The following is a 60948-nucleotide window of genomic DNA, read 5'->3' as shown; positions in this document are numbered from 1 at the left end:
TGCTTTGTCTTCGCATGAAACACTGGATTCTTTGCCAACATGATAGCACTCTGACTATCACAGTGTAATGTAGGCACCTCGACAAAAATTCCCAAGTCTCCCACTAGTCGAGCAAGCCATATAGATTCCTTGCAAGCCTCAGATGCTGTAATATACTCAGCTTCAGTGGTTGACATGGATGTGCAACTCTGCAAACGAGATCACCAAGAAACAGCACCTCCAGTAAAAATGAAGACATAACCTGAAGTAGACCTCCTTTTGTCCATATCCCCTGCATAATCAGCATCCATGTACCCAAGTACACACGCTTCTTTTCTCCCAAAGAAAATACACAACTCCTTTGTACCATTCAAATATCTCATGACTCCTTTCACTACCTCCCAATATTTCTTTCCAGGATTTGACATGTATCGACTGACCATTCCCACTACAAAAGCAATATCCGGTCCTGTACATATCATCGCATACATCAAGCTACCAACTGCAGAAGAGTATGGCACCTTTGCCATTTCAGCCTTATCTGCATCAGATTTGGGATAATCATTTAGGCACAGTTTCACATATGGAGGCAATGGAGTACTCAATGCCTTCCCCCTCTCCATATTGAAATGTTTGAGCACTTTTTCAATGTAATCACTTTGAGATAAGTAAAGCAACTTCTTATCTCTGTCTCGCACAATGCACATGCCCAAAATATGACTAGCATCACCCAAATCTTTCATGTTAAAGCTATCGTTCAACTTTGATTTCAAGGTAGCTAACTCATCAATGTTCATTCCAGCAAGTAACATGTCATCCACATAAAGGATCAAAATCAGCAAGCTACCATCCTTAGCTCGCGTAGTATAAAGGCAATGATCAATGTCACTTCTTCTATAACCTTGAGAGAGCATAAATGAATGAAACTTATGATACCATTCCCTTGGTGCCTGTTTAAGGCCATAAAGACTCTTCTTGAGCTTACAAACCAAGTGCTCTCTACCCTTCTCAACAAACCCTTCTGGTTGCTGCATATATATGTCCTCATGAAGATCACCATGTATACGCACACAGTCTTAACATCCATTTGGACAAGTTCCATGTCCTCTCTAGCAGCCAATGCAAGAACACAACGCAAAGTGGTCATCTTAACAATAGGGGAGATTATCTCTTCAAAGTCTACACCTTGTTGTTGCTTGAATCCCTTTGCAACAAGTCTTGCCTTTTACTTTGTTTTGCCATCATTTGCTGTGACATTCAGCTTATAAACCCATTTGCACGGTAAAGCCCTTTTACCATCAGGCAAATGTACCAATTCCCAAGTGGAATTCTTATGCAGCGAGTCCATTTCTGATTGCATACCTCTCTCCCACTTTAGCTTGTCATCTTTCAACATAGCTCCTTCATAGCAATTCCCAAGTGGAATTCTTATGCAACGAGTCCATTTCTGATTGCATACCTCTCTCCCACTTTAGCTTGTCATCTTTCAACATAGCTTCTTCATAGCAAGAGGGCTCCTTGCAATTTGTCAACATGACAATCTAGAGATGGAACATATCTCTCAGGAGGTCTATGTGCTCTAGTGGACCTCCTCAAAATAGGCTGAGCCTCAAGAGCCTGTGGTTCCAGTCTATCTTCCTAAGCAATGGGAGCATTCTGTCCTTGTTATCCAGCATTATGTACAATGTCTCTATTATGCACAACTCCATCCTCTTGAATACTACTCTTTGTATTTCTACTATAGGAATAGATCTCTTATGCATCTTTTCTTCATTGAAGTAAACATCATTTGCTGCGAACAATCTTTATAGCCTCTGGATCCCACAAATGGTATCCCATCTTGCCTGATGCACCATAGCCAAGGAATATGCACTTCTTCGACTTGGGAGCCAACTTATCACGAAACTGTTTCGGAATATGGCAATAAGCTTCGCAGCCAAAGACTCTAAGATGCTTGTAAGAAGGTGGCGTTCCTGACCAAATCTCTTCAGGAACCTTCATGTCCAAAATCTTGTTTGGGGACCTATTAATGAGATGGACAGTAGTAGCTAATGCTTCAGAGCCCAAAACCCATTAGGCAAATCAGCATTGGACAACATACTACATACCTTTTCTTGAATTGTGCGATTCATCCTCTCTGCAACACCATTCTGTGGAGGGTTATATGGAGCAGTCAACTCTCTCTTTATGCCTTTCAAGTCACAAAAATCTTGAAAAGGTTTAGAGACATACTCCCCACCATTGTCAGAATGCAAGCATTTGACCTTCTTGCCAGTCTGCGTCTCCACTAGTGTTACAAAACGTTGAAAAACTGAAAGGACTTCATCCTTTCTTTTAAGAGGATAGGCTCATACTTTACGTGAAAAGTCATTTATGAATGTGACAAAATAGGACGCTCCACCCATTGATAGTGTTGGCATAGGGCCACACACATCACTATGCACAAGTGCTAAAGGCTCATTTTTCCAAGTGCTACCCCTTTTGTGTGGTGACTGTGTTTGTTTACCATACAAACAATGCTCACAAATAGAAAAATCAGAAAAATTGAAGCCAAGAACATAACCAAAATGAGACAAGATTTTCATTTCACTTTGAGACATATGACCTAACCGGCGACGCCACAAGGAAATACTTGGCTGCTCGGTTACACAGATTACATTGTTTTTGACGTTGGACACATGGAGCACATGTACAAAGTACCAGAATTTGAACCACGTGCTACAACAGGAGATCCTTTGGTGATTTTCCTAGAGCTATCACCAAATACACAACTGAAACCCGCATCATCCAACTATCCTGCACTAATTAAGCTCTTGGTGAGCTTTGGCACATGTCTCACATTCTTCAGTGTAAAGGTAGATCCATGCTGAAACTTCAACTGCACATCACCAACTCCAATGATCTCACATGCATAGTCATTGTGCCAAGATGAACTCGGCCCTTACGAGATGCATCATAAGTAGTAAACCACTCCTTTATGAGGAGTAACATGAAATGATGCACCCGAATCCAAAATCCAGTCATGCTTAACAAGATCATCTGTAGCAACCAGATGTGCACCATCCAAGCTTGAGGTAAGAAGAATATCACCATCTTCAGAATCCTCATTGACTGCATTGATCTCTTCAATCTTTACACTTGAACCCTCTTTGTCTTTGCTTCCTTCATGCTTCTTTTCTTTGCCTTTTTCCTTTCTCCAGATGTGGCAGTTCTTCTTCATATTCCCCTTCTTATGACAATGATAGCATTCAACATCTTTGTTATTTCGACCACGTCACTTATTGCATGACTTTCCCCTTTCAGTTGATTTCCCCCTGTCACTAGATCTTCCTCTCACAGTGAGAGCATTACCACTGTTGCACGTATTATCAAGGTTCTTTCTGTTCATCTCTTTAGTAAGCAAACTGCTTTCCACATTGGCAGAGGTAAGACCACTAGCTGGTGCAAAATTACTCACAGCTATACGGAAGGTATCCTAGCTCTCTGGCAATGTATAAATATTGCTTTCACAGAATCATCAAACTTGATTTCCTATGCACTGAGCTGGCTGAAAATAGTGTTGAACTCATTAAGATGACTGGACATGGACGTCCCTTCTTTCATCTTAAGATTAACCAACTATTTCAGCCAAGATACTTGAGAAGCTGCACTCTTTTTCTTGTACAAATCGCTTAACTTCTGCCATAGCTCAAAACTGGTCCGCATCTCCTTGACATTGAAATACATGCTCTTTGATAGTGTCAGCATAATGGTAGACCTGACAAGTTCATCTAGCTCTTGCCAGTCAATATCTGACATACCTTTTGGTTTGATGCCCTTTAACTTTATGGGCCTACCCTGCTTCTTTTGCACCACCAACACATTATATATCTGCTCCTTCCAAAATGGGAAATTGGTGCCATCCAACTTATCAATGTTTAATAACGAGCTCTCAGATAAAGATGCCATCGCAACAAGAACTCAACAGCAAAGAAGCTCCAAAAAATAGATAATCAGAACCTGGGAAAAATTGGACAGAGTTTCGGCAGAAAAACGAACTCTGGTAAACGGTCCAAAACCAAAAACTGACCAAAAATGGTGTGTCACTACACTGTCACTGGTCAAAATCCACTATGCATCACTATATCTCTAATACACTGTAAAAATGGGCATACGCATAAATTGTATCAATGCCTCAATGGCAGACTATAGCAAGAGCATACTGACATTGATCTAGCCTCATAAAACATACATCCTAGGCTTGATGTAGATAAGTATGGAACCTTAGCCATTAATGCCTTATCATCATCAAATTTGGGACAATCTTGCAAGCTGAGTTTCACATATGAAGGTAATGGGGTACTCAATGCCTTCCCCCCCGTCATATTGAAACGCTCAAGTACCTTGTTGATGTACTCTGTCTGAGACAAGTAAAGCAACTTCTTATCTCAATCTCTAACAATACGCATGCCAAGAATATGACTAGCATTTCCCAAATCTTTCATGTCAAAGTTACCATGTAACTTTTTCTTTAAGGCATCTATCTCATCCTTGTTTTTATTGGCAATAAGTATGTCATGCACATAAAGGATCAAAATCATCAAATTGCCATCCCTGGCCCTTTTAGTATAGAGACAGTGATCTATTTCACTCCTACGATACCCTTGGGACAACATAAAGGCATGGAACTTGTGATACCACTCCTTGGGTGCTTGTTTAAGACCATAAAGGATCTTTAAGTACCTTGTCTTCAGTGATCGTATAGTCAGGAGGACTATGCCATAGGTAGAAGAATTTTGATCCCGTCTCCTCTCGCTTGTACAGGACTTTGGTGTTGTCGTCTATAAGGACCCTTCGAGTCCAGATAGAGTTTATCAACCGAAGTCCAGGCCGTTCTGGTGCTAGAGGTCCTTCCTCAAGCAGCTTAACCTTTCTGGGAATGGGATTCCCTAGTTGGTCAATCTCTTCGAGGATGCGGGATTCTCTACGAGGATGTACATACTTCCGTCTCTCCCCATGTATCGATCACCTTGAAAATTTACCCATGGTGCTAGGTCGACGTCAGAGGGATGATCCTCGACTTTGACCACGAAGCGGTTTATGCAATCTCTGTAGATCTTAGCGCCATGTGCGTTCTCCATGTGAAAACGTAATTTGCTATCGTATTCCAGTTCTACTCCAATTGGGTGAGAATGAAGGGACGATGTGGTGTCCATGCTTGAGTTAGAGGCAGTGTCTTGGAGTGCTTCCTCTTCTAGATGAGTGCCTAGGCTTGGTGTTCGTGCCGTGCTTTCTTGGGTGGAAATCCCACTCCTCCCGTCAGCCCTTGCTACGTGTCCTGACCTATAGTAAATCTCTGACCTAAGGTGCATAGAGTAATGAACTGAAGTCAAAAGTGGAAAACTTATTGGTTGAACATTCACCTGACCAAGTGTATCGAAGCCGTGGACTCCAACTTCACCGGTGCTTGTGAAATTTCCCAATTCTTGCCAAAGGACCCCGGAAATTTTTATCAAGATGTTCAATTGATAAGTTTTTCAGAATCTGACTTGACAGTTATTCTCAAAAGGCTTGCTCTAAGAATTTGAGAAGTGAGTTTGCTTCAATATGAGATGTCTAGGGCTGTTTTTGATGGGACACGCGTGTCCCTCTGGGGCTGGACAGCTGTGTTCCCCTATGTATGTACAGTATCAGCACAATTTCTTATAATTTTTGGGAAAGTTTTTAAACTCAGTTCCGTCAGATTTTGAAGGAGTTTTGAACTGTGGGTAGGAGATTTATCAATGCTTTTGACATGAAACTTGACAAGGATGCTCCTTATGCATAATTCTCTAGACTGGAGTGGTCAGATATGAATTCTGGAGTAAACTGATGGGACACGCGTGTCCCATCAAAATGCTTGAATTTTGCTTTTTGAAGTGGCACACTTCCAGGTCCCTTTGTGTGGAGATATTGGTCAAGTTTGGTCTTGTTTGGACAAGAGCTGCTATGTGTTCAAGCTGTTTCAGTCAATTTTTGCTGTACAGTTGAACCGGAGCTATATGATTCCTTTGCCCAATTGTGATGAGACTTGAGGATTGCACTCTCCAAGCACAATTCTCAAGGATACCCTACTCAATTATATGGTCTGGCAAATATGGATGGGCCATCAAGGGGCTTGAATTTTGCTTTTTGAGAGCTTGGCTAGATTGGCCTTATGCTAGGGATTGCTAGTATACCATTGGTTCCCTAGTTGGATGCCTGGTTTGTGAGAATTAGTCTGCAACCTGTTCCAGAACGCTCTTTTTCTGTTATTTTCTCCTTTTGCATGTGCCTTTGAGTGTCCAATTTGAGGTCTAACCTGATGGTTAGTTTGCTGGTGTAATGACCTGGCTAGGCAAGTGTTCAAACTTCAAAAATTAACCAAATGGATGGGTCCCATCAAACTGAGTGAATTTTGAAATTTTCTTGCTGTAAGTGGTGGGCTTTGGTCTTGATAGCTAAAACAAGAGCAGTAAGCAGTAAATGAGCTTTTCATGAGAACTTACTATTTTTAGCTAGTTACTATTTTTAGCTAATATGGGTGTCAAATGACATCTGACTGTAAGATCCCTGTTCCCACCGAGCAACGGATTCGGGGTACTGGCAGCGGAAGTAGCGCTTCTCGCGCGGGACAGGGGTCCCACACTCGGGGCCTCGCCCACGGATATCCGGATAAGAGACTAATCCGTCGGTTGTTCCAAAACCGAACCCGGAAAAACTTCCTTTATCGGAAAGCACGGGCGATTCCACCAGGATAACTTTTTACTCTATCGTAGTCAAGATCATTTCTGATCGAGATGATCCGATTACATCTATAAGATACTTAGTCAGTTCAAGGAAGAAACTTGCACTTGGATCATTGGGATCAACGCTTTTTTCCCCATTCAAGAGGCACAGCCGTTGATTCCTATCCATAGAACAGTTTCTGTCCGGAATTTATATATTTTTTTTTCTATCGTAAAAACAAAAGTTTGAGTCTCGATTTACGGATCCATCAGTCCAGCCTAACCCCATCCAGTCCCATGGGTTAGCCAACCGCCCAACCACTGTAGTGATGGGATCCAATTAAAAATTTGGTTAGGTTTTGTCCCGGGTACCAAGGAAAAGAGTTCCAAGGCCCCCTAGCCAGATGTTCATGCAAAATAAAACTAGTCACACCACTCACACACCCAATATGAAATTGCCTTTTTCAACCAGATTCAACCAATTTAAAACAATCCTTTAATAAAACCATAGTATCATTGATCACCATCTTCCAATTTATCCAATTGATTCTTAATTTCCCATCATTCCTTCATCAGAGTATCTATGGCATCATTGGCAACTAGAACGCTCAGGAGCCGTTTCGATAGTTCCTAGCCCATAATACTTGGCAATATAATCACTTAACAAGATGGACTCTCGTTGAAGATCAGCAAGATCAACCAACAGATCCATATAAGGAGCCATGGACTCATCCATTGAAGACCAGCAAGGTCAATCAACCAGATCCATGCTCGATTTCAGAAAACAACTCCAACTCTGTTCCAATATCTTCCTCGACGCACGCGTGGGTATCCTAGGCAACCCAGAGCCCGAGCACCGTATGGTCAGCACCCTCTAGGATCCTTCGCAGGTAACCTAGCGCTTCACGCATAGGCCGCTTCCTTGGCCCCTCATCCACCGTACCGGAAGCTCACCATTTTAATCGCACCGAGGCTGGTCAAGACCTCGGCCGACCTTGCTACGCGAGACGTCCTTCATTGACTCCCCGTCCAGCAGTTGCAACTTTCTCATCACGACCTTAATCACAAGACGGTCAAAATGCTCCCCCCAGCATTCTTGACATAAAACAATCATTTACAGACAGCATTTACAAACAGCATTTACAAACAGTTTACAATACAATTTCTATTTTAACTTTCATTTTGCCACATTATCCCTCCTCAATCTACATTACTTATTCCATATTCCATTTATATGTATACTCATCCCATCACATCATTTCCATCTCATCACTTCAGATTCCCTCACATCACAATCGTATATTCACATCCATACATCCACAACTATATGCGTACATTCACATCTACATGCATACATCTACATCTCTATGCATACATCCACATCCACATACACATTCACCTCCATACATCTATATCTACATGCATACATCCACATCTCCATTCACATCTACATCTACATGCATCCATCCACCTCCACATCCACATCTACATCTATACATCTACATCTACAAGCATACATCCATATCTCCATTCCCATCTACATCTATACATCTACATCTACATGCATCCATCCACCTCCACATCCACATCTACATCTATACATCTACATCTACAAGCATACATCCATATCTTCATTCCCATCTACATCTATACATCTACATCTACATGCATCCATCTACCTCCACATCCACATCTACATCTATACATCTACATCTACATGTATACATCCACCTCCACATCCACATCCGTATCTATACATCTACATCTACATGTATACATCCACATCCACATCTATACATCTACATCTACATGCATCCATCCACCTCCACATCCACATCTACATCTATACATCTACATCTACAAGCATACATCCATATCTTCATTCCCATCTACATCTATACATCTACATCTACATGCATCCATCTACCTCCACATCCACATCTACATCTATACATCTACATCTACATGTATACATCCACATCCACATCTATACATCTACATCTACATGCATACATCCACATCTCCATTCACATCTACATCTATACATCTACATCTACATGCATCCATCCACCTCCACATCCACATCTACATCTACATGCAAACATCCACATCTCCATGCATAATAAAATTCTTTTAATTAATCTAGGATGATAGTTCCTAGAATATGGTAGGAATTCCTCTTTTTATACTTTGAATGAATTTATTTTATGCGTAATTTCTATAAAAATTTTGCCATAGCTCCGCTACTATGACTGATAAATCTCAATTTTTTTCTAAGGGATAAAGCTCATTATTAAAGAAATAATTAGAATGGTCTCTAATTGGATCATCAATCCATAATGGTCTCTAATTGGATCATTAAGAAAACAATTAGAATGGTCTCTAATTGGATCATCAATCCATAATGGATTGAATCATCAATGTGCATAAACTAAAAGCATAGCAAAAAGCCATTAATTTGGCCTCAAGCATAGCTTAATCTTGGATTAAGGAAAGGCTTTATGAAAAGCTTCATTTGGATTGAGAATGGGTCATGAGTATGACCATTTCTTGAGTGAGAGAGAGAAATTATAAAAACCATTAGAATTTAAATATAAGTGGAAATTAACTTCTATAGCATTTATTAAATTATGTAACTCTTCACTACTATTCACCAATTAACTTCAATAGCATTTAAAAAAAACCATACCAATTAAACTTCTCAAGCTTGAGAGGGGTTGAGAAGAGAGAATCATTGAGAAATCATAGAAAAGATCAAAATTCAATATACTTACCTTATGATTTGCTTGATTCTTTATTCACGGTAGAGGCCCCCAACCAATCAATTGGTTTAGTATGTTGATGGAGCCACCAATGGGGATTGAAGAAAGAGAGAAGTGTCAAAAACTAGTGAATTATTAAAGAATTCACAGTTCTTGGCTTAGGTGGAGTAACATAGCATAAGACACTATATATTTTGGCTTAGATGGAGTAGAGTAACAAAGCATAAGACACTATCTAATTTGGCTTAGGTGGAGTAGAGTAACAAGGCATAAGACACTATCTAATTTGGCTTAGGTGGAGTAGAGTAACAAGGCATAAGACACTATATATTTTTCAACAAGGGGAGGCTTCTATTTATAGGAAAATTTGAGCTCCTAACCAAACAAACTGATTCTAGAATTTTCCAAGTCAGTTTGGTTGAATTTGGACTAGATTTGGATCTAGTTTGGTTACTTTTTGATTCGGTTTGGTTCCATTTTGATTTGGTTTGGTTCAAGAGAGATGAGAGATAAAAATATCACATTATTTTTGAGTTTAAAACTCATTCAAGCATGTGAAATATGCACCTCCTTTAAAGAATTCCCCTTCCTTACATATGTGTCAAAATTTTATTGCTCATAGTTTTTTACTAATAAACCTTGTACATTTTCAACTCTTCATCTTATGTGAAATGTGCACCTCCTTTAAAGAACTCCTCTTCCTTACATATGTGTCATAGTTTTTTTACTAATAAACCTTGTACATTTTCAACTCTTCATCTTATGTGAAATATGCACCTCCTTTAAAGAACTCCCCTTCCTTACATATGTGTTTATTTACTAATAAACCTTGTACATTTTCAACTCTTCATCTTATGTGAAATATGCACCTCCTTTAAAGAACTCCCCTTCCTTACATATGTGTTTATTTACTAATAAACCTTGTACATTTTCAACTCTTCATCTTATGTGAAATATGCACCTCCTTTAAAGAACTCCCCTTCCTTACATATGTGTTTATTTACTAATAAACCTTGTACATTTTCAACTCTTCATCTTATGTGAGCATTTACTCAATTTTTGGGTATCTTCTTTTACAAATTGGATTTATCTCCTCCCTACACATGGATTGATGCTATTGGCCCATAGGAACCTTAATTGGACCATAGTCTAAAGATTTATGAAAATCTAGACCCTTAGGCTAAGGTTCTTTATACCTATTTCCAATTAATTCCAATTGCACATTGGAAAATTCTTTTTAAATTTCTGTTTCAGGGGAGCTCATCTGAATTATAAGAGATATTTTTCTATCCAGAATTATTCAGAATCTGAATATTCTCTCTCTAGAATATTTTCTCTCTCTAGGTTAAAACAGTCACAAACAAGATCTCTTATATTTCAGAAAAGGAATTGATTACAGGGAAATATACTAGACATCAAAAAGGGTTGGGGGAGGAATCTTACATTCTACCCCACTTAAAAAACGCGAGATGTCCTCATCTCGCAACTTGGAATAATTTCGCAAGATGCACGAATATGAGACTTAGAGAAAAATTTTAATCACGATTAACCACCAAGAAAAGTCTTAAAGAGAGCAAGATTCAAAATAAGAACAAGATTTAAACTTTATTCATTCTCGGAACTTATACAGTAAAGATAGAGAAACTCTTTACACTTCCATAAGCCCGTCCATCATATGGTCACAAAAGCAGTCCTCACAAGCTGCACAAGTATAGGGTAACTCATCTATGGGAATGATTCTGCTGGTTATTGCCGCACCTATCTCAGTGGTATGAGGTGATCTAACAAAAGGACCTCTGAGAGGCAAGCCAAAAACGGGATAAAGGCATATCTTCTCATGAGGAAGAAAACACGCCAGTAAGAAGACCCGCTCAGAAAACCCAAGATGCCTTGATCTCATGACGCAGTAGTATCGGGGACCCAAACCCAAAGCTTCAATAACCATGGCCAAGCGGACATTGTTACGAAAGTGCTGCTGACCCCAGGGTGTTACCCTAGTTATGTTTTGATAGGTCCGCCATTTGGTCTGCACTACAGAAGTTCCTAGGTGAGGAAAAAGTGAGCGCTCATACTATTCTATAAAGTCTTTCTTCACAGACTCTCTTGCGTCTTGAAGGTGAGAAATCATCAGGGATAAAACTAATTCCTGTTGCCAAGCCATGAAGGAGATTAAGAAAGAAAGGAGATTGATGGGAGTAAGATTACTGTGAGCGGCAAGTAAAAATTATGACTTATATAAAGGAAGGAGCTAGCGTAACCTAGAAGCCAACGGTAACTTGCCACTGAAGTTTTACCGTCTTTCCATGATTTGAGTTTGACACATTTTTCTATAGAAGGCATTAAGAATTTTGAGATGAGGGAATAAAAGAAACTTGTAGGCTAAGTCACCTACTTTCATTGAATTCAGATATAAGGGTCACAATATCTGGGGGATAACTTCTTATACTCCCCAAGAGATAAAGAACTTCTTTTGGGCCGTACTCGAATGAAAACCAAAACCTTGGTATCCAAAACATCGATTCTCACTTCTGGACTCATTGTTCTAAAGCCTTAAAACAGGTGGGACTCCTGAGAAGTATTCTAGGGAAAGGGTCTTCCTTTTTTAAACAGAAACTTTCTTTTACTTTAGAGATGGAATAATTATAAGATCAGAAAGAAAGATTCTTTCCCCTGTATGCTTCGAAGGTTGGGGAGGAATCTTACATTCTACCCCACTTAAAAAGTGCGAGATGTCCTCATCTCGCAAGGTAGAGGACAGCTCTTTTTCTTAAGATCCAATTTTATTCTGGGGTTCCTTATATTCTAGTCAACCCAACAGAACACTGGGATAAATATCCCTTATATAGAACTCATCATTAAATAACAATTCATTCAGATTATATCATTCATATCTTTAACATGATAATGGTCCATTAGACCGAAAAGTTTCCTTCGGAACATTCCTCCACGGAAATTTCAGTCAAGTAAGTTCTCAATTTGTCATCCCTTAACTCGATCTACCGGTCAAGTATTAACAGTAGCAATCTGACAGCACAATCCACTAATCTCATAGTGATTTGCTGAATTCGTTATCATCATTCTAGTTATGAATATCATCACAGGGACTCGTCCCATTCCCCCTCATTGTGGTTTCATTATATTTCAACTAATTTTTAAAAATCAACATTTTTTTTTCAATCAGCATTTTCAATCAGCATTTTCAATCAGAATCCAAATCAATTCATCAATTCTCAAACAGAATTAAAAATCATATCAATCACATTCGAAATCATCATCTAGATAGCATTAACGCTTATAATTTCAAGTCTTAGATTTACTCGTATATACTGTCAGTAAAGAGCTGCAGTATACTCTCGGTATATACGTGTAGTCACGGCCCTTGGAATTATAAGGTAAATACTATCATGTCTAGGCCTCAAGCAAGTCAGGGATTCTATATAATTGCGGTACTTCCATCTGAAGAACCGATTACCAAATTATGAATTTCAGTTTGAATATCAAATTATATGAATTATATCACACAATTATAATCTTTTTGTGTTTCTTGATAAATTTTTGACATATTTGTCTTCTCAGTTGGTCTTTATTAACCAAAGGCTCTGATACCAACTGTAAGATCCCTGTTCCCACCGAGCAACGGATTCGGGGTACTGGCAGCGGAAGTAGCGCTTCTCGCGCGGGACAGGGGTCCCACACTCGGGGCCTCGCCCACGGATATCCGGATAAGAGACTAATCCGTCGGTTGTTCCAAAACCGAACCCGGAAAACTTCCTTTATCGGAAAGCACGGGCGATTCCACCAGGATAACTTTTTACTCTATCGTAGTCAAGATCATTTCTGATCGAGATGATCCGATTACATCTATAAGATACTTAGTCAGTTCAAGGAAGAAACTTGCACTTGGATCATTGGGATCAACGCTTTTTTCCCCATTCAAGAGGCACAGCCGTTGATTCCTATCCATAGAACAGTTTCTGTCCGGAATTTATATATTTTTTTTTCTATCGTAAAAACAAAAGTTTGAGTCTCGATTTACGGATCCATCAGTCCAGCCTAACCCCATCCAGTCCCATGGGTTAGCCAACCGCCCAACCACTGTAGTGATGGGATCCAATTAAAAATTTGGTTAGGTTTTGTCCCGGGTACCAAGGAAAAGAGTTCCAAGGCCCCCTAGCCAGATGTTCATGCAAAATAAAACTAGTCACACCACTCACACACCCAATATGAAATTGCCTTTTTCAACCAGATTCAACCAATTTAAAACAATCCTTTAATAAAACCATAGTATCATTGATCACCATCTTCCAATTTATCCAATTGATTCTTAATTTCCCATCATTCCTTCATCAGAGTATCTATGGCATCATTGGCAACTAGAACGCTCAGGAGCCGTTTCGATAGTTCCTAGCCCATAATACTTGGCAATATAATCACTTAACAAGATGGACTCTCGTTGAAGATCAGCAAGATCAACCAACAGATCCATATAAGGAGCCATGGACTCATCCATTGAAGACCAGCAAGGTCAATCAACCAGATCCATGCTCGATTTCAGAAAACAACTCCAACTCTGTTCCAATATCTTCCTCGACGCACGCGTGGGTATCCTAGGCAACCCAGAGCCCGAGCACCGTATGGTCAGCACCCTCTAGGATCCTTCGCAGGTAACCTAGCGCTTCACGCATAGGCCGCTTCCTTGGCCCCTCATCCACCGTACCGGAAGCTCACCATTTTAATCGCACCGAGGCTGGTCAAGACCTCGGCCGACCTTGCTACGCGAGACGTCCTTCATTGACTCCCCGTCCAGCAGTTGCAACTTTCTCATCACGACCTTAATCACAAGACGGTCAAAATGCTCCCCCCAGCATTCTTGACATAAAACAATCATTTACAGACAGCATTTACAAACAGCATTTACAAACAGTTTACAATACAATTTCTATTTTAACTTTCATTTTGCCACATTATCCCTCCTCAATCTACATTACTTATTCCATATTCCATTTATATGTATACTCATCCCATCACATCATTTCCATCTCATCACTTCAGATTCCCTCACATCACAATCGTATATTCACATCCATACATCCACAACTATATGCGTACATTCACATCTACATGCATACATCTACATCTCTATGCATACATCCACATCCACATACACATTCACCTCCATACATCTATATCTACATGCATACATCCACATCTCCATTCACATCTACATCTACATGCATCCATCCACCTCCACATCCACATCTACATCTATACATCTACATCTACAAGCATACATCCATATCTCCATTCCCATCTACATCTATACATCTACATCTACATGCATCCATCCACCTCCACATCCACATCTACATCTATACATCTACATCTACAAGCATACATCCATATCTTCATTCCCATCTACATCTATACATCTACATCTACATGCATCCATCTACCTCCACATCCACATCTACATCTATACATCTACATCTACATGTATACATCCACCTCCACATCCACATCCGTATCTATACATCTACATCTACATGTATACATCCACATCCACATCTATACATCTACATCTACATGCATCCATCCACCTCCACATCCACATCTACATCTATACATCTACATCTACAAGCATACATCCATATCTTCATTCCCATCTACATCTATACATCTACATCTACATGCATCCATCTACCTCCACATCCACATCTACATCTATACATCTACATCTACATGTATACATCCACATCCACATCTATACATCTATATCTACATGCATACATCCACATCTCCATTCACATCTACATCTATACATCTACATCTACATGCATCCATCCACCTCCACATCCACATCTACATCTACATGCAAACATCCACATCTCCATGCATAATAAAATTCTTTTAATTAATCTAGGATGATAGTTCCTAGAATATGGTAGGAATTCCTCTTTTTATACTTTGAATGAATTTATTTTATGCGTAATTTCTATAAAAATTTTGCCATAGCTCCGCTACTATGACTGATAAATCTCAATTTTTTTCTAAGGGATAAAGCTCATTATTAAAGAAATAATTAGAATGGTCTCTAATTGGATCATCAATCCATAATGGTCTCTAATTGGATCATTAAGAAAACAATTAGAATGGTCTCTAATTGGATCATCAATCCATAATGGATTGAATCATCAATGTGCATAAACTAAAAGCATAGCAAAAAGCCATTAATTTGGCCTCAAGCATAGCTTAATCTTGGATTAAGGAAAGGCTTTATGAAAAGCTTCATTTGGATTGAGAATGGGTCATGAGTATGACCATTTCTTGAGTGAGAGAGAGAAATTATAAAAACCATTAGAATTTAAATATAAGTGGAAATTAACTTCTATAGCATTTATTAAATTATGTAACTCTTCACTACTATTCACCAATTAACTTCAATAGCATTTAAAAAAAACCATACCAATTAAACTTCTCAAGCTTGAGAGGGGTTGAGAAGAGAGAATCATTGAGAAATCATAGAAAAGATCAAAATTCAATATACTTACCTTATGATTTGCTTGATTCTTTATTCACGGTAGAGGCCCCCAACCAATCAATTGGTTTAGTATGTTGATGGAGCCACCAATGGGGATTGAAGAAAGAGAGAAGTGTCAAAAACTAGTGAATTATTAAAGAATTCACAGTTCTTGGCTTAGGTGGAGTAACATAGCATAAGACACTATATATTTTGGCTTAGATGGAGTAGAGTAACAAAGCATAAGACACTATCTAATTTGGCTTAGGTGGAGTAGAGTAACAAGGCATAAGACACTATCTAATTTGGCTTAGGTGGAGTAGAGTAACAAGGCATAAGACACTATATATTTTTCAACAAGGGGAGGCTTCTATTTATAGGAAAATTTGAGCTCCTAACCAAACAAACTGATTCTAGAATTTTCCAAGTCAGTTTGGTTGAATTTGGACTAGATTTGGATCTAGTTTGGTTACTTTTTGATTCGGTTTGGTTCCATTTTGATTTGGTTTGGTTCAAGAGAGATGAGAGATAAAAATATCACATTATTTTTGAGTTTAAAACTCATTCAAGCATGTGAAATATGCACCTCCTTTAAAGAATTCCCCTTCCTTACATATGTGTCAAAATTTTATTGCTCATAGTTTTTTACTAATAAACCTTGTACATTTTCAACTCTTCATCTTATGTGAAATGTGCACCTCCTTTAAAGAACTCCTCTTCCTTACATATGTGTCATAGTTTTTTTACTAATAAACCTTGTACATTTTCAACTCTTCATCTTATGTGAAATATGCACCTCCTTTAAAGAACTCCCCTTCCTTACATATGTGTTTATTTACTAATAAACCTTGTACATTTTCAACTCTTCATCTTATGTGAAATATGCACCTCCTTTAAAGAACTCCCCTTCCTTACATATGTGTTTATTTACTAATAAACCTTGTACATTTTCAACTCTTCATCTTATGTGAGCATTTACTCAATTTTTGGGTATCTTCTTTTACAAATTGGATTTATCTCCTCCCTACACATGGATTGATGCTATTGGCCCATAGGAACCTTAATTGGACCATAGTCTAAAGATTTATGAAAATCTAGACCCTTAGGCTAAGGTTCTTTATACCTATTTCCAATTAATTCCAATTGCACATTGGAAAATTCTTTTTAAATTTCTGTTTCAGGGGAGCTCATCTGAATTATAAGAGATATTTTTCTATCCAGAATTATTCAGAATCTGAATATTCTCTCTCTAGAATATTTTCTCTCTCTAGGTTAAAACAGTCACAAACAAGATCTCTTATATTTCAGAAAAGGAATTGATTACAGGGAAATATACTAGACATCAAAAAGGGTTGGGGGAGGAATCTTACATCTGGAGTGGGATCATGATAAGATTTGCTTCAAACTTACCAATTTGAGCATAGGAGTCAATAATGCCAATTTCAGCTTGATCTAGTGATTCATGAACTCAATTCTAGTTCTGAAAGTTGTTTCCAGTATGTAGATGACCTAGGCAAGCTGAGCATGTGATCAAAATTTAGTTTTGACCTAAACTGATGGGACACACGTGTCCCATTGTTTTGCTGATAGGAAATGAATTTTGGCCTTTTCACACTTGTGGCTTGTAGATCACACTCTCCTCTTTCTAATGATACCTTGAAAACCTAGATTGGACAATTTTTGACCTCCGAAATGTCAGTTTTAGTGTGGGGAACGCTCTTTTTGTCCAAAGTACAATTTCGGTGGTTTTGGTGGTCAAAAGTGGTTCAAGTTTTGATATAATGATATATTTAAAATGTCCTAAGCAAGGGCAACCTTGCTATGCACTCTAGACCCAGATCTGATCACTTTTGATGGGACACGCGTGTCCCATGATTTTGATGATAGAAAATTGAGTTTTGGGATCTGATTCATGCAGGTTGTAGGAAATGATCTCGTAAATCCAAATATATAAAAATATCCTAATTTGGACAAGATTTGACCCCTCAAATGAGTGATTTGGTGAAAAAATCCACTAGTTACGTTTTTGCCTGTGTCTCACCACTTTTCACCCTTAATGCAAGCAAAATGAATTTCAAAGTGAAAAGTAAGCTTAGACAGGTCATGTATAGGCTCTACCCAAGCTGTAGGAGGCTCCTTAGCTCAAAATGATGAAGATTGATGGGACACGCGTGTCCCATGCAACTCACAGTAGAAAATGATTTTTTCAGTCTAACCTAGTGCAGGTTCTAGATCTTGTTTTTCTCATTCTATTGATATAAAGAACCCCAAATTTGGACAAGATTTGCCCATCCAAACATGTGATTGAAGGTTATGGTCACTAGTGCACTATTTGAGTTGAAGCGCAAATGGACTGTTTCGAGCGGGATGGTTGATGTTTTACTTACCCTACTCCTAGCACACATGTATATACATCTAATCTATGAGAAAAACCTAATTAATGGATGATTGAAATGACAAAAACGCTCTAATCTATAGAACAAAAAGATGCTCCAAAGAGCTCATATGAGTCCTAAATCCTAAATAATATGCATATGGTTATCATTTAAGGAGGAAATGAATGTTCCACACCCAAACCTCTCTCAAACAACCTCCCCTAATCCTAAATGCAAGCCCAAGGTGATCCTTGATCCCTCGGTCACCTACGAGAGCCTTGGAATCCCCGACTCCAATCCCTCACACTAACTAAATGAATGGTAGTGATGTGATATACTCACCTACATGCTAGCCCAAGAGTGTCCCAATGATTACTCTAATCTAGGTCTTGACTCCCCGGCAGCGGTGCCATTGTTAGCTGGTCGCCCGCGACGGACGTCACTAAGCATAGCTTTTAGCACTAACAAATTATCAATGCTAGGGAGTTACCCGATTAGTGCATGGAGGCTACGTGGAAGTGTCAAATCCACGGTAATCATTCGTGCTCACAAAGGAAGAGGGTTACTTGCATCAATGTATCCACACACACACACACACACACACAAGGGACTCTTCTCACGAGGTTAATCACTTGATTAATAAGTGCATAAGGTAGAGATTCAATGTGCAAAGGAGTGAGAAAGCATTCAATGGTACAAAGCAAGCCTTAATGGTGATTAGTGAAGCTTAATACACACACTAACATAGAGGGAAAGAGGGTAAAATCCAACAACCCACTACTCAAATGTACAAATTAGTGCTTCCCTTAGCATGAGCAAGTCATTGCTACACCATTTAAGCACTTAGACACAAAGAAAATGTTGCTTAACCACCGATTAATCACACATTTAAGCTCTTTTTACCTAGAGCACACACAAGCTAAAATTGACCATACTTAATCAAAATCAATGATTGAAAGCTTGTACAAGAGACAATAACACATGTAGAAACCTTGCCTTGCATTAGAATGTGGAGAAGATACAAGATGTGCGCGTAGGAAGCGCCACAAGAATCACCTTCTACACTTTGAAAGAGCTCCCTCTAGTTTTAGCTAAGTGAGGTTATAACAACATCCCTAAAAAACCCTAACTTTTGACTTATATAGTCTCTCTTAAAATCTAGGGCTTTTTTAAAGGATAATCAAGCTTTTGAATATTATAAAATGGAAGCCCTTGGCCCCGGTTAATCATAGGTTTTTTTACAACGGGAGATAATCGGCTTCTTTCAAAAAGATTACAAGGCATTTTGCGGGAAATGATATTTAGGCAAAATTTGTAGTCCCGCTACTTTTTCTTGTGCTTTCCTTTGTCTCCTTGTTGCCGAAACAATTGCTCAAAGCTGTGAGTCGCCTCTTATAAGAATCTTCTATATATTACAACTTTACAACAAATGCCTCAACTAATCTTTGAGCAACAAAAAAGTGACTCTTGTAGTGCGAGATTTCTCCTAGCTACCTTGTGCATTCATGCTTGATTTCCCTCATGTGAGTAGATGTTGTTACTCTTCTCAAGGAGGAGTAGGTATTAGTTAACACCTTCCATGTTGTGGTTGTTATCATATGTAAAATCTCTTAGATATTCTTGTGATATATGTGAAGTAGTCAATCAATCTTAGCTTCTCACTTGGTAAATAAAAGGTTACCAATTGCTAGAATAAGGACATGGTGTTCATACTTATTCAAGCAGTCTTTCCTTTCTGGCAAGCTCATGCTGTGTAGCTTGTGATAGTGCATTAACCTATGTTCTTCTTAATGAGAGATAACTAACTTTAACTGAAAGCCTTTACAAACAAAAACCTTCTTTGAACCTTGAATCTATCACTCCAACAATAGGTTGGGCTTGTAGAATCTATCACTCCAACAATAGGTTGGGCTTGTAGACTTCTCTTGCATGCCGATTTGACACTAATAGTACTTTGGGCGAGCTCTTTGTTTGATTTTACTTGAAGCTTTATTTGGGCACATTCATTTAGGCATTTTAGAAGGGCAACAGGAAGCTAATTGCATGGGTGTATAACCATGTATTAACAAATCTTATGTTTAAACCTTATCATAGCTTCTTTCATAGTAGACGATACATAATAATTTTCATAACGACTTCATGGAGCTGATGATTATGACAGATTTGAAGTAGATAGAGCAAGCACCTTGGATTTTTTAGAAATGTGGAAGAGGGAAAAGATATTTTAAAGAAGCTTTACGCTACACTTTCTTACTCTGTATGCTAGTCATGGCACACACATTCACAGGAAATCCAAAAATTGATTCTGAGATGTTATTTTAAACAAAAACTCCTTCCTGTAAGATAGACAGGTTAATTTTTTTACACACTCATTAAAAAATAATTTCTAATACTAACTTAATTCTCGTTTGACTAAGTTTCTTGGTCGGAAATTTTATCCTCCTTTCTCTGATTTGTGCCATTTTTGCTGAATATATACACATAATAAGGCTCACACATTAAGCCTCTTGTGGGCTAGAAGCACTCAATAAAAAAGCTTCCTTTTTATGGCCGGTTACACACACCATGTAGGAAATTAAAACGTCACTTTCCTTTACCCAACATCTCCTCCTAGAACAGCCTGAGCTTTCCTGAACATGCTCTCTATAGGCTAGGCATGCAACAAATTCTTTCACCCTCTCTGTGCAACTTGGACAGAGCAATAGTTCACTCTCTCTTTCACTCTCTCTCTTTGATTATGGATTGTGCAGCAGAGAATTTCTCCTTCAACTAATAGAGGTGCAAAACTTATCTTCTCCCATCCTCCCTCAGTATGGTTGGATAGCAGTTGAGCTACTTCTCTTTCTCTTTGTTGTGCCTATGATGATGTAGGCACAAAGTTCTATTTCAGTGCACAAGCCAAGGGTGACTATGCTTGTATGTCAAATATACTTGAGATTTTCACTGAAGATATGCATGAAGGTGATTGGCTTCACATAGGACGTTACTTGAGTACTTTGTGAAGGTAGAAAAGCTGGTCTGATTCAGAATTCAAGAGAATCCGAAGAAAAGCATATGGATATTTCTTAAAAGATAGATACCTATGGAAGCATCCAAATCATAGGAGTGCTATGCCACAGAGGGTTATATGTGATAAAGAGACTCAATGGAAGCTCATCAAAGAGTTTCATGAGAGTCTATGGGCAAGACATCAAAGTGTATGGGCAACTTTTTCTAAGGTAAAAGAAAGGTATTGGTGGAAATGCATGTATAAAGATGTAGCTCAGTCTGTGGAAACATGCATGACATGTCAAATGTATTCAAATGTACGGCATCATGATGGGATGCATCCTACTTACCCACCTACAAATGGGTAGTGGACTTGGTTACAATGCCTTTGTAATTATGGCTAATACGGTACATAGTGCTTGCAAGAGAAGACTTGACAAATCAAGTAGAAGGTTGTGCTCTCATGACAAAGAGTACTGAAACTGTATGCAAGTTTCTCTTGGAAGATGTGATTTGGATGCATTGGGAAAGTAACTGCTGACAGAGGTGAATTAGATGCTGAAGAAACAAGAGAATTCTTTTCTACGATAGGCATCAAACTAGCCTTAACATGTGCTTATAACCCTGAAGGCAATGGAAAAAGTGAATGTGGACATCCTCCAATCATCAAAGCTTTGGCTAAAGCATGCAAGGGTGAAATGCCTGAGTGGCCAAGGTTATTACCGTATGCTTTATGGGCAGACCGTACAACTCATAGCTCAATGATAGGATACATGCCTGCTAAATTGATGTATGGTCAAAAGCCAGTGATGCCAATTGCGGATGTAATTCCTACATGGAATGTATTACCTTGGGAAAATGGTATAAGTAGGGAAGAACTACTTGCTTTACATATCCAGCAATTGGAAAGAAATCCTGAAGACATTGAAATTGCAAAAGTCTGACTAAAGGATGCAAGATTGAAGAATAAAGAGAGGTTTGACAAGAGACATAGGCTCAGAACAAAGCCTATTGAAGAAGGGGATTGGGTACTGATGTATGACACAGCACCATAAGGAAGCTATCAAAAAGATGGTTTGGCCCATATGTTGTGAAGCATGTACATGGGAATGCTACATTTTCCCTAACTGAACTTGATGGGACTGAATACAGGTTCCAATAGCAGGAAAAAGGATCAAGCTATTCAAGAAAAGGGATGACATAGACCCTTTTGAAACATGGGAATGCGAGGATGAAAGCCTTGATAACAATGCTAGATCCTGGAATGAAGAAGTATAGGATGATGTGCCAGAAATTGATGAGAATGAGGGTGACATTCAAATAAGCATGAGAATGAGGGTGACATTCAAATAAGCATAGATTTAAATGAAGACTAAACCTACAAAGTAACTTGGTGGCACATACCAAAGGATGTGCAAGTTTAGAGGGGGTGGATGTCGTGCTGTGGCATGCCCATGCAGTAAAAATATGCTCAGTCACCAACTCATGTGATCTCAGATGCATGGGCATGCTACCAATATTGTACATGTTGTATATATGCTTTGCAATGTTAGCTTTTGTGAATATTTAAAGGATACATGTAGGATTTAGTCTAGCTTTGTGTGAACAAATGCGTGGCAGTGAGGTTTTTGTAGGGTATCTAGAATTATGTATAGTTATCAATGTGGAGAGCTTGGATAGGTATCCCTCCAAATTTAGTGACATGTACTTCAATGATTAATATGTGGTAGAAACAAAGGTCTACTAGAAGAAGGACAAGCCCTTTTTATGAATATGGGCACCATCTATGGTGTGGGTACAAGTCTAGGGAGTTACATTTTCACGGTTGTCCATGTTGGGCATATAGGGCATTTAGAAAATCAGTAAGAATGATCTCAGACATGCCATCTTTAGATTACTCTGTAATTTTGGTTTACCCTCTCTGGTGCTTGCGGTAAATGTGCAAATGACATTGTGGGGAGATGGGCCATTGAATGGGCAATAAAGTTTGACATAAGCGATGGGTTAGCCTATTCACTCATGGAAAATATCGAAGTAGACATTGGTCAAAGTGAGGGACATTTGATGTGAAGAGCATATAACTGTGGGAATGATCCCCAAGTAGTGAGAAATGTAATTATAGAAAAGAAGCATGTAGAAGAAAAGAGGGCTGCCTCTTATGAGAGTGGAAATACAAAATCTCGAGACACACTGGGGCCTGGAACACGCTTAGGGGAGGGAGGAGTGGATGCCTTTTTGGCCATCTGCTGATTTTTGGTTCTCAGGAGAAAGTGTATGTGTGCCCAACACATAAGAATAAAAAAATAAAAAAAACAACCAAATCCACAAAAAAATGCAAGACAAAGTATTGCAACTTATGCACTTACGATCGGGCAGAAGCATTGGCTCTGGTTGAAGTCTAGTGTCAAGAGTAACAAGGATGCCACCAACTCTTGTACCTATAGTAGAAGACACAACCTCTGAAGCAAGCAAACCCACATCTCTATCCAAAAGTGAAGTATCCTTTGCAATGGGTGATGTCCATGGGAAAGATGATGGGACTAATGGACTCAATGGACTCCATCTTGACACTAAGCTCTTGTATTTAAGAACCAATGTACATGGTGCAAAACTATATAGAAATCGGGAGAGCCACGTAATGGTCAAGATAGAGGATATTTTCTCCCATGTGAGCTCAAAGTATGGGTCAATTCTCAAGGTGACCAATACATGAGCTTAATTGGGATATGCTATGTGCTAACCCCATATTTTGAGCATATGGATTCCACAGGCATGATTCACCTTGGAGAGGAAGGATGCACAATGCCCACCCCAAATTTGATGGACCATTGAGAGGTTTCACCTCCATAGAGACCTTCATGAATGGTGGGTTGTGAACCAAGTGCACCACCTTTGCCCTCATTGGGACCGAAAGAGGTAACCTCAAGACCTCTTGACATCTCAATTCCAATTTACACAATGCAAATGAAAAGGGTGTGTGTATGTGGACAATGTTGGTGCACTCTTGTACCAAAACACAAGTGGAATCATCTACAAAACAACTATCATGGATGGGCAAGAGTATCCCCTAGAAACTACACTCTATGTCTTTGAGGGAAGCGATTCCTTCCTGATAAGCATGAATGACAATTGGGATAACAAATATGAGGTTCTTTTGCCAGAAAAATTAGGACACTATACGTGGCAAGGCAAGAAAGTCTTTAGAGAAGAAGCTCACATTGTACCTAGAGTTACAGCCAGGCAACGAGAAGAAGAGTATGACATACCTACCCCCACCTATATGCTGCCTCTAACATCTACTTTTGCTAGTTGGAATATAAGTGTAGGAGGTAGACCTCCCCTTCCTGAATGAGAATGAGGAGCTCCTCATAGTAGAGAATCTTTTAGATCTATAGATCTAAGAGTAAGCAGAGCCAATATGGGGCATTATGGGACTCTAGCAAAGAGATTCAGAATCCCTATAACAAGACCCAGAGCTAGGATAGATCTAAGGGATAGAAAATTCTTTATGGGAGGCTAGATCAGCTAAGAAAATTTGACTCACTAGCCTTCAAAATTTCATCCAAGAGTTTGATGGAATAGGAGATCCATATGAGCATGTGGCTTCTTATCACCAACTTCTTTACGGGGAGGGAATTAGAGACGTACACACAAAAGTATAGGGGTTTGGTTTGACCCTGGTCTTTTCTAGTTTCAAACACTTAATTTGTATGTGCTCTATGATTTTGATGTACTCATAAAGTAGTTCATTGAAGCCCATTCCAAAATTGGGATTAAACACAACACGTTCACAGAAATCTTGAACTTTAAATAGAAAGAATAGGAAATTGGCAAGTGTAGACCGACTAAAGCAATACATTGCTTGATGTCCAAAATCCAAAGTTCCCAAGGAGGAACGCCTTATTTCCTATTTCTTAGAAGGATTGTGTGATGACCATATCTATATGACTCTTTTCTCACAAAACCACACAGATTTTGACACATGTTGCTTTGAAGCCCAGAGAATAGATTATAATCGACAAGGAAACCCATTAGGAGACAGTAATCAAGCTATGAGGGTAGTGGTAGAGTAGGACCAAAAGCTTAGAAAATAGCAGACTTGGTGGTTTGCATGCTTAGACAAGACCTAAGAATGAACCCTAGTAGGCCTTCTCACAATTTCCTCTAGAGAGCAGAGTGCTACCCCTTTGAAATGGAGCAACTCCTATCAAAGATAGGGGAATCATGAGACTAATGAGTGCTACAGTCGTCTCATCAAAGATATCTTAGAGAAATAGGAGAAGCCCTGAATCAAGGAGTATTTGCTCAACCTAACCAAAATTCAATGGACAAAGCCAGACCAGTCCTGGGTACTCAACCAACACCCCTGATACTATCCCACTATGCTATATAACCCAAGAGGAGGCAACTAGCTCATGAAATAGGGAAGAAAATCTTTCCAGTGAGTTGGATGTCAATCCTATGAGAGACTATACCCCAAACTATGAAAGTCTGAATCCAGTTCAACTGATCACAATGAACGCTCAAACTCTTATGCTTTTGACCAATGGTGGCTATATACAATAAGGAGGGTACAACTAATAGAGAACTTCAGCAAGTCCCAATGCTTCCACCATAGCTAGGCCATGCTTTGAATGTGGTTTAGACCATTGGGTTAGATACTACCCTAGGATAAGGGAAGGTGATGCAAGACCAAGAGGACCAAGCTGGCCAAGAGTCCCTCGATACTACGAAGGATGCAATATTGAACATCTATCTAAAGACTACTCAGGTAAACTGGCCGACCTAGTTATGACACCTCACACTACTCTAGGATTCATTGAGGTGGTACTTCCTCTAAGTGAATCCAAGAGTATAGAGGAAGTTGTGCCCATTAATAGAGGAAGTTGTGCCCATTAATATAGTCACAAGGTTATATAGAGAAAAAAACAGTTAGAGGAAGACCAGGAAAAACGGGGGAGCATGGTTGAAACTCAAAAGACGACTAAACAAACTCGGAAAAGATGGCATAAAAAGGACTCAAAAGGTTCCAAGGGATCAGTCCAATATGAAGCATTGACTAGGGAAAACTCCGAGAAAGATGTAGGAAGTAAAGGGAAAATGACTAAACAAAGAACGAAAAGGGATTAGGATACCGATTGCGAGAGAGAGAGAGAGGGAGGGAGAGAGAAGGTAATGAGAGCAAGGTTACTAAAAATAAAACCAGATTGGATAATATTAATCTACATAGAAAGAGAATGAGATGGGGAAAGACATAACCTGATAAAATTAAGCCTATTATTCAGTCAATTCTCTCTCTCTCTCTCTCTCTCTCTCTCTCTCTCTCTCTCATAGACAGGCCTATGTGAAATCATATGTGACCTTTCCCTTCTTTAAACAAACAAAAAGTTTAGCTTACTATATTGAAAAGGGTTTACTCTTATAAAAAGGAAGATCATACTTTTGTTGAGAGAGAAAGAGACACTACAAGAGAGTTGGGCCTTATCGGCACAGATACTAGCACCAGTTGACTTTGCTCGAAAATTTTTGCTGTTGGTATCTCCATCGAAAACCATGTTGGTATGGAGTTGCCAATATTTGCATTGGTATCTGTGTTGCTCTACCTGCCCTTTTTTTTGGACGTAATTTTTAGCACCTATACTAGTGTCTTTTTAGGAACAAATACTGGCACCTAAAAATCTAGAGTTTTTTTTGCGACTAGTCATTTTTAATGTTTTTGGCATTTCTAGTTTGTTTATGATGTAGCAAATACCAAAAAGTGAGTTCTCAAGGAGTTTTATATAAAATTTATGATAAATATTTAATTTTGCTATCTATTAGACACTAAGCATAATATGTAAAACAAGATATACAATGTATATGTCTAATTCTCTAAATATAATGCCTAAAGGATTATCCTATGTGTATAACACTTCACACAAAGTATAATGCAAAAGTGTTATGTGCTATGTATATGTGTAATATGCTAATCATAATTCTTAAAGTGGTATGTACTTAGCGTAATGCATACATATTATGCACTATGCCAAATAAAGAGTTTTATAATGCCTAAATCGCTATGTGTAATGTACATGCCTAATGTCTAAATCGCTATATGCAATGTACATGCCTAATGCCTAATGATAATGCTAATATCTAAATGTCATTAGAAAAAAAGGGAGCTCATTTTGGGGCCTTTTACGGTTTGGAAAAATAAGCTCTCAACCAATCAATAGAGGGCCAACATAACGTTGAAAATTCACAAAAATAAGAGAAAATAGATAAAAGAAACAATACTTTATGTAGGTACAAGCGTGCTACATTAATGTGGAGATTAGTTTTTTATTCTCACAAGATCTTTGGACATGAAGATAGAATCTAGTCTGACATTTTCTCTGACACGGGCCTTCCCGCTTCCACCTTCCTTTGAACTTTGAAATGTTGTGTTTCCTTTCCTTCGAAAGGTCTACCATTCTACACCACTGCCTCATTGTGCAGCAGCCTCTTCTTTTCCAAAACTGCTCCTTTGATCCTGTTTGGCTTAGAGTAAGATGTTTCTTGTCAACTGTCTGTCTGCCCACTTTCTCTTTCTTGAAACTTCACTTTGTTATCTTGTTTACATTACTTTGCTGTTGTTACAGATTCACAAGGTCTCCATGGTGAATAAAAACTATGGCTGTTCTTGTGGAAGACGCTCTGTGGAGGATGATAATGCTATGAAGGCAGAATTATACCACACATCCTTACCCCGTCGACCTGCTGCTTCTTCTATTTCTTCGGTAGAGAATTCAAGTATAGTTAAAACGGAAGGAACTTGGGAAAGGTTTAGTGTTTCGAAAGGAGCATGGGTGCTCATGCAACCTAGTAAAAGAAAGAGATCCCAGACAAAAAACATTTTCTTGGCGTCATGGAAGGGAAGAGTACGAGATTTTAAAATCACCAGAGGGAAGATATCGATGAAAGAAGTTTTGATTCAGTATGTGTACATGCATAAAGAACTTGTCTTGCGAGACTATCCAAATGATCTTCCGCAACACAAGCCCAATTGTATATTTTTCTATTATGGTTTTGTTCTTTATGAGGTGTATGGATTTTTAAGATGAAGCTTTCTTTCTTTGCTTATTGACATTCTTGTGTTATTTTATTTCAGATTTATATCCTTCATCGTATGAGACATGGCAAAACATCGATTGTATTCTGGGATTTATAGATGTTTTGCATGGATCGATAGGAGAACAACAATACCAAGGTCGATGTGCAACAGAGCTAGCTCAATCGGGTATATTTTTTACTGATTATTTTTATCAGTTGTTGCTGGACAATGCTAACACACATGGTGTGTTAAGAAAACAAGACCTTCCGGCATGGAATTCAGTGGATTAGCCTCTCCCACATTTTAGTGTTACAGAGGCATATAGGGCCAAGCTTTTCAAAGAAGTACAGAAAGCTCTGAGGCCCAATATTGCCACAAGGATAATAAAAATTTTTTTATGCCTGCCTCTCACAGTTTTTGTAGACTTGTTTAATACCTTTCCAGTGAAGGTTTCAAAAACAATGTTCACAGTTAAAGCAACAAGTCTGGCATGCATGCCACAATTTTTGGATAAAGGTTGGGATAAGAAGACATGTAGTTCAGTGTTTTGTGAGGTTGTCCAACCTTCTATGCAACTGAAGTACATGGTTGCATCACAAAATTTTATTTTTTCTTTTTATTATAAGCGCAGTCGAATGCTAGGCACAAAACTAGTCCCAATGGATCAAGATAAAGATTCTTTTGGTGTAGAAAATAAACTTCTTGATATTGATGTTGTTAAGAATGGTGATGTGCTAGTCAATATCTCATTAAGACAATGTTGCTCCCTAGCTCAATTGTGCAATGACATTCTGTTTGAGACAGAAGGTTCTATTTCAAAGGACTTTTTATTTATCTACAACAATAAGAAGGTACACCATCTGACTTATGCTAGTCTCATTAAGCACTGCTATTAGTTTACTTTACCCTATTGTTTCATATTGCTTTTTTGCAGGTGCTCAAAAGAAGAGAGAGTTCAATAAAATGCAAAGACATTGAAAATTTAAAAATTGAGATAACATAGACTCTATAAACAAAGGTATTATATTCAATAAAGTAAAATTTTGTACAGAAGTGTTTAATTGTATATGTAGAACATATTCTTGCCAACCATTTTCTATTTATCTACAGCCTGATCCAGAGGCTGCTCTACATGGTCCAAGCTCACCATGTATCATCTTTTTTTGGAGAATCTGTTTTCTGCTGCTCCATCCTGTCCTGTACAATCTCTTGGTGCTGCTCCATTGTCTCCTCTACTGCCCCTGGAGCATCTATTTGCTGCTGCTCCATCTTCTCCTCAATAACATCAGCAGCAGCAGCAGCAGGTCCTTGTTCCTGTGGCTTCTCCTCATCAGCACTAGGTCCTTGTTCCTGTGGCACCACATCAGCATCATCTGTGTCATCAAGGTATATGACACCTTCTCGGACTTTAGAGCTCTCACCCAACTTGACAGTAGCTGGTACAATAGGTTTGGGGGAGGCATACTTCAAAAACTTCCAAATTGTATCAGCTTTGAAACTATATACATAGTTCGAGCTGAAGCTATCTTCTCTCATCTGCAATGGCATATGATGATTTAGAACACTTTGTACCAATATCAATTATTTTGAAGCTAAATACTTTCTACCTCTAAATTTATTTGGTTCTATTGAATCCAAAAGATTGACATTAGGAGGACAGTGATCCAATGCATCTAGAAGCCTTCTAATACAACTGCAATACATATAATTCAGTTAGTGTGCATTAAATCAAAATAATGAAGTTTAAAGTTAAAAATAGCACACACACCACTTAAACTTTCAGCTCTCTGTGTGTGTTTTTAAGAGAGTTGAATATAAAGCATTGCTTCTACTGGATGTCAATAGAAGCAAAGCTTCAGTGGTCACTGCGTAAGGAAAAAAGCATTAAGAAATCAAAGGCTACAAGAGTTCTCAATCTTAAAGAAGAATCCCAAAAGAAGCAGTCACCCACATACTTGTTATGGTATGGAAGTAGCAAAACATCTATAACATCAAAATCGCAGTGTCTGAACCAATTGGAAATATCCATGGGAGTTTCCTTTGCATCTCTTAACTTGAAAGAAATGGCAGGATCAATAATATGAACTGTATGCTGTACAGCGTGGTTAAGCCAGCTTCTCATCATGCTGCATTGGACCAAACAATAATTAGGGTAGGGTGTAAAGGAGGTACAAGAAGGATTGTTTTGCAAACAAATGTAAAATAAAAGACACTTACTAGAGCATTGCAAGAATGATAGTATCTGAGCAATACTCATTCTTATGAGCCAATGCTGCCAAGCATGGTTTTGTCAAGTCAAAATTATTCACTGAAGTTTCATCCTCAATATGGACAACTATGTTAGGGCCCAGCTCCTGCAACCTTCTCTGTATCTACAGCTCCCTCTGTACAGTCTCTGGCATCTATAACAGATTTGGATTCTTTTATTTGCTGCTTCAGTGACTCCTCATAAGCAGCTTTCCCTCTGGTGTTCTTTGAGTGGGTTACTTCAACAACCTTAACCTCATCTACCTTTAACTTTCTTGTAGGTGGAATTAATAATATGTTTCTCATCTTGATGTCCTGCCATTCCACAGGATGGACCAGCTTGTCATACCTCCATCTCACTCTGGACAAAGTGTTGAAGTCTTTGGCCATCAGAGTTACCCTATGAGCATGGGCTGCTACCAGCATTGCATCTTCAAAATATTTCTCCAAGTAATCCTCTGCCATTTCCTGTAAGGAAAGAATGGCAGTCCTGTTCCACCTGAAACCAAGGTGCCAACTATCACATATGTCTTTCACTAGTCTCTGAAAAGGTGCCTTGGGGATTGTAAAGCCTATAGCTTTCTGTTGCTTCCTGATCTCCTTTAGCACACCTGCACCATGTTTCAATCTCTTGGCCTTTTGCTGGAGCAGGCTCATTGGCTTCCCCTTCCTGCCATGTGCAACTCTTCCCTTTGGAGGCACACTAAATTCCTTGATACCTGCCCCAGCTGCTACTGCTGCAAGCCCTGGCCCCTTGCCAGCACTCCTTGCAGTTGACTTGGTTCTTGCCATCACTCTGACAAGCTGCATACAAAGCAATGGAAAGAGATTATAGCCATGGAGAACATGGAATGACACAAGAAGGCAATGACAGGGGTGGATGAAGCAACATTTATAAATTTGCAACAAAACGCGATTTTGACAGTTTGAAATTCCTAACAGCTCACTCTCGCGTTTTCCTGCAAATACCTGAAGTAACATGCTGGTATATTCCTACAGTGATTTCTCTATCTTTACAACTAAATACAATATGGATTGAGTTTATGCAAGGAGTGTACAGCCATGGATAACTTGGAAAGACACAAAACCACAATGACAGGGGTGGATGAAGCAACAATTTTATATTTGCAACAAAACGCGATTTCGGCTGTTTGAAATTCCTAAAGCCTTCTCCTCGCGTTTTCCTGCAAATTCATGAGGCAGCATGCTGGAACATGCATAGAGTGTATGTTCAATTTGAGGGAGGACTATGCCATTTCCCTTATTGCCCAGGCTTCAAGGCTTGACAAGGAGGTTGGCATAGAGGACGACCATTCACTACTGGCTTTGGAAACAACTTTTGATCCTGCAGAGGCCCTTACTATTTGTTTCAAAGAGGCTGAAAAGTTCCAAGAGCCAGATGAAGCTGCCTTCCAGCTCACACAGGAAGCTATGAATCTCTCAGCACTATACAAGGGGAAAGCTTAAAGAAGAGGCTGGACTGGAGGGGAGAGGAATAAATCTTTGGAAAGATGAACTTCTTGTTGTTGCTGATGAAAATGAGAAGGTATGATCTTGTTACTTCAAATCAAATACTTTATCTTGTGTTTAAATGTTTTGTAGTTGTGTATTGTCTCACTCCAATCTTTTGATATGTGGCAGCTACAAATTGAGGATGACACATTCCTCCAGAGAACAAGTGGAAGCAGGCCGGCTGGGTTTGGCAAAATGTCAAGCCTAGCTCATTATATTCATGATCTAGGCAGTGCTAAGATCTTGATTTACCATAGGCAGTTGAGCAACAATGGAGAAGCCATTGTTTACTTCTTTAAATGTTTGTCTAGGGTTTTAGGTGGACATGATCTTTCATGGCAAAAGGAAAAGATCATTTTGATAGAGAGGTTGTCTACCATAGATATATTTGGGGATTATGTGAATAAGTAGGCCTCTAGGGCCTCTTACTCTTTGTCTTACACTTCTTATGCATTAGCATGTGGTGTTAAGGAGCCCAAACGTCTGGAGGGCTTTGAAAAACACAACCTCATAAGGTTTCGAGAGCCACCCATGATTGCATCAGGTGACACAATCCAAGAAGAAGAACACGTGGAGATAGTTGAAGACAAGGATAACCCTCCCAAACAAGCAACAGAGGCAAGCATTGATAAACAGACAGTCGACATCAAGCCAACAAGGAAGAAAAAGAGTCCAATCAAGATCAAAAAGAGAGTTCCGATTGGTAGGCCCTAGGAGTAATAGGATTTAGTCATCAAATATAGCACAAACATTATGTTGAAGTTGAACTGATTTGTACAAAGTCTTTGATCCTCTACCTTTCCCTCATCAGTTCCTTGTCTGTACGGACGATCAGTACCCTTTTGCATTTGTCCCATCACTGTACGACACTTCAGTACTCTTCCCACACTCAGTAGCTTCTAAAAGCGTTTGACACTCAGTACCTTATTGGTAAGGATCAATAGTGTGTCTAGCATAATTAAGTAGTATTGATTGAATTTTTTGTGTGTAGCTCATGGATGTATTGATGCTTGTTAATATAGATGCTTGTTAATATAGATCACATGTTTCACAAAAGAAATACTTTTGATGGAGTCTCAAAACATATAGGCATAACACCAAGAGTCACTTGTTCCACAAAATAAAAATCTATTGATTGAGTTTGAAAACATGTGGACATAACACCAATAAGTTACAAACTGCTATTCATGTTTACTTGTCCATTTATGGTTTCTAAATATCTTCAAATCCCTCCATTGTCTATGTCTCTCTGCTGCCATTGAATTGTCCAAAGTTTGTCTTCGTCTTTGCTTTTGGGCTAGAATAAAAGCAAGCTTGACTTTGGAGCTAGCAACTTTTCTTTTAGCATGCAGCCTCTGTAGAATGCCTCGGTAAAACCATTGGAAGACTTCCTTCAGACTATTTGCCTTTTGACTCCCTCCGTAGTGTTGTGTGTGTCTGAAAAATGCATTACGTGCCATGTAGTGAGACTTCTCCATGCCTTGGGTAGACCAAATTGCTGGGCATCCATACTTTTTGACAAAATAGGGAAGGTGGTTGTAGATGATATGCTGTTTTCACAGAGACATAAGAATGCATAGTAAGTTATAAAAAAAAAGAGGATCACACTTAAGTAAAAGAAGAAGACAGAACTTTACCATGTAGTGAGTTATATTGCAGGCTGTCCACGCGTCTTTCATTGACTTCCCAAAATGTTTAATTGCCTCTTCAAAGTTCTTGTAATCACTCTTTGTCCATGTTACATTGTCACAGAACATGAAGAGTTGATCAAGAGACCTCCACACATCTGCCTTCACATTTCGTGCTTCCCCATCTGCCTCATGATCTTTCACGGCATTATGGACTTGCTTCCACAATCCATAATTAATCCTTGAAACTGTTCTACCTTGCCTTACTTGCTTACTAGTGTGTTCGGGTCGAGACAAGAATCTTCTTGCCTTAACACCACCAATAGAGGGCTTGATTGGTACCTCCTTGCCATTGGTAGACTTTTTAAAATCCTTTGTGATATGAACATCACCTCCATGCAGACCTATATCGGATAACACTTTTTCCAATGCTTGAAGAGTATCCTTTCTATTTTTTTCGGGACGGAGTTTCCAAGTAAATCCAATATACAAAAATACCAATTTCTTAATAATTCGACATAGACCATGCAATGTGCATATGTGAACATTACATAGTGGAATGTCAAGAATGGCCTTGAAGTCAAGGTCAACTTTATCTCTATTAGGTGCTCTCTTCCACCATTTGGAATCCATTACTTGAGCTGATTCTTTGTAGTAAAGACAAGGAGACTTTGAGTTGCCTCCTTTACTAACGTTATACATGCACTTAAGTGTTTTAAGATCCCCCTCCATGTGCCACTCTACTTGAAAATCACCTTTTCCTGCAACATGGAGATTCTCTCCTTGCACTTGTCTTTTAATTATTCTTGGTATTTTCGTGTGGTGAAACACTCAATCTAGTGTTTCATGGTCTTCTGTCTTCACCTGTGATTATAGAAAACAAAAGTCTTACTATAAAAGATTTGAAAACAATGACTAAAATCAAGTACGAAAAAAAAATGATCATACCTGGAACGAGCCTAACCACCATATGTGTTTCTCCGGCTGCACACTAAAATACTTCGAACTCGCTTCAGTCAATGATGTATCAAGTGCTCCATTCATCAACGTAATAGTAATCCTTTCCATTTTCTTTTCCTTTACAACCTCACACTCATCCAGTTTGATAACAAATTTCAAAATGCCTTTGCACTCCTCAAATGTTATTCCATAAAACTCGACCATTCTTCTTTGAAGTTATTGTAGATCTACAAATATATTGTTCCAAGGGTCATACATAGTGGTTCCTTTACCACCATGAAATATTTCTTCAATATGGATATATTGCCCAATAAACTCATCTATACTTTCATTCAAATGACCTCTTATCCTCCACACGGTTGCTGGATTTGGTAATAAAACTCGTTTAATCCTTTGATCTCTCAAAGTTGAGGATATCGCATGGAAAATCGAACTATATCCCTTCCTGCTAACTCCACTAACATCAAGAGCCTCTTGGATTGTAGTGCCATCAACTTGATCATTGGATATAAAGTCCTCTACAACATTGCGTTTGATTGTTTTGTATTTTTTTTCTTCAATCAAACCTTTTGCTACACCACAAGAAAGCATTCCTTTCATTTGTTTAATAGGAAGAAGGTTGGGATCCATATTTTCTTTTGCAGGCTCCAATAGTTTCCTATAGTAACAACACAATATGCCTATATCATTCAACACCCCCATTCTTGTTTTGCGTTAATGGACAAAATAGATATAGTCATTTGAGAGCCTTTTTGAGTATACAAAATGAAAAATTTCAAACTAGCCTTGCTTCCTGAATTCTTCGCTTGCATCCACCAGTCCCAGCCTTCAAATTTGCAATGTTTTTAATCTTCCTGATTCGTAGTCTGTCTCCAAGAACGGTTCTCTTCCTTCTTGCTCTTGTCAACTCTTTTTTACTCTTTAAATGCTCCTCAATTTCATTCTGCAAAACTGCTGCTCCAATTTTGCACGAATGGCTATCTCTTGCATCCTGGCCCCCTTTTCTTGTAGGTACATCATTTTATATGTTTCTGCAAATGCAGACTGCGCTGAAATATAACCAAGAAGTCCATTTTGTCCATCGCCCGCAAACCTCAGTAGTGTGGTTGGATTGACAAATGGAGGTGTAGAGTTTTTTACTAGACATTTTGGATATATGCTTCCATCGCACCATAAGTCAATATGTTGAAGCCCTTCTCTTCTCATATTTTCTCGTTGTTGAGCATTCAACACTGTATCGTTTCGTCTTTTTTGTGCTGGAGCATATTGTTCTTCTCAGTCGATGTGAAGATGGTGTTATCGCTTCTTCTGAGATTGTGACTCACTAGTATCGGCCATTTTTTGTGCTTCTGAGGTTGCAAAGTTTGCTTGTCAATCTCATAGTCTTTTTGTAACATGAATCGTGGAAGTGTGGCGGTATCCATGTAAATATTTTAAAAAAATGCAATCATCAAGTTCAGTGATGGATTCTTTATGAGAGGCCTGCACACGTCGTCAAAAGAGATGCGGAATCTTCGGGAAACAAAAAAAAACTAAGGAGATATTTAATGCAAAATGGTGTTAGTTAGACAAAAGATTATCTTATTCCTTTCTGAACTGACAGTTCTGTAGTCCATACTGACAGTTCTGAGCCACGTTTCCGTATTTTACTATTTTTGAGGTCTTTTAGGAGAGACATAAATCAAAAAATAGTGAATTTCTTACAAGGCCCCAAAATGAGCTCCTTTTTTCCCTAATGTATACACTAATGCTAACGCCTAAATGCTATGCGCTAATACTATGCCTAAATGGTATGTGCTAATGCCTATGCTATACACCTATTTTCTGAATGCTATGTGCTATGCGCTATGCACTAATGTTAATGCCTAATGCCTAAATGCTATGCACTATGTGGTAACACTAAAGCCAAATTTCTAAATGCTAATGTTATGTGCTAATGCACTAATGCTATACCTAAAGGCTAATGCGCATATGAATTAATGCTATGCCTAAAACATTAATGCTATGTCTAATGCTATATACCTAAACTCTATGCACTAATGCGTATTCCCTAAACACTATACACCTATTACCTAAACGCTATGTGCTATGTGTTATGCGCTAATGTTAATGCCCAATGCTTGAATGCTATATGCTAATGTGTAATGCTGCTTAAATGGTATGCGCTATACACTAATGCCCAATGCTTGAATGCTATATGCTTAAATGGTATGCGCTATACACTAACGTTGTCGTGCTGTGTCACGTCCATGCAGTGAAAATATGCTCAGTCACCAACTTATGTGATGTCATATGCATGGGCATGCTATCAGTGATGTATATGTTATATATATGCCTTGCACTATAAGCTTTTGTGAATATTTAGAGGACACATACAGGTTTTAGTTTAGTTTGGTGTGAATAAATGCCAGCAGTGAAGTTCTTGTTGGGCATTCTCAAAGTCATGGGTAGTAATGCCACATATATGTCAAGTATGGTGTTCTTGCAAAAGCACGACAGGTGCTTGAGGAGCAACTATCTCGTGATGTTGTCTCTTGAAGTGCATTAATCACACGATATGTGCAATAGGGAAAATCCTCTTAGATGCTTTTCGGAAATGGGCATAGTCAATGAGGGGATATGAGCGTCGAACAGGCAGTGAAACTGGATTTAAGCGATGAGTCAGCTTATGCTATAGTTAACTTGCTCAAGAATAACTGCGAGAACAAGCCTTTAATGGCTAAAGTTATTTGAATCAATAATATTATAATGTAAAAATCCTGCACAAAGAGAAAATCGATTGGAGGAGGGAATTGGCAAGCCACGTGAAGAGCTTCTCGAAGCAGCATATGGGGAGCCGTATTGAAATAAAGGAGGACAGCGTAGGGTTTGGAAAAAGTCGGGTTCGCTTCAACCTTGGGCCGGTTCAGATTGTGCAAATACTTGTTCATCTAGAGTCAAGGAGGAAGTGGTAATTTGTTCAAAAATTCCATGAAAAGGATTGAAACCTCGTGGAGCTTTTTCAAAAGGGATTCCGACCGGTTCACACTAGCACTAGGAGGATTAATTTATATAGTATATAATATATATATTATACAATATAGTATATAATATAATATATATATTATACTATACTTAATATTAGTATATAGTATATAATTTATTATGGTGGATTTAAAGAGAGGTAAGGGGAGAGGCCGAGGGGCCCAGAGGGGGTTTTGGGGACTTGGAAGTTGGTAGGGGTAAGGTTGGGGATGGGAGTGAGACTGTGAGTGGAGGAAAAAAAAAGGGTGGGGCCGGGGGGTAGGGATTAGGATTTATATTATATAATTTAATTATTATTATTATTTCTTCATGCGACGCAGCGGCCCTCTGTGCTTCTCAACTTTGAACTGCATCGACGATCGTCCTCTTTCTTCTGCCTGTGTGTGCACTGGCTTCGAAGCGACGAAACCTGCTTGCCATCGCTTGCACCAAAAGCAACACTAAACCTTAACTAGGGTTTTTATCTCTCCCTTGCCGCCGGCTCATGAAATCTTCTTCTCTCTCCCTGGTTTTTGCTTTTCTGCACGGTTTTTATTCTCTGTCTCTATCCTCGAGGTCAGAGGCTATGGTGGCCTCAACTTCGTGTTTTTTACCTCTACTCCCTTTTACAGCCTTTCATATTTCCTTTGCCGCCCACTGCTGCTGCTGCCCACCTCCCATTCTAAACCTTCATATTGGAGTCCTGTTGCATGGCCTCTCTAGACTCCAACCTATCGCTGTGCATGCACTCTCGCGGTTCGGCCCCCGGGGCAAGGAATCGCGCTGAGCACACTCATAGGGGAAGCGTAGACTGTTTTCCTCCAAAAGATTTTCTTTTTTTACAAACCTTGATTTTTGTCACCAATAGTCCTTCTTGGCTTGCCTTATCTTGATAAAAATGATCAAAACTGATGAGGAGAGGGTTGGCCAAGTTCCAAATCCCAGTTTTACCCTTTTCTTTTCGTCCGAATGAGAGTGGTGTAGCATGCATGCATGCCTGCGAGCTGGTCGAGCCAGACAAAGGCAATGACAAAGCAGCCCACAAAAACAAATAAATATATATAGTCCAACGAGTCACACACAGTAGTGACTCACACCGTCTGCGGGAAGGGTGGGAGCCTGTCATTGAGATCGATGTCCTTCTCTGTTTGGTACAAGTTTGGGGTGGCGAGGAGCTCATGGTGGCTGCTTCTGCTGGCCGACGGGCGATCACCTAAGGCAGCAGGCCACATGCCGCTGTGCCAGACAAATCACATCTAGCGACCAATGCCTGCAGGCTTATTAACTGACCAGGCTGGCCTTAACTTGAGTAGCCAATTCAGGGAACTGCAAGGGCAGGCATACCTAAAGGCTTGTGTGTGTGTGTGTGTGTGTTTGTGTGTGTGTACGCGCGCATGCGAGGTGTTGAAAATACAAGTGAATAGGGTGTGTGTGGGAACAAGCTCTTGGTTAGAGGCTGTAAAAGAGAAGATGTAATTGTGAAAGAACCTGTGTGAAAAGGTGAGAAGAATCTACTGGGAGAGAATAAAGGGTAGCATGAGAGAATTTAGGAGTGTGGAGATATTCTGGGAGATATTCAGGAAAAAGAGAAGAGGTGGAGAGAATCAGGCAAAAGGTGGAGATATTCTGGGAGTGAATCATGGAGAAATCAATGGGATTTGATGCTTGATGTAAACTCTATAAATTGAGGCATAGCCCTAATGAGAATTTGTTGGTTTTTGAGTATCCATGCCTACATTAATCTATTTGCTAATTATTCACTAATTACATCTTAATCATTTGCTAATCACTTTGTTAATGATGTTGATTCTAGTGTTTGATCCACCATAGCTCATCATTATGCTCAAATTTCAACATGGTATCAGAGCCATGCCTAGAATCAATTAGGTTTATGAGCCCATTAGTTAATTAATTAGGATTAGTATGTAATTAGCAAAAAATCAAATTTTTTGTGAGTTTTCACTTCTCCCCTTCACCCCCAGTCAGTGGAGGACTCCATTCTCCTTGCACACATAACATTAGGCTAAGCCCTTTTAGGTACTTATAGTAGACTCATAGGGCTACACTCACCTTGAATCTTGTGGGCCAATTCAGCGCAGAACTGCAGATTTTTGCAGATTGAAGGGCGTCGTTTTTCTGAGCTATTTTTGACATTGCTACTTCATCAAATCACATTGCTTCAATTCCTCTTAGCCCAAGGGGTAATCAAGTATGCTCTACAAGCTGGTGAAGACAGAATTCAATTTCATCAAGTCTACAGTGAGATCCAAGCTCTTCATCAAATCTGCAGGTGACTTTGGTAAAATAGAGATTAAGCTTTCATTATTTGGTCAAATCTTGTGTTTCTTGGCTTAATCCTCTACTAGGCTCATTGCTATTGATGCCTTTGAAAGCATGTGAGCTCATTTGAAGTGTAAGGCACTAGATCTGGGCTCCTCGCATACTCTGTTTTCTGCACACAAAACAGAGCATTAATTTGCTAATCAGTGATTAATCAGTGCTAATCACTATATTTTGGTGCAATTGAGGGTTCAAATTAACCATTAGGTATCTGATACAGATCCCTATAACTTCAGATTGCAATTCGGAGTTGGTTTGATACTCCAACCATCCCATACAAATTGGTTACTCTTGATTTAATGTAATTTCTGGGAAAATTGTGCTGATAAATTTGTGATAATCATCATTTTGCATTTAACCCTTGGTTAATGCCTGTAAATCTCACTCAAATTCAGGATTATTCACAGCCAGAGTTGCATTTGGAATGTGCATGAGAATGAATGCTATACGCATTATGTATTGGGCACATTGCATCAGTGTAAAAATGGGAACAGACACTGCCCTTGTCCAGAATAAGGCAAGAGGTAAGACCTCCCGCATAAATTTGGGTTTGCATTGCATAATGATACAAGATAAACATAAAAAGCCCAAAGGAACTGTCAGCAAAACATTGAAACATGTTGCTCACATGGAGCAAAATGACCTGACGGACGAGCTCATGGCCCCAGCCATGAAAGAAGAAGAATATCTCTTGCCAAGAAGAGGATCCACACCAAGAAGATCTGAAGGAAGACATGGACACGAGAAGAGAAGCTGCCCCGAGAAGACTGAAAGAAGAGACGGACGCGTGGAGAGATGCTGCCACGACAAGAAGACTGAAGACAAGAGAAGATGTGAGGCTCCAAAGAGTGAGGAGCCATGTGAAAATCTCTGAGAAAGAGAGAGAGAGAGACCCCACAATCCAATGTAACCTGCCCCAATAAAGTAAAACCACCTCTGAGCCACCGATGATGTAGGCCATGTGGTAGATGTATGTGTGAGCACTTTAGTCAAGGTCGCGGGCACTTATAGTAGCCTTGGACACATAGAGAGAGAGTGTGTCAAGGACTATGGAGTTTAGGGACTTGAGGCACTGGTCGCGGACTGTCAAGTAAGAAAAAAACTTGATACAGGGTCCAGGTGTGCTGAGATAACTTGAGGGGAGGAGTAGACACTGGTCGCGGACTGCCAAGTAAGGGGAGGCAAACTTGGTATAGGGTCTAGGTGTGCTAGGATTATTCACTTGAGGGGAGGTGTTAAAAATACAAGTGAATAGGGTGTGTGTGGGAACAAGCTCTTGGTTAGAGGCTGTAAAAGAGAAGATGTAATTGTGAAAGAACCTGTGAAAAGGTGAGAAGAATCTACTGGGAGAGAATAAAGGGTAGCATGAGAGAATTTAGGAGTGTGGAGATATTCTGGGAGATATTCAGGGAAAAGAGAAGAGGTGGAGAGAATCAGGCAAAAGGTGGAGAGAATCAGGCAAAAGGTGGAGATATTCTGGGAGTGAATCATGGAGAAATCAATGGGAAAAGAGAAGAGGTGGAGAGAATCAGGCAAAAGGTGGAGATATTCTGGGAGTGAATCATGGAGAAATCAATGGGATTTGATGCTTGATGTAAACTCTATAAATTGAGGCATAGCCCTAATGAGAATTTGCTGGTTTTTGAGTATCCATGCCTACATTAATCTATTTGCTAATTATTCACTAATTACATCTTAATCATTTGCTAATCACTTTGTTAATGATGTTGATTCTAGTGTTTGATCCACCATAGCTCATCATTATGCTCAAATTTCAACACGAGGTTCTTATTCTTTGTATTATCAAATTGTAGAAAAGGTGTCTATTTTGAGGTAAGGTTTATGCTTCATCATGGCACCTAAATCAAAAGATAAAAGACAAGGTACACTTCTTACTTGGGCTAGCATTGATGTAACTAACATTTCTAAAAAGGCTAAAAAGGTTGTTGAGAATGAATCTGGTTCATCATCAGCTTGTGTGAGTGTTGCTAATGTTACTGATGAAGCCTTGAAGTGTATGTCTCTTGAAGAGAGGGCCGAGTATGATCGGAAAAATGAAAGGCATGCACTCTTTCAAAAAGAATGGCTAGATGATTATAAGTGGCTCGAGTATGATGATAAGGAGGTGAAATTATTTTGCAAATTTTGCTTAAAGTATCCTCATCCACATTCTGCGTATGCCAAAGGTGGATCGATAAACTTCAAGGTAAGTAATTTTAAGTCTCATGCACAAATTGATTGTCATAAGGCAGCTATGAATGCCGTGCTTATTGAGAATAAAGATTGCATTCAAAATAGTATGCAAAAAGTAGTAGAGATAAAAGATCAAGCTTTATTATGTTTGTTTAGAGGTGCATTGCAAAGAGAAACATGGCATTTGCAGATTTTCCTTATATCATAAAATATGTGCAAGATTGTCATGCTCCATACACTACTACTCTATATAATGATGATAAAGCATGTGCTGAGATGATATTTTGTATGGCAAAGTGTCTTATGGATTTTACCATAAAGAAGGTTGCAGCTAGTCCATGGTTTGGAGTTTTAATTGATGAGTCTAATGATATCTCTCGACATGGTCATATGGTCATTTATCTTTCTTATCTTGAGAGTGCTTGCATTCCAAAAATGAGCTTCTATGGAATTGTGCGTGTTCATGATGGTACTGCTAAATCTATTTATGAGGCGATTCTTGAAGAGCTCAAGAAAATGAACCTTGATTTTTCTAAATTTGTTGCTTTTGGGTTTGATGGATGTGCTACAATGGTAGGAAAAAATAATGGAGTTCAAGCATTGCTTAAAAAACATGTGAATCCTTTCTTGACTTCGATACATTGTGTAGCGCATCGTGCTACTTTAGCAGTATCAAATGTGGCCAAAGAGATGGAGTATTGCTAAAAGCTTGACAAACTAGTCAATGCTATTGCAAGCTACTTCAATGGAAGTTCCAAGAGATTAGAGGGCCTTGAAATCATGCAAGCTGATCTTGCATGCCCTATTCTTTGATTGGAACACACATTTGATATTAGATGGCTAAGGAGGTATCGAGCGGTAAGTAGAGTTGTGAAATCTTTGGATTCTATTCTTACTATTACAAAGACTGAGGCCCCTCATATTTACCGTGATTTATCAGATTTTGAGTGTCTTTATTTGCTTGCATTTTATGGCTGACATTTTAAGAGGATTAGCTACTTTGAGTCAAATGTTCCAAAAGAAATTTGTTGATGTCACTACTGTTGAAAGTCTTGTACATAATGAGATTGCTTGCATCAAACAATATTATGTGGATGCCCCAGATGTTGATATAAATGCTTATACATATGGAGTGAATGGATATGCTTTACTTCCAGAGTATGGTCCTGAAAAAGGATATTTATATGGTTTGAGAAATGCTTTGCATGGTAATAGAATGTATGATCATGATTTGACTCGTGATTTGTTTGGGGAAGATTTGAACAGAGCATTGGATTTTCAAATATCTTTTGCAAATGCTGTGATTGAAAATTTAACTTCTAGGTTTGATGACAACTCTGTGTTGAGTTGTATGAAGGTGTTGGTGCCTGCACAACATCCATTGTTAGAAAGGCCTTTGAAAACCTATGGCATCAACGAGGTCGATCGAGTATGTAAGTTCTATGGTTCCTCTAAAAAGCTTCATGTGCAAGATTTTAATGCAGTGATCAATCCTGAGCAGTTCAAAAAAGAGTATACAAAGTTCAAGCATCAAGGGATTGGGTGAGGTATAGTCTCCCAGAGGTAACTTCATCTATTGCATGCAATGATTTATGGAAAGATGCATTCCCCAATGTATTATCTATTTGTCAAGTTGCCCTTGTACAATGTTCCAGTATTGCAATTTGTGAAAGAGGCTTTAGTGCACGTACTGTGATAAAAGACAAGCTAAGAAATCGTCTAGAGATAAAAAGTTTAGATGCTTTAATGAAATTGTATGTTGAAGGTCCTGAGGACTTGAGTGATTCAGAGTTTGCTGATAGTATAGCCTTGTGGGCTAGCAAAGCTCATCGACATTTATTCACAGCTAATGGTCATTGGTCTTGCAATAAAGTTTGTAAGACATGGGTTTTATGCTGATTTTTTGCTTTGTAAACAACTAATGGCCGATGATGAGATATTGAAGTAGTTGTGGATCCTAAGCTCACATGTACTTAGCATTTTTTCTTTCTTTTTTTTAGGTTTTTTTGTATATATGCTTAGCATTTTTTCTTTCTTTTTTTAGGTTTTTTTGTATATATGCTTAGCTTTTTTCATCTTTTATTGTTTAGAGTTCTTTTTAGCTTTTGACGGTTAAGTTGTTACTAGTTAGTGTTTATTTAATTTTATGAGTTGTGCTTTGTACTATTTTTTAGTTTTCTTACTTGTATGTAATTTTTTTCATGTTTTTTCTTTCTTTCTTTCTAATGCTTTATATTTTATTATTATGTACTTCTTTTAACATGCTTGTCTAATTGTTTAGCTTAGCTTTTGTCTTTCTTTCTTTTTATTGTTACATAATTTTTATAAATGTATGCATTCTCTTTATGTGTCTCTATTGCTTGACTTTTTCTCATTATCCTTTCATTTCTTTCTTTAGTAGTCTCTCTCTCGTTTTTAGTTTTACTTGTTATCTTTCAAATTGAAAAACTAAAATTGGTTTTTATTGTTTTCGGCTTTGTGCAGAGACTTAGTGATGTATATACTTCTCTGAGGCCATACACACACACACACACACACACACACACACACACACATATACATATATACTTCTCTGAGGCCATACACACACACACACACACACACACACATATACATATATATCTTCATATATAAGTGTGCGTGTGTGTGTGTGTGTGTGTAGAGCTAGTTGTTTTAGGGTGTTTCAACTTTCAAGTAAGAATGCATAATGATACTACTTTATTATCATCGTGATTGCTTATGTTGAGTTTAGGAAAGTAAACCCCGGAAGTAAACCTATCAAATGAGTTGCCTTGCAGGTTTATATAGTATTGAAAGTACTTTGAGTGCTTCAAGTCTTGGTAAGGGCTCCTCTATACCTCAATCTTCATCCTCTAACTTGATAGGCTTGGCATCTGTATGTAGTTCTTAAGGATGTCAAATTATCTTAGAAGTATAAGTAACATAGTTTTATAGAATGTGCATGCTTCATTGTGAATAGATAAACTTTTTCAAATGCATGTACAGGAACCTTTTTCTCTTCAAAGAGCAATGGTGCTTAGCAACAACCACTAAACGTTTACGGAGATGTCATACCAGGATTGGAAACATGCTTGCTTGCTTCTTTCAAGTATAATTTCTAGTCTCTTTATTTCAACTATGTGAAGTTGTATCACTGGCAAAATGCAGCATCTTAAGGTTTAAATGTTATAGCACATATACACTATGAAATGCATATTATGATGGTTTAGAAATGTCTTAGAAGGATAGCATATTTAAGTTTAAATTTTATAGCACATGTACATTATGAAATGCATGTTATGATGGTTTAGAAAAGTCGTAGAAGGATATGGTCCGCCTTCTTCAAGTAGCAAGAGGGACTAAGATTCTTCATTCTTGTATAAAGAGGATCATGCCGCCTAAAATTTTGAAATACCTGTTCAACTTGTAGCGAGGAGGATTCATGGCCGGTTCATTAAAAAAAATTCCCCGAACCTTGGGGCCCCGGCAGCATATTGCAGAGAGCGCGTATTGTTGGGTAATGGGAGAGGGGAAGTGTTTTTGTCGAATACGGGGCCATTTCTCAAAGGAGGGTAGTGTTGTCCAGCCAATTGCGCATCAGAGAGAGAGTATATGGATGTGTGCCTAGCCTGCATCCTTGTCCAAAGCAAAGGCGCATAACAGATAGTAAAGGGGAAAAGGGTAACGTATTGCTGTGTGTGGGACCAGTGTTCGAAAAAAACCAAAATCCTATATCTTTTTATACCTTTAATCTGAAAAATCAAAAGTAAGTTCTTATATTGCCAAGTGTAAAAAATTTTCTCTAAAATTCTTGAAAGTTTTATAAGTTTTATTCAAAATTTTACACTTTAAAAAACTCTTGCGACAAAGTAACTCGAGTATCAAGAGAATGTACTTAAAAACGACTTTAAAACACTCTCGCAACAAAATAATTAGTGACATCAATAGAATTTACTAAATTGTTGATTGCCAAATTCATGAGTAAAATGATATTTATCACTAAAGAAAATAGAATTTTGCTTTCACAAGAATATCATCCATGCTTGTGCATAAATGCACTACAAATATTGCATTGCGTCCTAAAAGAAGCTAAGACTAGTTGAAATTATTTTACTCACAAGCTTCCAAATCATTCATGCTCCTCCATCTGCTAATGAAAAGAAGATTGTATTATACGTTAGTACTTTGCTATGAAGGCATTAATAATGTATTTAACCTCTAAAGTTTTTAGAAATACCTTTTAGTCTTCATTTGTAAAAGCATGTCTTGTCGTAATGGCATCAAGCCTCCAAAGCTCTATTGCTGACAAACTCTGACATTGGAGGACCTTCGATGGATACTTGCATTAAGGAAGTTGTACTCTTTGTCGTCAATCTATTCCTCAACTTTGATTTGATAATATTCTGTATACCGTAAAGCCACTCTCACAAATTGCAGTACTAGAGCATTGGACTAATGCAACTTGCGCTAGCCTTAGCAACCCTTCATACTTTTCTTGTAGAGTGATATTGTTACTTATGTAAGACCAAGTGTCCCGTAAATTCCACCCTTTCCAATCATTACTGGCTTGAATCTTGAATGTAAGGTATTCTCTTCGAAGAAATATTAATTTATATTAATTTTTATAATATATATATAGTGTAAAAATATGGTATATAAAAAAATTTTATTTCAACCAATAAAAGTGAAGTACTGTTGACTCTTATAGTTTGAAAGGTATTTTGATTATTCCTTTTTTAACTAAAAGTTATCAAACTTTTTGTAAATTTTTTTTGAAGGTTTTGAACACCTTCATTCGTAGGTTTGAAAATTGAAGGTGCAAACTACACTTTACCCCCGTTTTTTTCGAACACTGGTGTGGGTGATAGGAGAGGGAGGAGTTGATGCATTTTGTTTTACACCCTGCTGAAAATTGATTTTCAAAACTTGTTTCATGTGTGTATGCTCAGCCTACAGAAGCACAAAACAGTGGAAGTGTGTGTGTCTAGCGCTCAGGCGCAATAGAAAACTAATGGGAGTGCCTTTGAATTTCGTGAAATCGCCATGATGGCTGGTTTGTATTTTTAGCCCATAGAGAAAATGAGCATCAATTTTCAGCCGTGTGGAAGGAGCTCAATATGAGCTACTGTGGTCTGAAGAAGAGGACAGTGTATAAGTTGAAGTAAACAAGAGCTTGTATAGCTGACTACAAGAAGAAGGAAGGGAAAAGCTTTTGGACAGGGTATGAGAGAGATTATCATAAAGGAAAGGACAAATAGAGTGTGTGTGTATGTGTTATTGTGCAACCCATAGCTCACAAAGAGAGAGAAAAGTGCTGCTGCTGTCCAGTCACTTATGAGAAGAAATGAAGTGTGTGCATACTCAGCCCACAAAGGTGCAACAGAGTGAGAGAGATGGAATTCGTGAATCAAGCTAAAGCATGGGCTGCATACAGGGATCGAGGGTGTAGGGTTGCATTCCAAGAATTCTGACTAGGTTGCATCCACAACTGAGAATCTTCTTGCGACGAAAGAATGTGTTCAACCTCAACGACCAACTTGCGCGCATCGACGATAATCTGAGTGTGTGAGAGGTGGGGGGGAAAGGGACTCCACACAGAGAAAAGGGGGAAAGAAAACCAACATGTTTATCTCCTTTGAGTTCAACTGATGAGTGTTGGGCCAGAAGGAGGTCTCTCTCAGAGGTTTTTCTTAAGTTCTTACACAGTTAATTATAAAAAACGAAGCATCGATAGCTGGAAAACGTATTCCCGTATGCTATTCTCTCATTCTATGTTAGCTCCAAAGCCTATTGCTGCTCCTACTCGACTCCCACAGCCAGAGATCTTGCATCTTCTTAGCCCAGCACGCCCACTTCTTGACATTTCTGGTGAACCCGACGTGAATGAGCTGGGGTGGGAGCGATGTCGACTACAGTTGGAGAAGATATTTTGGATCAGATTGAAGCAACTATGGCGTATGGGGTGGACAATGACTCAATAGCCAAAGGGGAAATTGTGTGGATGCTTCAACAGGTTTTGAGTCATATGCACGAGCAGGTAACAAGACTCGAAGAGGAGCATGATTGAGGAAGCAATGAATATAGCTTTGCAGTTTGTGTATGATGAAAGAAATCTGTTTGATGGATATGACATTGCTGGTTATCTCCAGGTTTATGTACAAGAGATGGAGTTACAACAGATATCCGAACATTGTATGATTGACGCCTTTAAAAAACTAGCTGTACCTGAAATTCGTGAGTGCGTTCAAAAGATTCAAGCAGAACATGGAGAATGTTGGGTTGAGTTTCAAAGAGCTTTGAAGCATCAGTTTATGAATCAGATTTGGGAACAGGAACTTGATTTGCTGACTTCAAATCTCATACTGGAATGGTAGGACAAATTGAAGGTAGGATAGCAGGTGTTGTAGATCATGAGCCGATTTCTGAAAGTTTGCAACTTGGACAAGGGTATACAACTTATAAATACATTCACGGAACAATGGACGTTGCTGAAGATCAATTTCTTCTGCAAAACAAAGAGGCAGAGTCATCAAAGATGCTCAAAAAGAAAACGAAGACCTCACCCAAAGGACGAAAAGTGTCAATTCGGCTGGGAAGACATGATCAAGAACCTACTTAATTCACCTGTTGTTGGTGTGACAAATTCAAGAATTAAAGTAGACTACAAACCCTTAATCTTAATGAAGAGGCCTCAATGAACCATTCACATGCACTTAAAAGGCATTGGATCTAAGTATAGCTTGAGGTCATGCAATAGTGAAGCAATTTTCTTTAGGACTTCTCTGCCATAAAAGCGGATTGAGGCAAAGCCACGGGCATCAAAGTCAGGTTATTTTAAAACCTGGGAACAAAACTCTCACAGCTAGAGGTCCCGCAGCTAAACCGCACACTTCTTGACAACGCTAAAGCCTAATGTTTAAACACTAATGTACTAATGTCTAATGCTATGTATGGTGTGTTAATGCTTCGCCTAAATGCTAACGCTATGCCTAAAGCATTAGTGCTATGCCTAATGTTATATGATTAGACTCTATGTGCTAATACTTATTGCCTAAACACTATACACCTATTGCCTAAACGTTATGTACTATGTGCTAATGTCAATCCCTAATACCTAAACACTATATGCTAATACCTAATGCCTAAATTCTATGTACTATATGCTAACACTAAAGACTAATGTCCAAACACTAATGCACTAATGCTTAACACTATGTGCCATGTGTTAATGTGCTAATGCTATACCTAAACACTAATGCACATATGGATTAATTCTATGCCTAAAGCAGTAATACTATGTCTAATGCTATATACATAGACTCTATGTGCTAACACTTATTGCCTAAATGCTATACACCTATTGCCTAAACGTTATGTGCTATGCGCTAATGTTAATGCCTAATGTCTAATACCTAAATGTTATACACTAATGCCTAATGCCTATATATCTACATTCTATGCTATGTCTAATGCTATGTGTCTACACTCTATGTGCTAATGCTTATTACCTAAACACCATACATCTGTAGCCTAAACGCTATATGCTATGATCTAATGTTAATGACTAATGCTATGTGCTATTGTGCCCAATGCTTAATGTGTAAAATTTTTCAACCGACATCGGATGGCAACCAAACTTTGCAAGAATAGGGAAGGGACATAGGACCTTGTGTGTGTGAAAAGTTTCATTACCATCCAAAACCAAAAAAATGAGACGAGGCCTTATCCTAGTGAATTTTTGTGAGATGGTAGTCATGCATAAAATTTGTTAGGGTAAGAAAAAATTTTACCTTTAGGAAATTGGATGACATTCAAAATTTGCAAGCACACAGGATGGACATAGGACCTCGTATGTGCAAAGTTTTGTTTTACCATCTAAAATCAAAAAATTGAGATGAGGCCTTACCTTAGAGAATTTTTGTGAGATGGCTCCAATGTGTAAAATTCATCGAGGTAAGGCAAAATATTACCTTTTCGACATTGGATGGCAGCCAAAATTTTCAAGGAGGGGAGAGGAACATAGAATCCCATGTGTACAATGTAGGGATTAGGGTGGATAAGAGAGAGAGCCATTCATAACAAAAGAGAGCGCTTTCTTCTTGCTTGCTCTTCCCTTGTCCTCCTTCAAAAAACAATGTTTGGTAGCATGGTTTGTCCTCCCATAGATTTCACATGGATTTGATTTGTAGCAATCCTTTGCTAGGCGAGTGCTACTTCCATAGGTAAAGCACTTAGTGTTGGCTTAAGCCAAAGCAAGAGCTTGGCTACTTGGAAGTGGATCAGGGATTTCACTGACATAAACGAGAACATGTGAACATGTTAATAACATATGTTAATAACATAAAAAATCTTGTGATCACATGTTATATTCACAAAGCTTTCACAAGGGCCTAAAAAAATTATCTTTGTCGGGCATAAAAAATTATCTTTGTCGGGCATAAAAAATCTTCTTAGGTGGCCACTGACCTGCTATTATGTGAAGATGGTAACATGAGAACATGTGAATAGCTTATTCCCATGTGTAGCCAAGCTTTTAAGGGGTTCCCAAATGGCAAGTGACCTGTTATTTTGTGAACGGTAACATGAGAACATGTGAATAACTTGTTCACATGTGTTATTATCACAAAAAATCTTGTGATCACGTGAATATTAAATCCTTCAAGTGGATCCTTTATTTTTTTTTTCTTCAACGTATAAAGAATTAATAACATCTTGCAAAGAAGATATTGATTCCTTCTCTTGAAGCACAATAACTATATTATCATAAGATGTGGGCAAAGCTTTCAAGAGATCAGTAACTTCATCAACTTGACAGTTGATGTAGACAAGCAAGCCGTGTCACAATGATTTTGAGCCAATTGCTTGTCTACATCAACTTGACAGTTGATGTAGACAAGCAAGCCGTGTCACAATGATTTTGAGCCAATTGATTAGGATAGCTAGATCTTCATTTGCATTTTTAAATCTTTCTTACTGTGTTTGGATTTTGCCCCGAAAGATTTTTCTAATAAGGTCCAAGATTTGTAGGAAGTCTTGGCCTCATTGATTTAATGTATGTATGAATAATCTAAGGTAGTGATAATGATCTCAAGGGCATGCTCATTATTTTCTTGGAATTTTGCAGTGGTGGTTTGAGTGAGAACTGTTTCATTTTGTGCAAATGGCTTTACAACACCCCATATGTTTTTCTTCATAAGATAACCCTTGGTTTTGGTTTGCCACGTGTGGAACCCAAACCTTGGTACTTATCCAATGATTCTTTGCCCATGATTGGTTTAGGAGGTTCTTACCACTAAGCACATGAGAGACTCTCTCAAAGGCTAGGGCAATGTATGCTCCTTTTATAATTGTACAATCACTAAATCATCTCCTTATGTGAGAAAAAAATAAAAATTACATACATTGTGATTTTCTGGGGTTGCAGATGTTAATGTGCCAATGGTAGCAATGCCAATGTGTGGTGTTGGTGATGTTTGGTTGTAATGATAGTGTGTAATGACAGTGTGTATCACAAAGTGTCCACAAAACCACAAAAACTTCAAAGATTACTCATTAATACCTCCCCTTTAGCTTTGAATGATCCCCTCCCCTTAAACTTCATAAGAAGCATACAAGTGTAATTTTCTTGAAGAAACCATGATGGAGCCTTAGAATTCACCTTTTGAAGGATCCTTTGCAGTGGGAATATCCTCCAAAATATATTAGCACTGGTGCTAAGAGCTTTTAGACATAGCTTGTGGGAACAAGTCATTGGGTGGGGCCAAGGGATCAAGTGCAAGAAAGGGGGCACTTAAGGGTGAAGAGGCTCCCACTAAGGGTGGAATTGAAAGGGGATCAAATTCCAATTAAGCACCTTAGTAGGGTTGGAAAACCTAGAAAATGGGGAAGACCTCGGGCGAATACAAAGTAATTGAGCACCAACTATCGAATGAGCCTGCACACACGACGCACTGGCAAGAGAGGCAATGATAGTGACAACGAGAGTGTGTGATCTTGCAAGGGGTAGGCACAGGACACGGACCTCTATAGCTTGGAGCGTGACTGGGGCAGCGCTAGCGAGAGTTTGTGGTCGTGTAAGGTAGCGAGTCAAAACTAGATGTGGCAACAAGAAGTACTTCAATGTGATGGGTTAAAACTGTGGCAATTGATACGAAAAAGATGTGGTAGGAATGTGGTTACAAGCAATGAGAAGATAGTGATGGGGGGGTTTATCTCCAAAATAGCAAAGCAAAGAAAGTGGCAGCTGTAGTAGGGCATCTAGCTTGTTACTTATGCTAGGTATGGTGTATGTTGCTTACTGTAGCGATGATGGCAGTCGTGTTGCTGTGCCTTTGATTGTGCTCATCAGAGCACACCTGTTGGAACTTCGACCTCTTGATTGTCATGGACACTTTGTCTAGCTGGCTAAAAGATGCGGCATATTATTGGTGAACATTTGTGTTTTACAAAAAAGACTTTAAAAAAAACTTGGCTTATATGGGGTACCCACGTAATGAGTTGGCAAAAGTCAAATCAAAAGAAATAAATGCATACATACCTAAATATGGGACTTTATGCGGGTTTGCAATTGCAGTAAAGAAATAAAGCTTTTGATTTTTTAATTAAGCAACCTTCATCTTGAGCATAGATAGAATCCAAATCACAAAGATGAATGCTCATTGTGTAGCTTACGGAGGAGAGGACTTGACATAATCACTCACAATTTCACCTAGCAGTGCTAGGATTAGGTTTAATTGAATTTCATATTGTGACAAATTTAGGCTCAAAAGTGATTACCAAAGTGCATAGAAATTAATCGACAAATGAATGAAACTTGTTATGTGCTAATGGAGTTTGAAGAGCATGCTAACAAAAGTAATGCAAATGGGAGAGGAATAATGCAATGCCTATAACTAAACCTAATGCTGTGTGTAGCCACACTTTATTATGAGAAGCACGACTATACTTGAATGCTAACTTATGAGTACACTCTTAGCAAGCTAATCACTCATCTGCTAGCCCAAGAGGAGTAGTGGCACAATGGGCCTAGCCCCCAATGTACATGCTAATACTTGGGTAAATGAATGGGCAATTAGAGAAGCTCAGATAAGAATTAAGCTTTGATACCAATTGTAGGGATTAGGATGGATAAGAGAGAGAGCCATTCATGACAAAAGAGAGCATTAATTGTATTAGTGAATGAATGGGAAATTAGAGAAGCTAGGATTAGAATTAAGCTCTAATACCAGCTATAGGGATTAGGGTGGATAAGAGAGAGAGCCATTCATAAGAAAAGAGAGCATTACAGTATATTAGTGAAAATCTTGAACAAAGAGTACATAGAGGGCCTATTATATAGGCATGGAAGAGGGATAGAAGTAAAGGCTAGAAATGAGATGCATGTGTGCATGGAAAGAGCATGTGCACTAACACATGGGAAAGCATAGACACTAGCATAGGATGCATGTAGGCTAAATGAATGTAGAGATAAGGGATGGTTCATGCAGAGAAGAGGTTGAGGCATACCTTACCCTAGGGGCCTAGCATTCAAAGTTTGGTTACCATTCGACGCAGAAAAATTGAGACGAGGCCTTAACCTACCACATTTTATGAGACCATCCAAATGTCCCAATTGACACCAATTGATATCAATTATACACTCAATGATACCAATTCACAATAATTGAAATCAATTGATATCAATTATAGCTCACAACTATACACATGCCACAACAAAGTGGTGTTGTTGAATATGATAAATCCACATTTAAAGAAATGGCTAGGTACATGCTAAAGGAAAAGGGGCTTCCGAATTCTTTCCAGGTTGAAGAAGCCACCAACAATGTAATTTACATCCTCAATAGATATTACACCAAAGTACTGAAGGGTTTGACACCTCAATTGTTGTCTTAATCCAATAAGAAATCATCCATTATTAATTTTATAATATTTAGATGTGATTGATTGGTTTATATTCTAGGTGCTTTAAGAACCAAGCTTGAAGACATAAGAAAAAAGTAAAAAGTGCATCTTTCTTTGATACAACCACGAATCCAAGGCATACTGACTATATGATCTAGAGTCCAAGAAAGTGATTATTAGTCAAGATGTGGTATTTTGAGAGTATCCACACTTAGCAGAGTGAAAGGCTCTATCTAATTCATTAAGCAAAGAAATTATCCACCATGTGTCTCACCCAAGCAAGGAAATAGGAGTATCAGAAGATGAAGACTACAACATCATACTTTTATAGCACCATAAGGAAAGCCACTTTCAAATTGGGTTCAACAACTCTTTTATGAGAAAAATCCTCTATTTGAAGCTTTGAAAACTATTGGAACTATATAAAGAATTTTTCTATATATAGCCCTTGCATCCCCTCTATATAATCTAATATTGTTTGTAGATTCTACACACTTTTGGGGATCTAAATCATGTGCATCTCTCTCTTTTCCTCTCTTATTCAACATGGTATTAGAGCGATCTCACACGTGGTGAGGATTATACAATGTATGCACAAAATGTTTTGTACAACTTAAAAACCTAAAATGCTTGTATCTCCCCATCCGATATCGGATTTGAGTGATTCAAGAGTTATTTTTAGGGTTGAAAGACCTTTGGAGACTTTTGAAAACGTCATATTTGTTAAATTCTTCATGTATAATTTTTTACAATAATTTGGCAACTTATCTAATGAGGTTCACAATTCCAATAAACTATGCATGATTAATCCCTGGATTAATCCCAATCTTTTGACATGTTTTTTTTCTTTTGAATAAATTATATAGATAAGTAATTATTTTATATCAGAATCATATTGCTCATATTTGGTACATCACACTTTTATTATTTTCTTGTGTGTTAAAATTATATGCATGAACCATTACAAATAAGAGCTCTAGGTGAGTGATTTTCATATAGATTATCTTCCTTGAGAGTGATATGTGACATGAACTGTAAAAGAGGTTTGACGTGTCTTTCTTCCATCTTGATTAATTATGTTCTTTGAGAAAGATAAAAGTGAAGAATTTAAGAGTGGTAGCAAGCATAGAAGAGATATGTATCTGATTAACAATAAAATCACAAAGCTTTCTTTCACATTTCTAATGCTGATTCTTTTTCTATGTGTCATTGTGATATGTATTTGAAATGATCTTATATCCAATGGATGTCATGTACTTATGTACTGGTGTTATTATTAATTTGAATATCTTTTGTGTCTTGGATTGGACCTTCTCTTAGTTCCCATGTAAAAGTGGCTTGTCAACTAGGCATGTCTTAAGAATCAAAATCAAATGACTAACATGCTCACCATGCACATGTGATAATGGCAACACATGAGACCAAAAAGTTGGAATTTCCAAATCCTAGCTAGATTTCAAGCTCATCTTCAAAAAGAATGTCTGATATTTATACATTTTAGTATAAAGACCGATACATACTTCAAATTTTAGCATATCATCATCTAATCCATCTTTTACATCTTGTTATCATTGGGTTTTTGTTATATTGAATTTCTTTTCAAATCATGGTGAAGCTATGTAGCTTAATGCTTTTAAGTTCTGACAAGATAGCATGCGTGTGTGAAGTAGTATGATGGAGTTGTTTTGTAGGCTTAGCTCGTTAATATTAAAATAATTGGTCAAAGATTTGTAATGACATTATAGTCATGAAAAATGATTTTCATTATGGTAGTTATTGTCCTGTTTATTATGCAAGCAGGGTGAAGACAATAGCAGAGAGTGCCTATTTCAAAGTGGAACTCATTACGGTTGCGGCGGTGTATGCATGCAAGATATTTAGGCATTATCTTTTGCCTCAGCCTTTTGTTTTCTTGACCAGTTACTCTTGCAGCTTGCCACAATTGATCAATGGGGTCAACATTTCAAAACCCATGAAGAGGTGGATCATTGAGTTGTAGGAATTTCAATTTTCTTTTTTGGTGGAAGAGAGAGTACTAGAGCTACGCTTGCAGATTTGCTTACTTACAAAGAGAGTCCTCTCTTGATGAAAGAATCAAAGGTGGCCAAGCCTGTGGAACAGCCAATGGATATCAGATTCCTATCTTTTGTTTTTTTATGGTTCCTATAGGAGAATGCATGTGTCAGGACAACGGTCCTATCGAGAGCTCAACTGTAATGCCAATAGCTACGGGCACGACCTTGAAACTAGGGCATCTATATGGGTTCAGGGGTCAAGAGAATGAACCAAGTGTCAAGCCAAGGTGTTAGCACACTGAGTCTGGGATCAAGGCATCATAGGGCGGCCGAACGTTAAGTGTGAACACAGGCTAGGGTTTTAGTATAAAGCCAAAAAAGCACTATAGGAGCTAAGCTATTCTTGTATGATTGGGTGGCAAAGATAGAGCTCTCACCCCTATTTTGAGAACCATGCATGTAGGGAAAGGACGTGCATGTAGCACGTAGGCCGAGGCTGCACAAGTATTGACATTGGTATCAGAGTAGGCTATGACGCACGTGTGCACTACAGCAAAAGGTCTCACAGGGACTGCGCGACTGAGCCGAGCCGGGCACGGGAGCGGCCGCCTAAGGCTACCAAGGCTTATGTCCAAGGCGGCGACCAAGGCATAGGCATTGACAATGGTAGACTACGACACCGAGGCTTTGTTGGTGCCATTGGCTACGTGCAAGAAGCTCCTCTTGCATGTGGTAGCGATGAGGAGAGCTCTCAACCATCAAGGGCTTGTACTCATCACCTCCAACCCAAAGGGAGAGGTCTTAACCACCCCACCTTTTGAACCTTGGTAATTGTTCTTCACAAATATCTATATAAAAGCTTAAGAGTATTACACAAACTCCAAGAAAAACCCTTCCCTTTACCCTTTTCTTTTCACTGCTTTCCTTTCTCAAACTCTAAGGAATTTCAAGAGGAAATTCACACATATCGAAGAGCGGAACAACGGTGCATACGAATTTTCGAACGTGAATTCTTCTTGATCGTGGGCTTTGGACTTTTTTTTCACAGGCAAGTTTCTTCTTCTCGAGTGCGGATTTCAATATTTTTTGTCCATGTACACACTTGAGTGCTTCGTGGGAGCATCGGTGGTGCATGTGTCTATTTCATCGAAGATTGGTGACGGTACTATCAACGCACAATGTCCTCATCACCACACACACTGCGTGTTGAACACGGTGAGAATGCACAAGCCACACACAATGCAACCATGGATGAGGTCGAGGTGATTGATCATGGTTTCATGCACATGGTTGAATTTGGCTTTCAAGTTAGCCGTACGTCAGCTCTTGAAAAGAATCTTACTACATTGAATGAGAACGTCACCAAGATGACTTATCTTTTGTAGCAGTTGTTGGTTCCCCAACAAGCTTTGCATGTCTCAGTTATGTCTATGGCTACGGGTGGTGCTATGGAGCCCACCTTGTCAGGCGGGCTAGTCCAAGGCACTGAAGGCTTTGGTTCACTTGGCTCACAAGAGGTGGTGCAAACAATACAATGTCCACACACGACTCACGTCTTACTAGTGAGAGTTGAATCGATGGAAAAATTTTACCATTGATAATGGGTACTTGCTCTACAAAGGTAGAATATGTGTACCCCAGGACACTGACACACGACACCAAATACTTTATGAATGTCATGATAGTCCTAGTGCGGGTCATCGAGGGATACATAAAACCTATGTGCACATACGTTGACACTTTTACTGACCTAAAATGCACCATGATATCCAAGAATACGTTACGCATTGCCAAAAGTGTCAAGTTAATAAAGTTGAGTGCCTAAAGATAGGTGGGCTTTTGCATCCTTTAGAGATTCCTAATGGAAAGTTGGAAAGTGTCTCTATGGATTTCATTGTTGGATTACCGACTACTAATTGTGGACATGATGCCATTTGGGTAGTGGTTGATCAGCTTACCAAGATGTGTTGATTTATTCCAACTAAAACCACGGTCAAGACTCCTGAATTAGCACGACTATTCGTGGACAATGTTTATCAGCTATATGGGATGCCAGCAACATAATAAGCGATCGCGATAGAAAATTTGATAGCCACTTTTGGAGAGCTGTATTCAAGAGGATGGATACAATGCTCAGTCTTAGTACTGATGATCACCCTCAGCAGAAAGATGGCCAAACTGAGCGGGTAAATTAAGTACTTGAGGATATGTTACTAGCAGATGTGACCAAACGACAATCTAATTGGGAAGACTATTTGTCCATTTTAGAGTTTGCTTACAACAACACTAAGCATGTTACTATTGGTTTTAGTCTGTTTATGCTTATGTATGGCTTCCAACCTAGGCCACCTGTTTCGGTGGGGTTAGCCAATGAGAAAATTCAACACAACTGAAGGATTTTCTCCAAGATCACATGGATATGTTATGGGTAGCTCGTCAAAATGTTCGACAAGCTCAAAACCATTACAAGAAGTATGCGGATGCTCATCGAAGACCAGTTACCTTTGAGGAAGGGCAAATAGTTTTTCTTGGAGTCCCTGAGAATTCGCAAAGTTTAAAGATTGGACTAGTACCAAAGTTATCGCCCCGATTTTGTGGTCCATTCAAGATTCTCAAGAAGGCTGGGCGTGTTGCCTACCAGCTTGAGCTTCCTACAACCTCGAAGGTTCATCCTGTGTTTCATGTAAGCCGTTTGCGGAAACGGCTTTACAATGACGACAATGTCATTGATCTTGGAGTCTTGGTTGAGTATACCGAACCTCTAGTTCAACCACATGAACCTCAAAAGATATTGGACTACCATGATTTACGTACTCGACATCATGTTTGTCGACAAGTACTCATCAAGTGTGGAAGGATAGGCCTGATGAAGGATCCACTTGGAAAAACATTAGTACACTAAAGAAGTAATTTCCTACTTTTGTTTTTGAGGATGAAAACTCTTCCAAAAGGGGAAAGTAATGTCAGGACAACGGTCCCATATCGAGAGCTCAACCGTAATGCCAATAGCCGGGCATGGCCTTGGAGCTAGGGCATCTACAAGTCCAGGGGTCAAGAATGAGCCAAGTGTCGAGCCAAGGTGTTAGCACACTTAGTTTGGGATCAAGGGATCTTAGGGCGGCCGGACATTAAGTGTGAACACAGGCTAGGGTTTTAGTATAAAGCCAAATGGGCACTAGGGACTAAGGTATTCTTATACGGTTAGGTGGCAAATATAGAGCTCTCACCATGCAGGGCAAGGATGTGCATGCAGCATGCAGGCCGAGGTTGCACGAGTTCTGACAGCATGGTGCTGCATCTAGTGGTTTAGTAATTTATGATCCAGAAGGGAGATTGGTGGAAAAGAAGGGGTTGCAACTTTCTGCTTCTAGCAACGATTAAGTGGAATATGCTCCTTTGGAGATTGGATTACAGGTTTGTTTGAAGCTTGGGATACAACGCCTATGAATTAAGGGGGATGCTCTTTTGATTGTTAAGAAGGTTCTTGGTATTTGGCAAAACAAAAATCCAAAGCTTAAGCAATGTTGTTTCAAAATTCAAGCCTTGTTAAGAATGTTTCAAGCTTGGAGTATCAAGCATGTGGACAGGAGGGATAATGAAGAAGCTCATGAAGCTACTCAAGGGATGATTACCAACGGTGTTTGTTATGAAGACGGATCTTCCTATGTACATAGGGAGAGAGACTCTTTTTTAGGAGGAGATGTATCTGCTACAAGGAAAATTACTTGAGGGATTGGAAAAGTCCAAGAAGCATGGTTTCCTTAGGAAAGCAAGTAAGTTTATTATGCTTGAAGATGCTTTGTTCATGAAGGGTCCTGACAGGGTTCTAAGGAAGGTACCTTGGAAAGAGGAGATATATAGGATTTTGGAAGCAAATCATGAAGGCTCATGTGGTAGTCATTTTGCTATGAAGATCACTCTTCATAAGATTTTGCAGGAAGGGTACGTATTACCAAGTATCCAAAAGGATGTGTGCCATTGGTGTACGTCATGTAAGAAGTGTCAAAGCATGGCATCAAGGGTTCTTAAGCAAGGATTAAGGAGTACAATATAGCTTATGATGTATTTAAAAAGTGGGGGTTGGATAAAATAGGACCTCTCCCAATCACAGCAAGGGGGAAGAGTTATATCTTGACTGTTGTGGACTATCTCTCTAGGTGGGCTGAAGCAAAGGCAGTGAAGCAAATTGCAACTAAGGATGTAGCAAAGTTTACCTATGAGGATATTTGTTGCAGGTTTGGTATGCCACTATAACTTTTGTTAGATAATGCACAAAGGTTTAGAAGTGAATTGGTTGATTATATTTGCAACAAGGTAAATATCCGATATAGCTTTACAACCACATACTAGGGTTTTAGTATAACGCCAAATGGGCACTAGGGACTAAGCTATTCTTATACAGTTGGGTGGCAAAGATAGAGCTCTCACCCGTATTTCGAGAACCGTGCACGCAGGGCAAGGACGTGCATGCAGCACACAAGCCGAGGTTGTACCAGTTCTGACAGCATGGTGCTGCATCCAGTGGTTTAGTAATTTATGATCGGGAAGGGAGATTGGTGGAGAAGAAGGGGTTGCAAATTTGTGCTTCTAGCAACAATGAAGTGGAATATGCTCCTTTGGAGATTTGATTACAGGTTTGTTTGAAGCTTGGGATACAACGCCTATGAATTAAGGGGGATGCTCTTTTGATTGTTAAGAAGGTTCTTGGTATATGGCAAAGCAAAAATCCAA

General features: G+C 38.8%; 1 pseudogene; it reads left to right on the top strand.

The window, feature by feature from the left end:
- The first annotated feature begins 24208 nt into the window (after window positions 1-24208).
- LOC147626608 (uncharacterized) lies at window positions 24209-24866 on the top strand (annotated as a pseudogene).
- The last annotated feature ends 36082 nt before the right edge of the window (window positions 24867-60948 follow it).

Source organism: Cibotium barometz, chromosome 22 (genome assembly GCF_041138505.1).
Source record: "Cibotium barometz isolate CiBa-2024 chromosome 22, ASM4113850v1, whole genome shotgun sequence".
In the NCBI taxonomy this organism is placed as follows: domain Eukaryota; kingdom Viridiplantae; phylum Streptophyta; class Polypodiopsida; order Cyatheales; family Cibotiaceae; genus Cibotium; species Cibotium barometz.
This window is presented reverse-complemented; position numbering and strand designations above follow the sequence as displayed.